This window comes from Macadamia integrifolia, chromosome 2 (assembly GCF_013358625.1).
Source record: "Macadamia integrifolia cultivar HAES 741 chromosome 2, SCU_Mint_v3, whole genome shotgun sequence".
Lineage (NCBI taxonomy): Eukaryota > Viridiplantae > Streptophyta > Magnoliopsida > Proteales > Proteaceae > Macadamia > Macadamia integrifolia.
The window spans coordinates 37,196,285-37,249,018 of NC_056558.1; the positions used below are offsets into that span (position 1 = coordinate 37,196,285).

At 39.5% G+C, this 52,734-nt stretch overlaps 5 protein-coding genes across 5 annotated transcripts; 4 read left to right on the forward strand and 1 right to left on the reverse strand.

The window, feature by feature from the left end:
* Positions 1-3,606: 3,606 nt before the first annotated feature.
* Positions 3,607-5,303, forward strand: LOC122088980 (anthocyanidin 3-O-glucosyltransferase 5-like). The gene has a single exon (XM_042658383.1). The coding sequence runs from the start codon at positions 3,621-3,623 to the stop codon at positions 5,082-5,084; it is 1,464 nt and encodes a 487-aa protein (XP_042514317.1). The 5' UTR covers positions 3,607-3,620; the 3' UTR covers positions 5,085-5,303.
* Positions 5,304-11,312: 6,009 nt separating this feature from the next.
* Positions 11,313-13,181, forward strand: LOC122058591 (anthocyanidin 3-O-glucosyltransferase 5-like). Its single transcript, XM_042621228.1, has one exon. The coding sequence runs from the start codon at positions 11,474-11,476 to the stop codon at positions 12,980-12,982; it is 1,509 nt and encodes a 502-aa protein (XP_042477162.1). The 5' UTR covers positions 11,313-11,473; the 3' UTR covers positions 12,983-13,181.
* A 3,657-nt stretch (positions 13,182-16,838) lies between these two features.
* LOC122061781 (anthocyanidin 3-O-glucosyltransferase 5-like) lies at positions 16,839-18,901 on the forward strand. The gene has a single exon (XM_042625250.1). The coding sequence runs from the start codon at positions 17,252-17,254 to the stop codon at positions 18,440-18,442; it is 1,191 nt and encodes a 396-aa protein (XP_042481184.1). The 5' UTR covers positions 16,839-17,251; the 3' UTR covers positions 18,443-18,901.
* Positions 18,902-23,648: 4,747 nt separating this feature from the next.
* LOC122070723 (anthocyanidin 3-O-glucosyltransferase 5-like) lies at positions 23,649-25,083 on the forward strand. Its single transcript, XM_042634933.1, has one exon. The coding sequence runs from the start codon at positions 23,672-23,674 to the stop codon at positions 24,923-24,925; it is 1,254 nt and encodes a 417-aa protein (XP_042490867.1). The 5' UTR covers positions 23,649-23,671; the 3' UTR covers positions 24,926-25,083.
* Positions 25,084-25,214: 131 nt separating this feature from the next.
* Positions 25,215-45,087, reverse strand: LOC122070733 (aminopeptidase P1-like). Its single transcript, XM_042634941.1, has 9 exons — positions 44,987-45,087; positions 44,591-44,657; positions 35,523-35,657; positions 34,858-34,938; positions 32,302-32,356; positions 32,073-32,177; positions 31,891-31,962; positions 26,600-26,724; positions 25,215-25,600 (listed from the first exon to the last, which is right to left on the reverse strand). The coding sequence occupies exons 1-9, from the start codon at positions 45,052-45,054 to the stop codon at positions 25,439-25,441; spliced, it is 870 nt and encodes a 289-aa protein (XP_042490875.1). The 5' UTR covers positions 45,055-45,087; the 3' UTR covers positions 25,215-25,438.
* Between the last annotated feature and the right edge of the window lie 7,647 nt (positions 45,088-52,734).

A 52,734-nucleotide genomic window follows, 5' to 3' on the forward strand; every position in this document is an offset into this window, starting at 1 on the left:
CCCCCCCCCCCTTTTGATGGATGTAATTCCCCCTCCCCCTTCTCTTTTTTGTTTCTTCTTATTTTCTTTGGTTAGAGGTTCTCCCTTGTGTTTCGTGCTTTATTTTCCTTTATCTTTGTTTTAATATATAATTCTAAAAAAAAAAATATATATATATATATATATATAATATGGGAAAATGTTAGGTATGTCGCCGATATCAGGTATGCTAGCACTCATTGTGTCTATCTCTCTCTTCCCTTTTTCTGAAATAACCCACATATCATTCCTGAATGATACTTCATCATGTATTCCTATTGGTGCTATCCGCTAGCATACTTGATATCGGCGGCATACCTATCCCTCTCCCTATATATATATATATATATATGGTGTAAACTTGCAGTGCTTTCACATTTTCCTTCATTCTTTAAAAAATCTATTCAATCTATGTCACCATTTTTCTTCTCTTGGTTAAAAAAACACAGTTTAAGGTCATGTCACAAGAATCGATTTTATGATAAAAAAAAATTGATTTTAAATGAAAGATTTTCTTTCCCATCACTATGCTAGTGAAGTTTAATATTGAGCACACGAGAGTTCATAGGCTTAGGCTGCTTGGCCAAGGTGCGTGCCACAAGGTTTTTCAGAAAAAAAGACAACAAGAACTCCAATGATGCTTATTAGCCATCTTATCTGAAAAAAATAAATAAAATCAAATCCAATCTTAGGGTGATCAAATTTCTAATCATTTTGACTTATCTGGTCTTCCACATATACAGCAGTGTTGATCGTGGAACCATATAGGATCCTTAGAAAGTTGTGAGCCCTAGTCATTTAGATTGAGTGGACTTCTAATTTGGCTTTGTCCATATACATTAAAATCAGTGAACTGAAATCAAATCAATGTCTTTTCAAATACATGGGTATAATATAGCCTTAGGCTGTTTGATGGCCCGGAGAAGAGATGATAGGTGGAGAAAAGAAAAAAAGTAAAAAGTAAAAAGTACAAAAGATGAGAAGATTCTTGGTTTAGGAATTTCTCATTGTCCTCTGCATGTCTTGATCTAAGAGGATACTCAATTTCTGAATTTCAAAATTTCCTTTGAAAATTGTGAAACCTTTTCACTCAAAAAAAGAAAAAAAAGAAAAAAAAAAAGAAGCCAAAAACACAAGAAAACAGGAGAAAATACATTTTTTTTCCTCTTCTAATGGTAACCAAATGTACATATTTTTTTTTTCTTCTCTCTTTTCTCTTCCTTTCCTTTCTAGATTTTTTTTTTCTTTTCTTTTCTTTTCTTTTATTTTCTAGATTCTTTTTCTTTTTTTCTCTTGGCTACCAAATATATGTGTCAATAAGAAAAGACGAACATTTTTCTTTCATTAATAAAAAAATAATTCATAGATTATCATTAAACTCACATCCTTTATTTTGATATCAATGCCCATAAAAGATGTTAAAAGAAACTCTATGATAAGAAAATCCCATACATAAATTAGATACAACAAATCTTGGCGACCCTAGTTATTTACTTTTCTATATAAGTTCATGTCCTTGTTGGTAAAACAATGTCTTGGCTACCCTCGTTATTTAATTGGTTACCGTTGAGCATAGATCCTAAACAATGGACTAAGATATTATTACTGCACTTCCACACATAAAATCCTAAAACGGATTGTCTATATGATGCTTCTCAAGGTGTGTATGTATTTAGAACTTGTATCCTTTTGATTCCCTATTGTCTTATTCTCAGCAATTCTTCAAGTTAGGGATGAAAAAGGATTTTTAAAATAATTTGAAAGTAACATTAAGATCTCAATATCAAAAGTTGTCGTTTTGCACATTTACATACATGAAATTTCATAATTTATCCTCATTGAAAAAAAATATTTATACTCAAAAAGGGAAAAAGTGAAGTTACCTTTTTTTATACCTTACGAGTTGTCAATAAGAAAAGGCGAAATTAAGTTCTTCTTTCATCAATAGGGAAGGAAGATTTCTTAGGCCACATTACACTATCACCTTGATATTGAAGATGTCTAAACTACCCTTCCCTTAGCAATCGAGTAGTACCAATTCCCATGGTGAATGAAGTGAAAGAACTCGGCCCATAAGAAAATCCCATAAATAAAGTTGATTCAGTAATCCAGCTCATGGTACCAGTGGCATGAAAATAAAATGCAATCCCAATTTCTCCTCATCAATCTTTTTTTGGCGTGGTGATGATTCAGATCACATGATGAGGCATGATTAACTTGAATGTCTCTAGGCTCAATGTTTGAAAAGTCACTAGTAATAACTTGTCAAGGTTTATCAAACTGAGATTCAACATCTCAAAATATTCTTATTAGCCATCTCTTTTCGTTATTCAACTAAGAATCTATACACCCACAAAATGACAAGTTTTCTAATTAGTTTACCATTTAATTCGGCTTATCTTAACTTGAGAGATATAGCCGTGTTGTTCAATCCTGTAACAATCAATTTGGTTTCATCGGTTTCAGTGTGAGTGTCAGTGAAATTGAAACATGAATTAATAAGGATGCATCGGCCGTGATTTGATTTTTGTTTCGTATCAGTTTATTATAGGTTTGATTTTGATTTAATATATAATATATTTAAAAGAATGAATATTAAAAGATAAATAATTTATAATTTTAAAAATTTTAAGTTGGTATCAAGCTTTATTGGTTTTGATCCAATTTTTAAAATTCGGCTGGCTTTTGATGTCACAAAACCTCAACTCAAAACATGATTCAATAAACTCATATTGATTTTGTTAGTTCAGGGTTAGGTTTTGACACCTCTAGACCCTCCAGCGATTGAAGGCACTTGTGGGCTTTGGGCTGCATTAATGCAATTGCTCCATATGGGCCCATTGTGGTTCGGTCCACTTTGTTTTAAGATAGGCCCAGCCCAACCATTGTGAGAGTGATTAGGGTTGGGTGGACTATTATAAGTAGTAACTCTTGGGCCCCTACAGTCATATCATGCGATTCACGGTTATAAAGATGTGGGAGATCCGTAAGGGAGACTGCACAAGACCCTAGAGATTTGTTCATGGGACTCATCAAAGTGGCATAGCGGAAGTGTTGTAAAAGTTCGTGGAGACTTCCCAAACTATATAGACATATGTGGTTTTAATCCCTAATCAACTTTATATGTGTCCTAATCACCGTGTGAGGACGATCTTTTGGATTAAACTTCCTAACGGCACAACTCCTTCGCCATAAGAATATATGAAACGCAACAAAAAGGTGGGCGTAGCGTCATGTACATCATCCTTTTTTGGATAATTTTTGTTCCCTTTTTGTTCGTGTGGTCCTCTCTGAAAAAATATGCTTTGTTTGATCGATTGATAGTGCAACAGGAAAATTTATATCCTGAAAGCATTCTGCCTCCCAATAGAGACTAAGAAGTAAGGACGCCACTTGAAAGAATATGTACTTCTAATGCATTATATCTTGGATGGGACTGGTCCTTGCTTCTTTCTTCTACAAATCGACGCCACTTGAAAGAATATATACTTAATTGGCTAAATTGAAGGATAGTGCAATGATGCCTTCTTTTTTCTTCTACTTATAAAACGGGAAATCCAGCCAAAGTTGCAGCAGGATCCTAGCCCTCCAAGAAAGAAGACATGGACTACTACTTGCCAAATCCACACGTAGCATTATTTGTAAGCCCAGGCATGGGCCATCTCATCCCTCTGGTAGCCCTCTCCAAGCGCTTGTTCTCCCACCACGGCTTCCACTCCACCATCTTCGTCGCCTCATCTTCAACCCCCACTACCACTGCCCAATCCCAACTCCTTCAATCCCTACAACTCCCCTCCGCCATCCACATCGTCCATCTCACGCCACCCGATATCTCCGCCTTCGTCACTAACCAAACAGCCATCTTCTCCCGTATCAGTATCACCGTCAGAGAATCAATACCAACCCTAAGAGATGCTCTTGCTGCCATGTCACCGCAGCCCTCTGTGCTGATCGTCGAAATGTTTGGCACCTACGCTTTCCCTATCGCAGAAGAGCTAGGCATCCCTAAATACGTTTACATCCCTACCACGGCAGCCTTCTTGGCGTTAACGGTATATGTGCCGACGCTGCATGAGGAGATAGAGGGCGAATACGTGGACATGCAGGAGCCGGTTCACATCCCAAGTTGCAAGCCGATTCGGGCGGAGGACTTGGTCGACCCCATGATGGACCGGAAGAACGACCAATACGACTACTATGTATACATGGGGTGCAAGCTGCCCTTGGCAGATGCAATAATAATAAACACGTGGGAGGATTTAGAGCCAAGAACACTAAAAGCCCTCCGAGAGGATCCCATCCTACGTCGGATCATGCCTCTGTCGGTTTATCCGGTTGGCCCAATAGTGATGTCAGCGAAGCAACCTTGTGAACAATCACGTGCAGAGTGTGTGGCGTGGCTGGATGAACAACCCGTGGAATCGGTGATTTACGTGTCGTTAGGGAGCGGTGGAACGCTGTCGGAGGAGCAACTCAATGAGTTGGCTCTTGGTTTGGAGCTGAGTGGGAAACGATTTCTTTGGGTGGTGCGTCCACCGTCAGGGAAGGACGGGGCTTTCTTCACCGCATTGGGCGGGGTTGCAGACGAACACGATGAGCTGTCAAGGTACTTGCCGGACGGGTTCTTGACCCGGACACTAGGGGTGGGGTTCATCGTCCCCCTGTGGGCCCCGCAGGTAGAGGTGTTGAGCCATCCATCTATTGGACGGTTCTTATCACACTGTGGGTGGAACTCAACGCTGGAAAGCATGGTCAACGGCGTGCCGATGATAGCGTGGCCAATGTATGCGGAACAGAAGATGAATGCGGCGATGCTAGAGGAGGAAGTAGGGGTGGCGGTGAGGACGAAGGAGTTGCCGACGAAGAGGGTGGTGGGAAGGGAAGAGATAGAGAAGCTGGTAAGGGTGGTGATGGAAAAAGAAGGGGATGCAGTGAGGAAAAAAATGAAGGAAGTGAAGGAAAGTGGGTTGAGAGCGGTGGGTGAGGGTGGGTCTTCTCGGGATTGGCTTTCTCATGTTGTGGAGCAGTGGAAGATTGGTTACGCTGAAGCAAGGCAACCGAGGTGAGACAAGAGGGAGAGATCGATGGAGGCATGGAGATGATCTTGAGTGGTCATGAACAGTAATTAGAAGAATGGAGATATCCCAAGAGTTACCCTAAGTGTAAGTTTGGCCATGAAAATCCGAACTCATCCTAAATTTGAATATAGATGGGATCAGGTTCAGGTATGAGAATAATTTCATTCCTCTCTGATCCATGAATTTAAAATTCACTTTTTCTTTTCATTTTATAGATTCTAAATCTACAATCTAGAGAAGTACGAAATTGTTCTCATAAGTGAACTTGATTTGAATTGTCCAAACAAGACCTCGGTTAAGATTTCAAAAATCATCCTTGCTTTTGCATATTTTTTGAAAACACAAATGAATGTTGGAATTAAAAAAAAAAAAAGATTTATATTCTTACCTTATATTGACGAAATTGAAACTACCCTCATCCTTAGCAATCTAATGGTACCGATGACCATTGGGTAGCAAGTGAAAGGAAAACTTGATTCATAAAAAAAATTTCTACTTATCAATCTTTGTTGGCAAGGTGATGGTTCAGATCATCACTTGATGAGGCATGATCACTAGTTTGAATATTGTCCCTGGGGCATGTTTGAAAGTCTCTACAAATAACTTTGTCAAGGTTTATCAAACTAAGATTTAACATCTCAACAGATGCTTGTTAGTCATCTTATCTTTGCATTATTTGACTAAAAAACTACACATCCAGAAAGTGATTATTTTTCTAATTAGTTTACTAATCATTTTGGCTTATCTGAACTTCACAGATAAAGCCTTCTTGTTCGATAGTGGAACAGCCGTGTAATTTGAAAGCAGCTTAACCTTAAAAATTGGTTTCTTCTTTTGAATTTTTTCAATAGTTAATACATAAATAGTGACTGAATCATTAATTAAGAACACATCAATTTGGAAGTGCTCCATGCCTCGTGATAAGTGGTGAGCTCCTAATCATTTTGATTAATTTATTGGACTCTTAATTTGTCTTTGTCCTCCCTCCTTGTTTGGCACAAAGTCGAAGTCTGTCTCTTTCTCTCTAAGATCAGTCATCTAATACATAGATTAATGTAAGTAATAGAGTTCAGGAAATAATTATAAGACTTTAACAAAACAATTATATGGTTGAATATACAATTCCGAACATAAGAATTACTTACTTGTTCAAAACGTTTCTTTGAAATAGTAGCTAAAATCCTCCAACTTATATAGAGTTAAGTCGTATAAATGTATATTGTCCTTAAGGTGTTTGAACACCCCGTAACCACAACCGGGTTGATCGCACGTCCTCACCTCCAAGATAAAATTACTCTTCAATTTCTTAAGGTGCACTCCAATAAGAAATTCCCACAGTATGCACATATTTCGTACAGAACCCATATACAGTAGGATTTTGTCTAACCCATAAATAGAACAAGAGCTTCTATATTTATAGAATGTAGGCCTCTGTAATGGGAATACCTGTATAGGTACCCATACGTATACAGATGTGACTATATGTATGAGACAATGTATTTATTTTTTGATACGTATATAGGTGGATGTGTTCATACAGGTACATGTACAAGAGGTGTCCCTTAGGACAAGGTGTGCCTTTACAACTTTGAATTTGAAATTCATATTCAAAACAAATATATGAAATTAGAGCCAAAAAATTCGACATGTAAACCGTACCTATACCCTGACTCCGGCTATGGCCCGACCCTACTTGGCTCAACACGTGCAATTCAAAAGCACCCAGGAAACACCCACACACACATGACAAGGAGTAGTTCCTCTTTTCTTTCATCTCTAACCAATGTGGGACTAAACTTTGTGAGGTGTCTTGGCTCATAACAACTTCACAAGTGCTAAAGACAAAACCCAAAAGACACTTTTGAGGGGGAAAGCTAAATTTCAAAAATACCATTTTGAAAAGAATATTTTGATCATAGTTTGAAACTTAAATTCCAACAATTAGAGGGGCCTATATTGAGAGAAAACAAATATTCTCCAACCTTATAATCTGTAGTGATAAATAAAACAAAGCATGTGAGTATAAAAGTAGGTTGGGTGATGGTTTATAATTGGTAGACGTAATGCATGTTGGATGTTTTGGTTTGACCAATCTATATCGTACGACAGTTAGACAGCCGGTACTTTATTATAGTCTGTCATTATAAGTATGTGACTGATTTGTAGTGATGCGTCAGGTTGACAGTTGGGACTTATTATAATTAGTCGTAACCTGCCAATCTTTTTGCATGGGTCCTCGTGTTAATTCTTGCTAAGAATATCCATGTAGTTGACCCCATTATGTTGGGGTAAAGTTTTGAATATTGTTGTTGAATCTGTCGTGATAAATATAGAAAGATTATACTACCTTTCTTCCTTCTCTAAATACAGAAATGTTGTTATGTCGTAACTTGCGTACAATAAACACAATAGAGAGATCATCTTCTTTGTACCATTCTTTCATTTATCATATTAATAAAAACCTTGCTGATTTCTAGAAGAAAAAAAAAAAAATCTTCTCTATTCTTTTTGTCACTCGCACTCATGAATTCATACTAGAGTTAAGATTTCACGAGTCATATACTCACCCTTATCTCATCAACCTTCATCTATGTATAATAAGACATATGTGAGAAGTTGGGAGAGGTTCTTGGGAGAGGTTCTTCTCACCACCTCAACATAATGCGTGATTCAGATTACCCTTGTTGGATAATATTGTCCATGTGGTCCCCTCATGTGAGGATGACTGCAGACATCCCATTTTGTCATCCCTCTTGATGATGACAATAGAATGACCTCGCAATCTCGATATCTTTCTTGCAGAAGACTCAGTATATAAGAAAAAAGATATCCGCTTAAACCAACCCTTGGCTTGATCTTCCATTTCTGATTCAATTGCTAACAAGTCCTTCGTGACAAAGAGCCTTTTCTATCAATCCCATAGCTCCTTATAGAACAGTTGCTACCGTGGCCTAAATGCTACCAAAATTCCATCGCATTCTTATTATTGATGGTATAAACTTTAGAGCCGGTTTTAACATGATGATTAAATGTTTTCATCATCTAAAGACCAAGTATTAACCAATGGTGTGACCTTTGCCAAATTAAGCTTCACCACTTCTTGCACTTTTTTACCAAAAAAGTTTGCCAAATCTGTGATTGGTTTCCTTCTCATTGGATAGTGTTTGGAAAATATTTTTGATGATATAACGCATGGTGAAATGAGATAGAATGATTGAAAGTTAGGCCCCCAGAAAGAAAGATTCCAAACGTAGCGTAGTTAATTAGATAAGCATGCCTATATAGTTATTTTCTTGGGAAGAAATGCTAAGGGTTACTTAAAGTATATAAGCACGATAATTAATGTAGTTAAAGCATGAGGGTTATTTAAAGTATCATCTTAAAAAGCTTATGTTTAATTAGATCAATATGATTTAGGGTAGTTGTTAAATATAGTAAGGTTAAAATATAGTATTCTTCAATGAAGTAGTGTACATTAATCAATCAATCATAGTCACACATGTGAGTTTAAGACATATACTTTGAGGAGAATGCTCGATCTAAGTGGAGACCGTAGTGATGGATTGCTGTGCTAATCTCCCCGAGGATTTATCGAGGTACACGTAAGTTGGCCCGAATACCTTGGTTAACAAAAATAAATAAATGAATAAACTTAGCATCTAATACAAAGACTAGTTTTTACCAAGAGAAATTGATGCCTAACACATTTACATCTTCATAACCTAATCCTTATTCAAATATTTGACTAGATCTTTGAGTTTGGAGTCAACCAGCTTACCCAAATTCTTCCATTGCTTCCTTTGAATTTATTTTAGGTTTCTACTTTCTTTTTCATATTTTCTTATTTTTTGCAGTCCTAGTATGTGATATCTTTCTTTGATTGGTTTTTTTGACTTTCCTTCTGATTTTCAATGACAATTCCTTCTTGTTGAGGTGAATCCAAAGATTTTCTTCTTGTTTCTTCATTAACAAACTTTATATCACTTGACCCACTGAGAGCATCCCATCTGGTGTAGAATTGCTAAGAGATGACCGTTGTCTCTCAACTGTTGGATAATGAGTTGAAAAATAATAGGGTTAGTAACTCATCGTCAAACGCCATGTTCATGGAGGAGAGCTAATCCACAATACTTTACGTCTCATTCAAATATTCTACAACTGATCTTCTTTTTCTATACTCTATGTTCACATATCACAAAGCTTTTGTTAGCAATTTTCCTTTCGTACAACTCTTTTAATTTTTTTTTTTATGGTGAACGTATCAATTTCTATAGGTACATGATGGAAAACAGTGTAATTCAAAAAATGTAGGATAATTCGAATGGTTTTTTATACAAGATCTTTCATTCGACAATAGTCATCTATTTTAGTTTCATCATATCACCTTCTTCAAGACGTACAAATCCTTACAGTATAGCAAGTGCATATTCACTTTTCAAATCATCTGGTTGCTCTAATTCAAGTTATCATGCATATTGTATGTATTTTTTTTTTCATTTTTTACACACAATTTCAAGATCTCGCTTTGATACCGCTTGTTAAGAAAAACAATTTTTTTCTTGTAGTATAACGTGTATAAAAAGAGAGAGAGAGAGAACATTTCCTTTTTCCCTTAATAGAGAGAGAACATTGTCATCATGTCATTACTCACGTACAAGGAATACAAAGAGAATCTTCTCTATTATTCTGTATGTACTTCCACCCACACAATCATACAAAATAAAAGAGATTTCACAAATAGTACGGAAAAAAATCGTCTGCAATTCCGATCTCGTACAATTTCGTGAAATATCACCTTCAGGGGGTGACACGTGTATTGATACCAATGTAATGGTCCAGATCTGATTTAAATGCCTCTTCACTGATTTAATGTTTTATTAGTTGTACCAGATCTGGACCATTGTATTGGTATCAATACACGTGTCACCACCTGAAGGTGATATTGCACGGAATTGTACGAGATCGAAATTGCAGACGATTTCAACCCCAAGTAGTACACTCACCTTTTTACTCATCAAGCTTTATACTTTATTGGATAAATGACACTTCAGGTACCTCAATTACACATAAGGTATTCAACGTTCGGAATTGAAATGCCCCACATTTCTAATACTTAAACCTTAGTTGTTTAAGAATATAAACATGGTTCTTAGCTCACATTTCACCGATATTGCATTTGAATATTCTAATTATTATATATTCCTAATTTTATCTTTTAGTGTTTTCTCCAATAACCTGACCCACCCATCCCTACCCTAATACCCCACCCCTTTTTCCCTCATGAACGGATTAGGTTCACGTACATTTTCATATGCTCATAACCCGTGGATTTAGAATCTATTAAATGAAGAGAGAGAAAATTGATTCTAAATTCATAGACTAAGATCGTTCTCGCATATTCTCGTACATGAACTTGATCCACTTTCTTTTTCCTCCTCCCTGCTCCCGTCCCGTCCCGTCCCATCTCATCCCATACCGTCCATTCCCTTCAAGATAAGATAAAAGTGGGGTCCCCTGGCGCCTGGAGCATGGACAAAGTCGGTGGAGTTGATAGAATCAAATCCCTCCTTTATTATTGCAATCAAATACAATAATGGTTTAATTGCCAAAAGAGAAGAAAAAAAAAAATCGAGTACAATAATTGAGTTGGAAGATAGTGGGGCCGGAATTTTGTTCTAACCTTCCCTACGCCCTCTTTTTCGCAGAAGGCAACCCGGAACTCACAAATTAATGCGTCATCTCTTGTTGCCATCTCCAGCTTAGGGCTTCGAGTATAATATTAAAAAAATAATCAACACAATGGACGAGTTACATGTGAGCGAATCATGTCCTTGTATAAAAATCGTTTTTACCCGTAATTATGGTGGAGATAAAATTTATAATGGGTGAGGTACATGACAGCGAATAAATATGACATTTATTAAATGCAGAGAGAAGAAATAAATATTATATCCACCGACCAAGGATGTTTATGCACGTTTATGAGCGTGAAGATTTATCAAACTCATTAATTCAGATCGGAAGAGAAACATTCTCGAAGAAGAATATGATCCACAAAATCCTTACCAAAAAATATTACGTCACCTTTTTCTTTCATTGTCCATGTGTCCTTCTCAACACCGTTGGAAAAATCTCATTGGCGAGTTACATACATACCCTAATAGTGATTGTCCATGTGATCTCATTCAATAGAACAGTTGAAATATATCTAGTGTCCATGTGATGCAAGGAGTGACGAGGAGTCCCGGACTCGAATGCCAGACCTCCTTTCTCCTACTTATAAAACGGAAACCCACACATAGTTTAGTTGCTGCATCCCAGGCTCTCCACGTCCCCGCGCACCGCGAAAAAAAAAAAAAACTACGATAACTGAAGCCATGGACTTGGCAAATCCAAATCCAAATCCACAAGTGGCACTATTTGCAAGCCCTGGAATGGGCCACCTCATCCCTTTGGTAGCTCTCTCCGAGCGCTTGTTCTCCCTGCACGGCTTCCACTCCACCATCTTCGTCGCCTCAACTGAAGCCTCTACTACCACTGTCCTTCATTCCCTACACCTCCCCTCCGCCATCCGCATCGTCCACCTCTCGCCGCCCGACATCTCAGCCTTCGTTACTGCTCAAACAGCGGTCGTCTCCCGTGTCAGTATCACTGTTAGAGAATCAATGCCAGCCTTCAGAGATGCTCTTGCTGCCATGTCACCGAAGCCCTCTGTGTTGATCGTCGAAATGTTCGGAACCTACACTTTCCCCATAGCAGAAGAGCAAGGCATCCCCAAATACGTATACATCCCTACCACGGCAGCGTTCTTGGCGTTGACGGTGTACCTGCCGACTCTGCACAAGGAGATAGAGGGCGAGTACGTAGACATGCAGGAGCCGATTTACATCCCGAGTTGCAGGCCGATTCGGGTGGAGGACCTAGTTGACCCCATGATGGACCGAAAGGACGACCAATATGAGAACTATGTATATATGGGGAACACGTTGCCCTTGGCAGATGCGATAATGATAAATACGTGGGAGGACTTAGAGCCAACAACACTCAGAGCCATCCGAGAGGATCCCCTCCTACGTCGGATCATGCCGCTGCCGGTTTATCCGGTGGGCCCAATAGTGAGGTCATCCGGCGAGAAATCACGTGCAGAGTGTATGGCGTGGCTGGATGAACAACCCATGGAGTCGGTGATTTACGTATCGTTGGGGAGCGGCGGAACGCTGTCGGAGGAACAACTCACTGAGTTTGCTTTTGGCTTGGAGCTGAGTGGGAAACGATTTCCCTGGGTGGTGCGTCCGCCGACTGGGAAGGACGGGGCTTTCTTCAAAGCTGGGAGAGATGGCGGAGATGGAGGTGATGGGCTGTCAAGGTACTTACCGGACGGGTTCTTGACACGGACCCGAGGGGTGGGATTGGTTGTCCCTTTGTGGGCCCCACAGTTAGAGGTGTTGAGCCATCCGTCGATTGGAGGGTTCTTATCACACTGTGGATGGAACTCGACGCTGGAAAGCATGGTCAATGGAGTGCCGATGATAGCGTGGCCGCTATACTCGGAGCAGAAGATGAATGCGGCGATTCTGGAAGAGGAAGTAGGGGTAGCTGTGAGGACGAAAGAGTTGCCGACTAAGAGGGTGGTGGGAAGGGAAGAGATAGAGAAGCTGGTGAGGTTGGTGATGGAAAAGGAAGGGGAAGCAATGAGGAGAAGGATGAAGGAAGTGAAGGAGAGTGGGTTGAGAGCGGTGGGTGACGGTGGGTCATCTTGGGATTGGCTCTCTCATGTTGCGCAGCAGTGGAAGATTGGTTATTTGCATGCTAAAGAAAAGGCAGGGAAGAGGAGACAGGAAGGAGAGATCGATGCAACTCGTGAGCTAGTGGTCATGAACTGTTAAGACTTGATGGATTTCTTCTTTGAATTGCCTCGTTGTAATACAGTGATATGGAAACATTGTGTTAGTTATGGAGATTAAAAAAAAAAAGGAACAGTTGTGTACGTGGTATACACTTAGCCGGATAAAACTTTCCGGCTCCCCGTACGAGGCACTGCCCCAGTTGGGAAAAATAAACATCAGTACATTTTCATTGTGTTTACCATAGATATGTTATTTGATACGAAAACGGAGTCATAAGGGAGACAAACACAGGGAGTTGCTAAGGTATGCTAGGAAATCGGATAAGAAACATTATCCCTTAGGCGAAGATATATATGAAATGAAAATGAACTTTATCTGGAAACGTGACATACGCTACAATGGTGCTTTCATGAATCTCTCTCTTCCCCATGTAAAAAAACATCTTTACCCTTTGTTTGAAGGATAATATAGATACACACAGGAAATATTATGAATGAATCAGGTAGATCAGTGGATATAGAATCTATTAAATGAAGAGGGAAAAAATTAATTTTATATTCACGAATTAAGACCGTTTTCGTATATTCTCGTACATGAACCTGATCTGCCCTTGAAAATACTAGCATAAGCTAACCACACTCTATGATAGAAAAACCATTTTTCTATACAAAATACAAGGGAGCAAATGCTACATGATTACATGATTGTATTGTTGGGGATTCTTTACCATATTAAACATATGAATAACCCTATAGTGTTTAGAATACAAGAATCATCAACAATTATAAAAGATTAATCATAGGTGTGATCCCTAAACCAAGAACAATAAAGTATCCCATCTTAAAATACATAACCATATAGATTTACCATATCTATAATAATCAATGGGACAACCATGACATGAACCATAAATGGGAATAAAGAAGTACCTGTGTCCCATGAACATAGATCATGAACCTCTGTCCCATATGGTTAAACATTACTCCCATGAAGATGACAATGACGAACTACGCAAGTGGAGTCCTTCTACTGAGATCTTCTGCAACCTCTTACTCTAGGGTTTCCTTTCTTTCTGTGCACTTGCTCTTGTGAGAAAGCCGTGCTCCCAAAATCAATAAGGCATTAGGTAAAGTAATGGCTGCAGGAACCGTCAGTATTCTATTTATAATAGAATCCCTAAAACCCTATTCCACTCTCACAATGGAAAGAGCTAGGAGTTTCCTAATCAGAGTGGGTCTATAATTTCTTGGGCCCAATGGATCAATCGGTATTAGTTAAGTCCACATAAAAATCCTAACATGTATGACCCCTATGCCAATATGGACCAATGAGGATACGTACCTGGGTATTCAATGGTGGAGGCACCATTGACCCCTATATTCAATTGTATGAATGCAATCATACCACGTACGTATAGGGTATTCAATGGTGGATACCTTATATTTTTAATTTCATGGGTATTCAATTGTATGACCCCTATGCCAATATCATTTCACCACCTTATATTTGAGAATCTGATTTTTTCTTTAAAACTTCTATTAAATTCTTAATCATTCAATTCTTGTTTAATTCCCTCTTCACAATTGTGAAAATTTGAGGCATGAAATGGACAAGAGCGTACGACTCGGTGGCGTTTTTTACTCCATGAAATTAATATCGGAAGGTGGCAATCCTTGTCACCGCATGAACATGAGTCATATCACTTTTTCACCATTTTTTTTAATTATTGTTCTTGTAGTCCCTCCTCTTAAGTCTTAACCCAAAAACAGAAAAAAAAAAAAAAAAAAAAATTCATGTAATCCTCGTCCCATCCTATATTCTTATGAGGAGAAAAAGTAACAACTACTTGAAATCTTACCCCAAAAAGAAAAAGTGCAGCTGAAATCTTACCCCAAAAATGAAAAAGTAACTTTAAAAAAAGTATTGATAATGGATTTGCAGTCTGTACAATCAATTGGTTGTATGCATGGATTTCGGGACGGTATTAGTGTCTACTGATATTTATTTGATATTGATTCAGATTAGATTAGATCGGTAGGTATCAATTGATTTTATCATTTTTTTTAAATATTAATTTTTTATTATTTTATTTCTCAAATAATCAATCCAGATTGGTCAACGATTGGGGATTAGTCTCAATCAATATCAATACTTGAAACCATGATTGTATAAATGAGCATCTAATATCTATTTTTTTTGTTTTCAAATATATCCTTTGCCACCATATAACGATAATAAATGGTATAAGATTTTGAATATTCTCCATGTAATGATAGCAAATGAGACAGATTTTGGTACAAGATTTTCGTACACACACCGCATTGTTATCTGGAAAATAATACTCTGATCGATCTATTGACAATGCAACGAAGGAAAGAAATTCTCAATCGATAGTTGTGGGGCCCACGCACTATCAATTGAGTCCAGATAAGCTGCCCAGATGGGCAATGTAATTACAGTGTCCATATATCTATCTACTCGAGACAGTGTGTGAAGTGGGACCTAAGGAAACATGACCCAACGGAGGAAACGAAAACCCATCAATTTTCAATTTCCACAACCGTGATCCTCTCTCTTCCCCTCGTATGGGATCCTGATTTTCAATTTTTGATGCGATTCCTTCATTATTTTCTTTAAATTTTTATTCTCTCTCTCCCATCATGTTTCAGGTATATGGAACTGAATTGAAACAGCAAATAGATGCGTTGATGCTATTCGAATGAATCTTATTTTCCAATCCTCAACAAAGACGATGGCAAGGGGAATAGAGAGGGTCGTGTGAGTGGAGTGTTGAGCACCTTGTGTGCTAAGGTGGGAGAGAATTATAAAAATTTTGAAAAAAATTAAGGCTAACGATTGTTATCTCCTCTGTTGAGTCTCGTTACATAAGGGGGTGTTTGGTTCGGTAAATCAAATGGTGTATGTATCGGATATGAATGTCAATCTTTTGATAGACATTTTTCTGAATTATGTTTCTTTCTGAAAAATCGTTTGGTTGCCTTGAGGTTAGTACATGTTTCTCGCGGGTTGAAATATTGATTTCCGTAGAGAACGTCTTTCCGCTTTCTCCTTTTATACTAAGTGGTAAAAATGTTGCTCAAATCTGAATTTAAGTGTTGAGGTAAACTCAGATTTGACACACATCCTTTGTAATATGGTCATTCATGGGAAGTAGGATGCTCACTTATGAGGGTCATCTAGTGGAATCAAACAACTCAAAAAATTAAGAATTATCATTCTAAAGAATGTCATCCCAAAGATTTACCAAACCAAACACCCCCTAAGGTTTCTCACTTTACACTGTAATTAGAATTTCGTATCATCATTTGGTTCCACGTGTGAGTATCCAATGTCTATCTTTCTGCTTTCAAATATATCTTTTTCATGCTCGTAATGACAGAAAGTGAGACAGTGTGAATTCAAATCCACATTCCTTTGTAATATGGTCATTCATGGGAAGTAGGATGCTCACTTATGAGGATCATTCCAGTAGAACCAAATAACTCAAAAAATTAAGAATTATCATTCTAAAGAATGTCATCCCAAAGATTTACCGAACCAAACACCTCCTAAGGTTTCTCACTTTACACTATAATTAGAATTTCGTATCACCATTTGGTTCCACGTGTGAGTACCCAATGTCTATACTTCTGTTTTCAAATATATCTTTTTCATGCTCGTAATGACAGAAAGTGAGACAGTGTGAATTCAAATCCACACTCCCACTGAAAAAGGTTGTTCTAACACCTTTGGACCCTCGTGGGGTGAGATGGGGCACAAAATCATCTCCAACCGCTTAGGTGCATGGCAGGCCTGTCAGCTGTTGGATCCTTATGTCACTCACCAAGAATGATTTGAAGCCCTAGAGATGGGGTAGGTGATGACGATAAATAGGGAGAGCGAAGAACCACACTAAAAAACTCATAAAACAGAAACCCAGCAGGAGGCGGAGGCGGAGGCGGAGGCAGCTGGAAGAAAGTAGCCATGGATTTGCCAAAGCCAAATCCACACGTAGCACTGTTTGCTAGCCCCGGCATGGGCCATCTCATCCCTCTGGTAGCCTTCTCCAAGCGCTTGTTGTCCCTCCACGGCTTCCACTCCACCATCTTCGTCGTCTCAGCCTCAGCCTCAGCTCCCACTGTCCAATCCCAACTCATTCATTCCCTACAACTCCCCTCCTCCATCCGAATCGTCCATCTCTAGCCACCCGATATCTCCGCCTTCGTCACTACCCAAACAGCCGCTCTCTCCCGTATCTGTATCATCGTCAGAGAATCAATCCCAGCCTTACGAGTTGCTCTTGCTGTCATGTCACCGCCGCCCACTGTCCTGGTAGTCGAACATTTCGGCACCTATGCTTTCCCCATCGCGGAAGAGCTGGGCATCCCCAAATACTTATACATTCCTACCACGGCAGCGTTCTTGGCGTTCACGGTGTACGTGCCGACACTAGATAAGTTAATAGAGGGCGAGTATGTGGACATGGAGGAGCCGGTTCGCATACCAAGTTGCAAGCCGATTCGAGTGGAGGACCTGGTCGATCCCATGATGAACCGGAAAAACGACATGTATGACCACTATTTATATAGGGCGACCAGGTTGCCCTTGGCAGATGCGATATTGATAAACACGTGGGAGGATTTAGAGCCAACATCACTTAGAGCCCTTCGAGAGGATCCCATTCTACGTCAGATCATGCCTCTGCCGGTTTATCCAGTGGGCCCAATAGTGTTGTCACCGGGCCCACCTTGTGACCAATCACGTGCAGAGTGTCTGGCGTGGCTGGATCAACAACCCTTGGAATCGGTGATCTATGTTTCGTTTGGGAGCGCCGGAAGGCTATCGGAGGAGCAACTCACTGAGCTGGCTTTGGGGTTGGGGTTGAGTGGGAAACGATTTCTTTGGGTGGTGCGTCCCCCGGTTGGGAACGACGGGGCTTTCTTCAACCCCGGCGGAGATGGAGATGTTGGGCTGTCAAGGTACTTGCCGGACGGGTTCTTATCCCGAACCCAAGAGCTGGGATTGGTTGTCCCTATGTGGGCCCCGCAGGTAGAGGTTTTAAGCCATCCATCGGTAGGTGGATTCTTATCACACTGTGGATGGAACTCGACGCTGGAAAGCATGTTGAACGGGGTGCCGATGATCGCATGGCCTCTGTACGCTGAGCAGAGGATGAATGCGACGATGCTGGTGGAGGAAGTAGGGGTGAGTTTGAGGACGAAGGAGTTACCGACGAAGAGGGTGGTAGGAAGGGAAGAGATAGAGAAGCTGGTGAGGTTGGTGATGGATAAGGAAGGGGTAGCGGTGAGTAGAAGAATGAAGGAAGTGAAGGAGAGTGGGTTGAGAGCTGTGGGTGAGGGTGGGTCTTCTTGGGATTGGCTCTCTCATGTCGCGCAGCAGTGGAAGCAGATTGGTAATGCTAAAGCAAAGACTGGGGCCAGGATAAAAGGACAGACAGATGGAGCTGATCATGAGTGTTCATCAACAGTCAACACTTAGATATCCCTCGGTGATCAATTCTTCGGTTCCCAGCTTACAATCCATCCCTAGAATAAGAAAAACATAGAACGGCTATGTGAAAGGTGAAAGGTGAAAGGTTCCTTATCCACTCATTTCTTACTGTTATATCAGTTCAGCCAGAGTCCCAATCATGTACTTGTACGAAAATCATTCCCGATGTTTGGTTTACACTTGGATGTTACTTATTCTTTCTTTTCTCTTAATTGATTTTTATTTTTAATAGAATTTAAGCGTGGATCAAACACCATACAAAAATGATTATTGTACAAAGACTTGATCCGCAGTCAATCAGACGTATATATGTTGTGGGGTACTTCCCCTCTATAATTGAAGGGGTAGTCAGCCTTCAATTGCTTTTGTATGATTTCTTCTTTTGTTTTGCGGATAGTTTTACTAGAGTTCTCTTTTGATATGAGGACCATTCTGAAGTATTCACAAGGCCACAGTAGATGAGTGTACTTGAGTACTGGGGTATACCATTGGAGATGTTTTATCTTAAATGGCCAATTTGCAAACGATCTTAAGGATGGTGTTAAGTAATATGACTCTACCCACCTACATCCCTGTCGTGTACATACTATTACGGTTTCGGACAAGTTTGTCGTAAAAAAAAAAAAAAAACCTAGTGAAGACTAATTTCTGTTGACATTGAGTCACAGAGATAACTAATAAATTTGTTCTCTCAGGATTTTTTTGGTATTAAATTTTTTTCTTCTCCTATTTAACAAAAATAGTTAATTAAAACCATTTTTTTTTTTATCAAATTAAAAAAATCATTTAGTAACTACTGCCATAATACACTAATGAATAAGAAATAGGTTTGGTATCCAGCTCTATGAAGTAAGGGCAGAATGGTTTTTTGAAGAAATGGGTGAAGAGATGTCTCCTTCACCCATCTTCCTTATAATTATCTTTCTCCACTTTCTATGTCCCGCTTATTGCAACTTCTCTCTCTGTTCTCTCTCTTTTTTTGGTCGTCAAAGAAGCAAATCTGATCAATCAAAATCTCTCTCTAGTGTAAGAGATTTGTCTAATCTAAACAAAAGAAACACAAATTGGAATAGAACCGCATGGGAAGGGGAAACAAAACAAAGCCCCATGTCTCACTATCTCTCACTTCTCTTCTACTACTCGTTTTCCCCTTCTATGAAAATGAAATGGTATTTTTACCCTTGATTTAGGGATGTATGAGCACGTGCTCATCAAAGTTCAGCGTAAAAATGATCAAAAATAATTTTTTACCAAAACACATAAATGACTCATGATCTATTTGTTTCAATTTTTTTAAAATAGAAATAAGCTCCATATATAATACCAAAGAGTGCCTATGATTATTCATATTATTGAATTATATCTTGGAAACATTTCTATCAAAAGTGCTAACCTCACCCATTCAGCTGTTGGAAAAATAAATTTTATTTTGATAACTTATGAAACATGGTCAACACATTAGTTGTTAGAGAGGAGTACAAGAATTGAGTATTCATATCCAGTAGTATGCCATTTTTTAGGCTCTCATTCATAGACCTAACTAATATTGACCGAAGCTATAATAGTTTGGATCTTTTACCGTTACCGTTTTGTTTGTTTCTACTATAAATCTATTACTAGCATGCGTTTGTTCATCAGAGATAACATCTAATGGAACTCTTTATTGATTGTCTTTACTATATAGTTTCTCCTTAAAAGTTTTTATTTCCTCTTCTTGTCCCCTTTCATAAGGGCCATGTACATCCTTCACTTTATTACTCTTCTATTCGAACTTTGATACTTGTCTTTTAACTTTACAATCTTCACTGAAACTTCTATCTCACTCCCTCACTCCCTCACTCCCTCACTCCTTTCATCGCCTAACTTAAGAAAGACAACAAACAAGTAAGCTCTTAGCACTTCTTTGGAAAAAGGTTACTCACTTGTGGTAGAAATGTCTTTGCTAACTTTATCGTTGGCTCTAAACCTACCTTCTTATCTACATTTTAATAATTATCGCATACCTATCTTGACAAAAGTAGTGCAATAAGTGTTTGGATTACTAGAATCGAACATAGGTTTCCAATTGGATATAAAATTGAACATAAGTTCTTAATTGGACCTAGCTTGAGATCTCAACTCTGACTCAACTAAACTATAAAGAAAACCCATAGATTTTAAGCTATAACCCGCCCACTAGAATATATTTGAATTAAATGCAGGTCGAGGAAAACTTGAACTAACTAGGTCAAACTTGCAACCCTAAGTATGTAAGATACATACAAGCACAACCACACTCACAAAGTAATTTATATGAAAAAAAAAAAAAAAAAAAAAACACAGCAATTTTTACTTATACTTTTTTTATTTTTGGTAGGATTTATTACTTGTACTATTGCTAATCAAACTTGCAGCCCTAAGAACATAGGATATATACAAGCACAACCACACTCACATAGCAATTTATTACCTATATTTTTTTTCATTTTTGGTAGGATTTATTTCTTAACTATTGCTAATATGGAATTAAGAGATGGGACCCACTGGTAAGTAGTTACCTCGTGACGATTTTTGAATGGGAATGCGGTCCGTCTGACATGAGCCTCATTAACAGATTTTACAGATGTAGAGCAAGCCTTATTAACAGATTTTCAGTACGGATGTAGACTAAACAGCCATATTAATAAATGCAAAATATTTTACATTTTTGTTTTAGTTTTATCGTTGGCTCTAAGTCTAAGGGTCCGTTTGGTATCGTTTCTGTTCCAAAAACGCCGTTTCGTTTAAAAAACGAAAATTTCAGTTTCTGTATTAAAACGCAGTTTTTAAACGAAAAAATGGTGTTTTAAAATTTTAGATTTTTATCGGAAATTTCTTCTTCTTTTTTTGTAAAATGGAACGAAACTGGGAAGACGGAACTCCATTTTGGAGTTCCGTCCAATCTCGTTTTTTCAGTTTTTTTTTCACTTATTGTTCCAAAAAAACAGAAACGGACCATAAGTGCACCAAACAGAAGATTCCATTTTTTCGTTCCAATAGAACGAAAAAACTCCAGAAACGTTTTGTTAGAACGATACCAAACGGGCCCTAACTCTTTGTCTACATTCCAAAAATTACTGGATACTTATCTTGACAAAAGAAGCAATGCAGTAAGTGTTCAAATTACTAGATTCAAACATAGGTTCCCAATTGGATATAAAATTGAACATAAGTTTTCAATTAAACTTAGCTTGAGGTTTTAACCTTAGCATGATCCAACCCTAATTCAAAGCCATAAAATTTAAGTTATAACTTAGCCCGCAAGACTAAAAATCTTAATGAAGAACATAGTTTCAAACTAAAAGCAGGCCCTGGTGAACTTGAGTTTCCAGAGCCAAACTTATATCGTACAAGTATACTTTTTTTTTTTTTTTCCTGTTTGGTAGGCTTCATCACCTGTGTTGAAGCCTGCCCTTAGGTCTAAAAATCTTAATTCAAAATATATTCAAATTATAAGCGAATCGAAGTCAACTTAAGCTGACTGGGTCAATCTTACAGCCGTAAATAAATAGGAGAGTCTCACATAGCAATTTATTGTTATTATTTTTAAGGATTTATTACTGTACTTTTACTAATGAGGAATTAAGAGATGGGACCCACTAGTTACATCGTGGTTAGTGACGATTTTTGAATGGGAGTGCGGTCCGTCTGACATGGTGTGAGTACGGATGTAGACTGGCCAGCCATATTAATAAATGCAAGATATTTTACTTTCTAGTTTTCATTCTCACCAATCATGTGTTTGTCAGAGGATATTAGAATTGTTGAAAAATACGTTAAAGGGGTGTAGGTTTCGTAACGCTCGAATCTGCCTGAGGTCAAACCCTGCCCATATTGATTACAAGGATCAACCCCAGTTAGAGTTAGACTAAGCCTGATTAAAGACCTAAGCCTGGTCAGGTCAGCTCGATGCAACCTAACCTGGCCCAATTTTAGTTATAATCTATTATCGTGTCTAGTAATAGTGTTTTTCTTTCTTAAGGTCCACATCATGTGTTACACATGTTATTTATTCGACTTCAATCAACATTATGCATTATACAAATTATATATTCTTATCTATTGAGCTAAGACGACCAAATGGCCAAATTATTCACCCTCCCTTTTTTTTTTTATATAGTCTGTTTTTGTGTTTCCTATCATGTATTGATAGGAATTTTGGATACAATAACCATGAAGAATTTGGCTAAAATTTGACCTGTCCAGTTTTTGGGAGATGTGGTGATGCCAGGTAATTAAAATATTTATCTTATAAACAGATTGACAATCTCACTTACTACAATTTTATGGATTAGGAATGGACAAAGGCTGACCATAGTCTTGACATCTCTCTACCCCCCCCCTCCCCACTTTTCGTAAGCATAGGCTTAACATTTGTAACCTTTTGTAGAAAAAAAAAAAAGACCAACCAAGATCAACTCGGCCCAACCCTGAGCCAAGTAGGTTTGGGCCTAAGAGTAAACCCGATAGGATTGGGTTGGAGTTTTAAGAAACTCAGTCCAACCCAGCCATGTTTCACCTCGAGGTTACAACTTAGACAACCCCAATAAATACCACCGCTTAAAGAGTCCACGTCACTTTTAATTGGATAACAATTGTCCAAGTGGTCTCAACCCTGTTTCACCCCAACTATCTAGGTTACAACTTGGACAACCCCAATAAATACCACCACTTCAACATGAGTCCACGTCACTTTTAATTGGATAACGATTGTCCAAGTGGTCTCCTCAACCCAAACTTGTACAAAGGAAAAATTTATAGCCTGGATAGTAGCTAGTGCTTCTTCTTTCTTCTACTTATATAACAGAAACCCAGCCAGAGTTGATCGCTCATCCCACCTCTCTACTTCCACCCCCTCCTCCCCTAAAGCCACAATAACCGCAAGCAGCTGCAGCAAACAATCAAGTAGCCATGGACTTCCCAAATCCAAATCTGCAAGTGGCACTATTTGCAAGCCCCGGCATGGGCCACCTCGTCCCTCTGGTAGCCCTCTCCAAGCGCTTGTTCTCCCTTCACGGCTTTAACTCCACCATCTTCGTCGCCTCAGCCTCAGCTCCCACTGCCCAATCCCAACTCCTTCATTCCCTACACCTACCCTCCTCCATCCGCATTGTACACCTCTCGCCGCCCGATATCTCGCCCTTCGTCACTGCCCAAACAACCTTCATCAGCCGTATCCACATCATTGTCAGAGAATCCATGCCAGCCTTACGAGCCGCTCTTGTTGCCATGTCACCGCAGCCTACTGTTCTGGTCCTAGAAATGTTTGGAACCAACGCTTTCCCCATCGCAGAAGAGCTAGGCATCCCCAAATACGTTTACATCCCAACCACGGCAGCCTTCTTGGCGTTGACGGTGTACGTTCCTACGCTGCATAAGGAGATAGAGGGCGAATACGTGGACATGCAGGAGCCGGTTCGCGTCCCAAGTTGCAAGCCGATTCGGGCGGAGGATCTGGTCGACCCCATGATGGACCGGAAGAACGACCAGTATGACGGATATGTAAATATGGGGTCCATGTTGCCCTTGGCAGATGCGATAATGATAAACACGTGGGAGGACTTAGAGCCAAAAACACTCAGAGCCCTCCGAGAGGATCCAATCCTACGTCGGATCATGCCCTTGCCCGTTTATCCTGTGGGCCCAATAGTGATATCACCGGGCCCACCTTTTGACCAATCACGTGCAGAATGTATGGCGTGGCTGGATGCACAACCTTTGGAATCGGTGATTTACGTATCGTTTGGGAGCGGCGGAACGCTGTCGGAAGAGGAACTCACCGAGTTGGCTTTGGGGTTGGAGATGAGTGGGAAACGATTTGTTTGGGTGGTGCGTCCACCGGCAGGGAAGAACGGGGCTTTCTTCACCGCATTGGGCGGAGGCGCAGAAGGGCACGATGATCTGTCAAGGTACTTGCCGGACGGGTTCTTGACACGAACCAGAGAGAGAGGATTGGTTGTGCCCATGTGGGCCCCCCAAGGAGAGGTGTTGAGCCATCCATCGATTGGAGGGTTCTTATCACACTGCGGGTGGAACTCGACGCTGGAAAGCATGGTGAACGGAGTGCCGATGATCGCGTGGCCACTGTATGCGGAGCAGAAGATGAATGCGGCGATGCTGGAGGAGGAAGTAGGGGTGGCGGTGAGGACGAAGGAGTTGCCGACGAAGAAAGTGGTGGGAAGGGAAGAGGTAGAGAAGCTGGTAAGGTTGGTAATGGAAAAGGAAGGGGAAGCAGTGAGGAGAAGAATGAAGGAAGTGAAGGAGAGTGGATTGAGAGCGATGGGTGAGGGTGGAACTTCTCTACATTGGCTCTCTCATGTTGCCCAGCAGTGGAAGTTTTGTTATGCTAAATCAAAGGCAGTGGAGAAACAGGTGGAAGAGATCGAAGGAGCTTGCGAGTGGTCAAGAACATTTAAAGATCGGCTTACTTCCCGTGAGTTTTTCATTCGCTAGGGGTAATCCTTTGAAGGAATCATTGCCTCGATGATCAATTCTCCGGTCCCCAGTGTACAGCCCTGACCTGAATTGTGTGTGTTGGTGTGTGTGTGTACAAAGGGTTGTAAGCATAGCCTTAGATCCGCAATTAATCATCTCTCTCTCTCTCTCTCTCTGTGGCTCTCCCTCCTATCTGGTACTTTCACTAGAAATTCATAAGTGCCCTGTTTTCATCATAACATTTTGTCAATTGGTGGAGTGCATTGCATCCACAGATCTTCAAGGATCTGAGCATACATCCACCACATTAAACCACATAGACCTCTTTTTGGCATTCCCATTGACCAAAAGATTTATTCACACAGGATAATTTCCCAACTGGATTCCAGTAATAAAGCTCAATGATACGTATAGAAATTTTCAGCTCAGTTAAATTGTGAAAGCACCACAGTAATAATTAACAAGTCACCTTTCAGACTGTTGGCTGAAGCAAAAGATGATGCTTTGAATGGATTCTGTGAATAGAAACCTTTACACAGTTACAGGCTCTGTAGCTTTTGTCAGCCATGCCAGCTCAGATTCATCCAAGTAAGGCTCCAAAATTTCTCTACACCTGGCGTGGTATGTGTTTACCCACTCTATATCTTCCGGCGCTAATAGTCGCAGGTCCATCAATTTTTTCTGGTACGGGGCCTGCATAAAGGAAGATATATTAAGTAGGTCTCACAAAAACTTACAGAAGCATTCACATGCCACCATCCTGAAGGGTGGATTAATGAAAGGTGTTATGCATCCACCAATCTGGCAGGTTAACCGCTTCATTGCTCGAAGATCATATAGGAGAAAAGCTGAAAACCAACACAATCATCCTAGGCACATGACTAAATGTATGCTTTCAGAAATGAGAACGAATGAACCATGGCCAGAAAACAAGCCCTGGTCGCATAATTTCTAAGTCTATGGCCAAGGAAGGATGGCAACTGAGCTCTGGAGATGCAAATACTTGGAGAAACCGTATCACTTGGCTGCTCCAAAGCACCATGAAATGTATAGATACACAGGTATTCAAAATCACTTCTGGAGGCCCTCTCCTCAACTAAGGAATAACAATTCTGAGAACTTAATAGTTCTTTAGGAAAAAGTTAAAACAAAATACTACTATAGATTTGATCAACCCGGTCACAGCAACCCACTGCCTAGAATATTTTGAACAAATTTATTTCACTTCAGTAATTCAGTCAATTGAATAAAACACTTCAACTACACTTTCAGCAATCTTTCAGCTGCCACCTAAAAAAAGAGACTCAAATTTCCCCAATTAGATAAAAGCAAGAAGGGCAAACTGGAATAATTTTTTCTCCCAAACCTTGGAGTTGCACCAAACAGGAGAACAGGACAATTCTTTGAGATCAACCAACTACAAAGCCAGCAACAAAACCACTTATTCAAGCTAATCTCAGTTACATAATTAAGATTAGCTTTTAGATATCCACCTATTCCATTGACTCATCTGACTCAGCTGGTCCACCTTGACAATCACCCATTCAGGTTAAGATCTTATTATGCTGTTGTTTACAGACATACAAAATAGAACCACATCTCAGAGTTGATAGGCTATTATCAAAAGAGAGAGATGTAAAAAGACCCTGTAAGCAGCAAAAAGTTATGATGCTCATGAATATGCAGACATACCCATGTTATGTGCTCAAAAGATAAGTAACCCTTCTCTCCAAAATTGAATTTTGTGTTAGCCTCCTTGACTATAAGCACATTCTCCAATCTTATGCCGAAGTTCCCATCCTCATAGTAACCAGGTTCTGAAATAAGTCCAATGGAAATTCATCAAAACCATTAATCAACCAATTTAGAACAAGTATTTTTATTTTTATTTTTTTTTATCGTTAGAACAAGTATTCTTTGTTCTTAAAAAACAAGAATGTGATGCTAAATATGCTGTAGGTACTGCAGAATCAGAAATTTTAGTTCAATTAGAACTGTGGTTATTTCATTACCCCTAGGTTTTTCCATAGAGAAACAAGAGCAACCTCAAATTTTATCCAGTGTTACCCAGATGCAGGTGCTGGTGTTAAATAATCTCTCCGTTCCTTAAAAATGTCCATTTTGGGCTTTTTAACTGTTCAAAATGTTGGTCCATTTTAAGAATTCAATGCATTGATTTATTAACTATTCCCATTTTCTCCCCACCTTGTAAACTTGGAAAATCATTTAAATAATGTGGAAAGAGTACTAATTATAAATACTTAGAATATGTGATTTTAAATATTGAATATTTTTGTGAAACAGAGGGACTAAGAAAATTCCAAAATAAGGGTTTTAATCAGGGTCCATTGCTTTGGCTGTGGACATTAGGTCAACTACATTTTGCCCTATGCAAGTGATACAAGATCTATGAAAAAGAAAGAAATTCTCTAAGTGTTTCAAACAGGGTTTGTACATCCTTAATTACTTGAAGTCAAGACTCCATAGAGAGAATTAGAGGGGATAAGGGCCACAAGGCCCAGAGAGAGAGAGAGAGAGACTGAATCTGATGCATGTCATCCTTTGGAACAGGTACAGTCCACTCCTCTACCTTCTCATCTCTGGCCCCTCCTCTCCTGCCCCTCCTCCCCCCCCCCCCTCCACTTTCTTCTCTAACACAACTTTCCTTCTTCCTTTGTGTGTATTTCTGTAATTTTTTTCTTTATTTATCTATTTAAGTTGGTAATATTATCAGCCTTGTTTTAATATTTGCCACTTCGCTTCTCCTTCATAGCTGAAAATGGAAAAAATTCCTGTGCAATGGCTCAAATGAAACCAAGTAGACTTCTATGGTCCATTGAAACTAAAGAGCAGTGAGAGTCCAGAGTAATACAAAAAGTTGAAAATTGTACCATCATCACCTTAATATATATTTGTTTATTTATATATTTCTTTATGTATGCATACCCATTCGATGATCATTTTCAACCATCCATAACTTCTTTCTATTGGTCAGAGGGTGTTAAACAATCATACATAACTAGACGGTAAAACTCCAAAAGTGGTTTTTGGCTGCAGGAGTAGTTTTGTCCAGCTTTTGAAAAATCATGGCTAAGAGCTTACCGGCTCTTTCACCTGCAGCAAAATGAGGGATAAGGGATGAATACATTTATCCACCATATGTCCATAAGGCGCATTGTAGACTATTTCCACTTATCCCATCATTCAGTTGGAAGCATTGTATGGAAAAGGTGTTTTCACCTTATCAAAGACAAGAAGAAACTTATTAGCAGATACCACCCTCATCCCTGCAGCCAAACATACCCTGATGGAGACCTGAGAGGAATTCAAAGAAAAATCACAGGGATATGTGCAACAGTAGCTTCTTCTTCTTCTTCAAAGAAAAATCGCAATCCATCCAACTTAAAACTTAAAAGGGCATGCACATGTCCCTATAATCCTTCTGGATTGGAAATAAGTAAAAATTAAAGAAAAGGGTTTTCTTCCCCATACCTATGAATAGTCAATGAATTCACTTCATTATTATTTTTTTTACCCCCACAAGTGTTTTTCCTGATTTGGAGTGGGGTAATTCTTGTAAATTCACTTTTGAAGGAATCTCTACAGGCTCCCTCTACCCTCTCTCTCCCTCTCTGGCTCCGCCATCGGATGCAATCATGCAAATGAGCAATGATCAGCGCTTCCAGAAGTGGAAGAAGAAGAGACTGAAGTTCAATTCCAGCATTAGGATAACAGAATCGGGACTGAAGTTCTCCCCCTTTCTCTCCCTTAACTTCGACTCTGCTTGCTTCCCTTCCCAAACCATAAGTATTGGCTCCGCTGAAGCACATGCCAGGAAGCTTGAAGAAAGGATCCACTCCCTCCAAAGTGGTGGATTACTTTTTTTCTTTTACCTTACTGTGACTTTTGAGTTCATCCCTCTGTTCAGGGTTGTTCATGATGTCAAGTTCTCTTGATTCTTACCAGACAGATGTTTGAGAAACTCATAAGTGATGATCATGGTGGTGTCAAACATGGACATGGAAGCACATTGATGGCCTAATCCTTTGTAACAAGCAGAGCCCATCCACCTTCTTTAACTAATTTCCTAACACCCTGTCCAATTGTCAGGGGTCAACGCCCACTCTCTTCCTCATCCGAAACCTGCAATCTCATCTTGATCCAGCGGCATTGTAATCAAGGCCAAAACCACTATTTTCCAATCCAACCAGATGCTGCCACTGATGCCCTCATGGCCCAAGATTGCGAAGGACGTACTGATGGAAGAGAGCTGTGTCTGTCATACTTGTTGAGTTTAGGAAGATTACAGTAACCGCCAATCATACAAGATGGAGCTCCTCCACTTCCAGTCAAGAAATGTCCAATGCACTTAGAGAGAGAGGCACTTTGTTTTTATCTGATATTGTTGGCTTTAAGCCTCTGTTTTTTTTTGCATTAGAAAAGAGAGGTAGGAGGCAGACGAGTGGTTTGGGGAAGAGGGTGAAGTGAGGGCCTAGGGATGGGGAAGGAAGAGAGAGAGAGAGAGAGAGAGAGAGAGAGAGGCAAGGATTTGAGTACCCGCAACGGGTATCAAACTCAAGGGGTGATTTTAATAGGCATATTGTCTCATCACGGAGAGACGCACGATATGCATGGAAATGGTCAAGAAATACAGGGATGTACTTACTAAAAAAAAAAGGCATTACCCATTGCACGAGGCTCCCGCCTAATGTAGGAGTAGATAACAAGAAACTAACTCCCACAAGGATAACCCCAAGTACACAAGTAACCTTCCCACAATGGCCTTAAGAATAGCTGATAGAAACCCAAGAGAATAACAAAGAAACAACCAGCAAACAATACCAAAAGTGTAAACTGAAAACAGGAGCAAAACCCAATCCAAGACTATCCCAAAAGAGAGGCGAAAGAAACCTACGATTGGGAGAGAGAGAGAGAGAGAGAGAGAGAGGTGTGGCTGGCTGTGTGTGGCTCCAATGGAGCTGCACTCTTGGTTGAGTGAGGGACCCTAGGTGGCAACAATAACCTGTAAACTTGAGAAGATTCTGTCAGTGGATGAAGGAGATCTGAAAGTTCTTGATTTCCAGCCCTAGGAGAGAGAAACTGAGGGACCTTTCAAGAACAGCAGCAGATGACTTCAGATGGCCTGCAGGAGTGGATCGAGTAGTCCTCAGATAATGTCAAACCAGTCCTTTGAATGCTGGACAGAACTGATTTCAGTTGGTAGTACTTCTGGAGATCAATCCAAAACAAAACAAGAACTCCCTACTGATCAATTATGATTTCTGGGAGCTTCTGGCAGGATTAATAGAGTAACAGTAGCAGCAATAAACAGAGAATTTAAAAGTGATCGAATACAAGAATAACAGAGCAAAGAACAAAGATAAAATGGGGGAGGAGTGACTGTCTCGGCCAGGGCTTCTCACCCATAGCTATCTTGGCTGTTCTAACAGTTTGACTGTAATATTCTTTTATTCAAACCTGAAAATTAAAGTTACATAAGCTCCTCTATTTATAGGGGCAGATCTAGCTACAAGCAGCCATACTAGGACTAGGAGATGAACTCCTATTACAACTAGGAAATTAGAAATAGACTAGAACTAGGAATTAGAAATAGACTAGGACTTTCAACTCCAACATGGAGTGACTCACTTAACTAATAGCCCCTAGTGGGCCTCACAACCGATGGCCCCCCATGGCCCTTTATTGAAAATAAAGTAAAACTAATAAAGAAATCAATGGGCCCACTCTTTAAGTGGATCGATCCGCACCTTGGGATGGGCCTTTCTTCCTGCAATAGGTCCTCCCAATGTGTGGATCTACATCACCGCCACTATGGGGTCTGGGGAGGGTCATAATGTATGCAGCCTTACCCCTACTTTGAGGAGAGGTTGTTTCCTGACTCAAACCCACGACCACTAGGTCGCAATGGAGCAACCCTCCCGTTGCGCCGAGGCCCTCCTTATAAATGCATGGATGTACATATGATACATATAACATACAATTTTGAAGCATAAAACATCTAATCATGAAATATGTAAATATATATCATCTTGATGAAGGATTTGAGTCTTTTTAATCTATCTAGTAATGCATAAATAAATAAATAAATAAATGAATTAAGAAAGAAAGAAAGAGATTTTAGCACTAGAGAGAGAGAGAGAGATCTACAACTTTTACCACTTTTTCATCCAAATCTATTTCGATCCGTGATTTGAGAACTATTAGTCCCCAAAAATTTTTTGAAACGGTGAATATTAGGTCGTTTTTATGTTAGATGATTTTCTCCAAGTCATATTGAAGAGAAAAATAAGTTTTTTCAATGCCTTCGATTGCTCTAAGTCTCATTGTTTTCTGTTTTGCAGGTTTAAGGAGGCACATCAAGTGTATCTTACCCATATCAGACAATATCAGACCCATATCGGTCGATACCATATTTTTTTTTTTGGAAAAATTAGTATCATACGTATCAGTACCCCACTTATACCGAAGTATCGGCTGATACGATACCTACTGATACTTAAAACCTTAGGAGGTGTCAAGCCTATGTTTGTCCGCAAAAGACGAATATAGAGGTGGGAGGCAGGTGTGGTTGGGGGAAGAGGGTGAAGTGAGGTCTCAAGTGAGGAAGGGGGAGAGAGGGTAGGTGGAGGCAGAAGCAGGAGCTCTGTTTTGATTTGCCACCGGAGTGAGAATGATATTTGGAGCTGGACGCAGTCCCCTCAGAAGATTCTATTAGAAATGAATTTGCAAAATTTAGCCCTCCACCTCAACTCACCAAAGATAGTGAATTGAACTACTTCACTCTTCATAGTGACAAATAGAAGGACCCTAAAGAAAAATTGCATACTCTAGATTGTACTCCACCAACAGGTAGCCCAGGCCTAACAACTGATGGAAGTATATGAGCAAATTGTCGACATCATATGAACAAATCTTTTCAAATGTAAAGCCATAGAAACAATAAGTGAAATCATGATACTAACCGTCCGTTACAGTCATTGAAGCTTGTAATGGCACATTTTTAGCTTGTGGTCTGAAACTAATTAAATGAGGTCCTGCTCACACATTAAATGAATTTGTAACATCAGATTGCAGGCACATCAAATAGAAATAGAAACTCTAGGGGGTCCACAAAGAGAAGTTTTACCACATCAAATGTGCATACCTTCATGAACATTCAAGTAAGACCCAATCCCATGACCAGTACCATGTCGGTAATCAAGACCATCCTTCCACAATGGAACTCGAGCAAGAATGTCAAGCGCATGTCCTGTAAGGAAGCATTTTTAAAATAAAAGTGAAACCTATTACAAGTCCTTGAAGATAGGCATGGTTCCAAACATTTATCCATTCAACTATAAAGTCCATAAAGATGAACAGTAACTTGACAATACCATTCGTTCCATTGGGAAATCTGGCAGTATCCAAAGCAATATGGCCTTTAAGTACCTGTACTCCACCATTCAAACTAAACAACTGTTAGGAAAGCTGATACAAATTCTAACTAGTGGGAAAAAAGATTCACAAGATGACACAAACTGAAATAAGGACCAAAATATCTTATACATTGTATAGCAGTGTAAAGGATTGAACAGGCAGAACTTCATCAACAAAATCCAAAGCAATATCACACAGTCAATAGTCATTTAAGTAATCTATGTAATGAGGCAATAATATGAAATGTTTGAGAAAATCTCATTGGTTAGGTCTGGTTTGATCTGTTTGCCACCGCTTAGCCTAAAAGTTCAAACTGTTAGGTGAGGACAATGTAAATGTACATCAACCCCCCTGATGCAGATACAGCTGCACTTGCATGGTTGGACCAGCATGACTTGCTTTTGAAGCCAAGAGCTAAGAAGAACTAGTCTAGCCCAAGGTTTTGGTCCAACGAGGGTTGGAAATAAACTTAGTAGTTACTTGTCTTTTATTTCATGCTTTTTACTTTCCAGACTTGAACGTAAGAGTTAGGATTTCTTTCTTTGCATTAGTTTCCTTTTATGATTGTTTCCTAGTTTAGGCTAGATATTATTTCAGTTGAGTTTCTAATTTCATGTCTCTTTTCCCTATTTATAGGTTGTAACCGATGGACAAGTTAGAGTGAATTAATTTGAATGAGAATTGGTATGATTTGTGCACTCTGTGTGAGTGTGTGATTCCCTTCCTTCCCCTTGCTACTCTGATCTTCCCTTTCTTCCCTACTCCTCATCTCGGCGTGGTTATAACAGGAACTTAGTATTTCCAAAAGAATCAATTCAATGTTTCACATGCAAGGGATACGGTCATCAAGCTAATCAGTGTCCTAACCGGTTGTTAGCGTACATCCAGAAGGACAATTTTATACCCTATGTACCAGAAAAGCAACCGAAAACAGGAACAGTAAATCTAGAGACTGAATGTGATAGTGAGCCTAGTTATGTGATCCGTCCTCTTTTGACTGCACAAAATTTCCCGAGGACGATTGGCGCTGTAATAGTATCTTTCAAACCAGGGTGCGATGCAACAATAGCTTGTGTAATATGGTGATTGATCCCGGTAGTTGCACCAATGTCATCACTGAAACACTGTTCACAAGCTAGGTCAAAAAACGGAGCCTCATCCGCATCCCTACAAGGTTGGATGGGTGAACAATAATCTGAAAATTAATGAAAGGTGTTTGCTCACGTATTCCATTGGTGGACTGATTGATCAGGTGCAATGTGATGTTCTTCCTTTGGAAGTTTGTCACATTCCTTTGGGGTGCCCATGGTTGTTTGACAAGAAAGCCAAGCACTATGGATATGAGAATATATACTCCTTTCAGCATGGTGGACTTGAGATGAAGTTTCTTCCGGAAAATGATCTTCCCCCTCAAACTTAAGAGGACAGCTGGTAATTTTCTTCTCAACCGCATCGACTTTGATAGCATTCTTGGACCTCATCCAAACTCGACGGAGTCGAGTTCCTTTCAGCAAAGGAGAGTTGATATAGATACATCCGCACTTGCATGGTTGGACCAGCATGACCGAATTTTGAAGCCAAGAGCTAAGAAGAACTAGTCTAGCCCAAGGTTTTGGTCCAACAAGGGTTAGAAATAAACTTAGTAGTTACCTGTCTTTTATTTCATGCTTTTTACTTTCCAGACTTGAACGTAGGAGTTAGGCTTTCTTTCCTTGCATTAGTTTCCTTTTATGGTTGTTTCCTAGTTTAGGCTAGACACTATTTCAGTTGAGTTTCTAATTTCATGTCTCTATTTTCCCTATATATAGGTTGTAACCGACGGACAAGTTAGAGTGAATTAATTTGAATGAGGATTGGTATGATTTGTGCACTGTGCGAATGTATGATTCCCTTCCTCCCCCCTACTACTTTGATCTTCCCTTCCTTCCCTAAGGCCCTCCATGCCTCCATCAACCCCCCCGAGCAAGTGTAGGCCTGTTGTCGTATGGTCCTTGCACTTGACACTCACGCGGGATCTCTTTCTTCATGTAGCACCAAGGGGGAAGAAGTGTCAGGGAAACCTGTTGCACTTTCAAGGAGGCGAACACTCGACCTCCCTGCTCTGATACCATGTTCACCACCCGCTTAGCCTAAAAGCTTGAACTATTCGGTAACAGCAACGTAAATGTATACATCTAGATGATCCTCATAGGTGTTTAGGGTCAGTTTTGGAATGGAAATGGAGAGAGAGAAAAAACCTGAAGACCCAACATCTTATGGAATCACTAAATCAGGGTGGAAAGGTTAGTGTTGATGAGATTTAATAGGGTTGGGATTTAATTTTTTTTTTTTTAAATCTGCCCAATTGGTATCCCTACAAAAGTCAGAAGAATAATGTTTTCTTGAACTAAATTTAATTTAGTAGGACAATCACATGTCCCGACTCCTGATTTTGAATGATCAGTATAAACAGTATTAAACCATAAGGACGAAATAACATTTAATTTTGAACACTAGCAAGAGAGTCCACCTACCGCAGTATAGCATGCCTTCTCATGAGCTGAAGGTTTCCCAAAATGAACTGTACGTGTTATATCAGTTGTTCCATCTTGATACTTCAAAACCAACCAATTACAGTTGAGAAATAATATAACTGAAGGGCAAAGCTAGCTATAATAAATGGAAGTAATATAAGCTTTTTGAAACACTACATGCAGTGACAGGACCCATGGACTGGGAATCTTAAAGATGGCAATTATGAAGTGGACACCACACATTTCCCATCTCATCCTTCATACTTAAGGCACTTCCAAGCTCAGTAGCTCTATGAAAAATGACAAAAGTCCTGCCATTCTTTATCATCAAAATCTTAAAAATCCTACCGGCTGTTGTACGAAGAAAAACTTGCCCATTTACTGTAAAATATAAGCTCAAGTACATAATGGAAATCCACACAGGGCCAGCCAATCCCCGGATTTCCTATCAGATGGACAATCTAGATTGACCACATTCCCCATGGCCTGATGAGAAACGGGTGAGTCCCATATAGAAGAATCATACACAGGCCATCTGGAACCACCCACACACCAAATAGGGAGGTTGTGGAGGGAGTGGGGAGAGGGAAGAAAAAGAGATGGTAAAGAACTGGCAATGGCATTCTAACATTTAATGGACAAGCTATTCAAGATTGTAGATAAACCTGTGCTCCTGAATCAAATAAGTAAATACAATCCGCATCAAGTTCAGCACATTTTTCTGGTTCTGGTCCATAATGAATAATTGCTGCATTTGGCCCAACAGATGATATAGTTGGAAAACTTAACCCTCTGAAAAGCTGCAGATAACCCATGGAAAATATGTATTCAGAGAAGATGACAATAACATCAGAAATCAGGAAAGACAACAAAAATATGTAATCAAGGAAAACTGATAACATACAAAAAATCAGTCAATGAACAAGAGGAATACCTGACGAGCATGGCAAACAAAAAGTGAAGATGTATAAGTTGGAAAAAGGAAAAAAGCAACAAAGTTGGGTCATGTGATGAGTCTGATGACAAAAGAAAAAAGCAACAAAGTTGGGTCCTGTGACCCCACATGCCAAAATATACATCGATTCAATTTCAAAACCATGTTTAGTTAGCTCATGGCTCACCTGAAAAATAATTTTCCAATCTAAGCATAAAAGGTGCATATGTTCAATGAGGATGATAAAGGCCAGGCTTCCTCAAGGAGAAAGATGGAACAGCTTCCAACGACTCTATATAAGGTAAGCAATAGGCCATAAAACTGCATCTCCCTCAACAATCATTAGCTAGACCGCAAGTGAATTGACCTGATTTCTGTGGAAGCTGAAACATCAATCCATATAGTACTAATGAATGCTAAAAATCATTCCTCAAATTAATCTCACATTGAATGAACTATGTGAATAAGGTGAGGATCAAAGCAATGCTCAAAGGCAAGCTAATGAGATTCGATTGGCAATGTAAGAGTGCCACATTACTGAATCCGAGAGCTTTAGGATTCCCTTAGGGACCTCAATGCAATCCGGGGTTCCAAAACCCGGCTCGGATCACTTATGGGCCCACGCAATCAATAAGACTCCAAGTTTTAAAAAGCAATGGCATTTTGGTAAATAACCAGAAATTTCAAGGGGTTGTTAGGTAGACTAAGTGGGGCAAAGACATAAAAGGGATAAGCATTCATTTTCTCGGGACAGGCTTGGAAGGATTTGTAAAATATGGACAAACTAGGATAAAGGAAAATGGGAGGGGTAATTATGAAAAGTGGAAATAAAAATAAAGCAAAAAAGGAATCATGGGGGAGAAGGGTGTGTCTTCTTCAATCTCATGACTTGGTCAAATGCAGAACCAAATACCAGCAGTAAAGGAGTCCTCAAATCTTGTGTTAGAACTCTTCAATCGGATCTCAAATCAAATCAGGATTTTTTGGGAAGACTCTCCAACTCAATGATCTATCAAATGCAATCAAGGAACTCCTGGAACAAGAAGTGAAGAGAGAGAATTGAACCTCTAAAATCAGATCCAGAGGCAAGGTAACAACCAGCTGTAGTTGCTGGTTTGAAACTCACCACATGGGTTCCTTAAGGGCAGATTCTCAAGGGGTAAAGTCATTTTAGGGTATCTAAGTAAACCCCAAAAGATCAGTCCAAAACGAGGAGAGGTTACAGAGCTCTGACATATGTTTTCTCAGCCACACAGTATTGCTGGCAGAGAACAGAAAAGGAAAACAGCAAGGATCGCAGGTAAAGTGGAAAGAGAGAAGAGGATTAGGAAGTAGGAGAAGAAACAAGAAGGAACTTAACAGAGAAGTAAGAAGAAATAAAGGAATAAGAAGGACTGAACATATCTTACCGGAGAGGGAAGAGAACTGAATAGATTAAGAAGGGAGAGGAGGAAAAAAGAAGAGAGGAAGAAAGGTCTCACAACATCTTGCTATTGTATCTACCTGGTACCATAAAAAACTCAAATCTTATCTATTCTCAAATCTCTCTAAAACGTTGATTTCATGCCTTTATTTAAAGAGGAAAATAAAGGACTCCTAACTAGACTCCAAAACTGAAACAAACTCAACCAAACTTTGAAACCAAAATAGAATCCAAAATTAACTAGCCTATCTCCTACAACTTTAACTCTAATTAAAACTCCTATAAAAAAGATAAATAAAAATAAAAATAATCCCAAAAGAATAGAAATAAATTCATATTATCCTACGAGACCAAAGACCAAATTTGGATTTGGTTCTTCTCCATCTGGGCTGCTCAATGGGTTTGGGCCGTTCAATGAAAGTGCTCCTGCATTAGAGCTCCAAGGCTACTTGACTTAATAATGTAGTTTTCTCTCAACCCACTGCTCTCGTTAGACATATATGCAATTTCAAGGTTTATTAGGCAATCTTTCTTGGAGTCCTTTGCTTCCCAGAGGAAGCTTCATGCTCTAAATACTTAAAATTTCACTAAGGATTTCAACACCAAGGTCATAGAAGTTTCACTCAAAAAAAAAAAATGAACACAACCACTTTGTTAAAGTTTCCAAAGCACAAGTTTCATTGGCAACTTGACATGCTCAAATGTGGCCAAGAATTTTTGCGCCGAAAGGATTCATTTATCCTGAACTCCAATATAACAGTAAATATTTTTCAAGCTCCGGTTTCCTCTATGACCACCTAGGAAGGATTCCAGCGGAAATCTCTGAACTTTATACAGAGCATCTTGGAAGAAGATGAGAAATTGGAGCGGAAAAACAATGATTTTGTTCATTTACCATGTGCCCAAATATCAGCCATGCACTAGCTCAATTGGGGCCCAAATTTGGAAAGATAGACCCCAAGGTCCCCTACTCACTTATCAAATTCAGCCTAAATGGAAATTAGAGTTAACAAGATGCATGCCAATACATGAGAGGGTATTTGATAGAATTAGGTTCTGAATTGACAAGTCACTAATCCAACCAAGTCCTCTTGGGAATACTTGTCATTGGAAGGTGTTAAATCCCTAACCCTACTATTACAAATAAAGGAGGATTGGTGTCAATTGACACAAGTCATTCATTCCCCTAAATCAGCATGGTATTAGAGCAAGACCCTTCTGGTGCCTCCAAACCCTAATCGTCCCCTACCTTTCCTACCACCTCCCTTCTGCTCCCTCTCCATCGACTCCCAAACCCATCACCTCCTCATGGTATCCTAACCACCAACCACAGCCCTCCAAATCCCTCTCGCCTCTCACTTTCTCTCTCCCTAACTTCTCTCCGCTTTCTCTCTCTCAATTTCTCTCGCCACTCCTCACCTCTCGCACCTCTCTCGCCTTACCCTACAAGCCTCTCTCTCTCTCTCTCTCTCTCTCTCTCTCTCTCTCTCTCTCTCTCGAGCACTTTCTCTTCCCCCGAGTCTCTCTCTTTTGGTGCGGGTTGATCTACCCTCAATGGTGAGTGTCTTCTCACCAGGGGTCTTCTTTGTGGATTCTTCCCTATCTATTGGTCTCAGATCTCTATGAAGTGTTAGATTTAGAAGTTTGTAGTTGTTCGTGATTCTGTTGAGACCATCACATATGGCGTCAGAAGATTCGACTATATCAGCCCTTTTAAATAGGGTAGACCGTGGTTCCAATGGAGACTACCCTTCGTTCCCTGCTAGCCCCATCAAGTTGGATGGGAACAACTATCTGAGTGGTCCAGGTCTTGTTTCCTGTCTATCAGTTCCCAAGGTTTTCCAGGTACCTCACGGGTGCTACTACTTGCCCGTATGCTGCTGGTGCTTCTCAGGACAAATGGCATGCTGCCAACTTCTTGGTAATGTCCTATCTTATAACTTCGATGACCCCCTTCATTGCTAGGGGTTACCTACTATTGACCTATAGTATTTGGACAGTGGATCTACACCAGCTATACCTACTCAAACACTTTACACAGCTTCAAAGTTAGCATTATCAAAATTATATGGTTGGCATCGTCATTTAGGGCATCCCCCTTTGCAAACTTTATCTGTTATTTCCAGTTTTATTTAAGCAATGTAATTAGAACCAGTTTTTTTTTTTCTTTTTTAATGCTTGTGTGTTTCCTAAATGGACTTGGAATGTTTATTCTAGTCTGATAATAAAAGTGGTATTCTTTTTTCCTTTATTCATTTTGATGTTTGGGGCCTAGCCCTCCATGTATTTGTGATTGGTCATTGATGGTTTGTTAATTTCATTGATTGCCATACTTGCCTCACATGGGTAAAACTGTTGCATCGTAAGAATGATGTGTTTTTGGTGTTTCCAGCAATTTCACTAATTGGTTAGAACTAATATGATGCTAGAATTAAGGTCCTGAGAATTGATGACAATATAGAATATACAAAAAGGTTCATCTTAGACCTACCTTGTAGATCATGGCATTGTTCATCAAACCAGTTGTGTATATATTCCTACTCAGAATGGGGTTGCAGAGAGGAAAAATAGACACTTGTTAGAGGTAGCTAGATCCCTTATGTTTGAGATGCATGTGCCTACCCCATATTGGAGTGAAGAATTTCTTACTATGGCATATCTTATTAACTGAATGCGATCTCATATACTGGAATTGAATGTCTTATGGAGACTCTTACTAGATCCTGACCTTTTGTGGTACCTCCCAAGGTTTTTGGTTCTGTTTGTTTGCCTTAAACCATCATCTCCATGAGCTTGATCCTAGGGGACTCTGGTGTCTCTTTATGGGATACCCTACCACTCAGAAGGGATACAAGTGTTACCAGTCACCCTCCCGGTGTACACTAGTTACCATGGATGCACCTCCCAATGCTTGTGTGTTTCCTAAATGGACTTGGAATGTTTATCCTAGGGGACTCTGGTGTCTCTTTATGTAGCTTACAATTCCTCTTTGGCACCTCCTCAGGAGGGTCTGTTGGAAGGAAGAGGAACCTTTGATACCTCTATTTGATGGTCCACCACTTCACTAGGTGGAAGAGGAGATTGTGACTGAAAAAGGGACAAAAAAGGATTCTGTATAAGGGGAGCCCCAGTCTGCTCAGAAGGGTTACAGGTGTATTCTCGCTGGAAGAAGAGAACTACCACCACTACCACTACCATTGCTCCTGGCCAATCACAATTTCCCTTTGATCCAGAGTCCACTATCACATCAGGTAACCTTTTCCCTCCTAATCCATCTCTTAATATTCCTATTGTTGTTTATAAAGGAAGTAGGACGTGTACTCAACAACCTATTTCTAATGTATGTCTTATAATTCCCTATCTCCTTCCTACTGTGCTTTTGTATCTTCTTCGTCCTCCGTTTCCATTCCCCAGACCTAGTAGGAGGCTCCTGCAAAACCTCAGTGGAAAGATGCAATGGATGAGGAAATGAGGGCACTTGGAAAGAATGGCATGTGGGACTTTGTTACTTCCATTACATAAGAAGATTGTGGGATGCAAATAGGTGTTTAAATTCAAGCAGAACGCAAATAGAACTGTAGATAAATACTAAGCACAATTGGTGGCCAAAGATTTTACTCAGACCTATGGGGTTGACTATCAGGAGACGTTTGCCCCTGTTGCTAAGATGAACATAGTCCGAGTGATTATCTCTTATGTTGTGAACTTCATATGGGATCTATAGCAGTTGGATGTCAATAATGCTTTCCTCCATTGTGAACGAACTAAGGAAGTATATATAGATGTCCCTCCAGGCTATTCTGGCAAAGAAACTTAACGGAAAGTTTGCAAACTAAAGCGGGCATTATATAGGCTAAAGGCTAATTTGGCCGCTTCCATAGGGCGATGATTGTAATAGGATTTAAACAAAGTAATGTTGATCACCCCTATTCATACAGAGGTTAAGTGACCTAGTTACCATCCTTATTGTGTATGTGGATGATATAGTTGTCATTGGGAATGATTCTATTGAAATCTCTAAGATCAAGGCTTATCTAGGTAAGGAGTTTAAGACCAAAGACCTAGTCTAGCTGAAATACTTCCCTAGTATTGAGGTGTCATGGTCTACCAAAGGTGCAGTTCTCTCGCAGCAAAAATACACCCTCGATCTTCTTTCAAAGACTGGTTTGTTAGGATGAAAGCCATCTAACACACCTATTGAGGCCAATACTCATCTGAAAAGCAAGGAAGGTGAGCCTATTGATAAGGGTCGATGTCAGAGGTTAGTTGGATGACACATTTATCTGTCCCATACTAGACCAGATAATGTCCGTACAGTTAGTTTGGTGAGTCAGTACATGCATGATCCCCATTCTTCTCATATGGAAGTTGTGTTTCGCATTCTTTGTTACCTGAAGTCAGCTCCAGGGAAATGCCTTTTGTTCTCCCCTTTTGATCATATACGTGTAGAGGCTTATACTGATGCAAATTGGGCCGGCTCTCTAGATGACCGTCGATCACATCAAGCTACCGTACCTTTATTGGTGGAAACCTTGTTACATGGAGTAGCAAAAAGTAGGCAACTGAGGCCAGATCTAGTACGGAGGCTAAGTTTCGAGCCATGGCGCATGGTATTTGTTACTTTGGCTTCAAGGACTTCTTCAAGACCTGGTTATACCTGTCTAGTTGCCCATGTTGCTATACTATCATAATAAGTCAACCATTAGCATTGCACACAATTCAACTCAAGATGATCATACTAAACATGTGGAGATTGATAGACATTTTATCAAGGAGAAGCTGGAGTAGGGTCTTATATGCATCCCTTTTGTGAGAAGTGGAGATCAGCAAGCAAACGGTCTTACAAAGGGATTATTAGTAGTAAAGTTTTTCATTCTAGTTTGTGCAAGTTGGGCATGTGCGGTATCCATGCACCAACTTAAGGGGGAGTGTTGTAATGTGGGTATAAGGGTAGAACTGTCCATATGGGCATACTTGTCATTGTAAGTTGTTAAAACCATAGCCCTACTATTATAAATAAAGGAGGCTTGGTGTCAATTGACACAAGTTATTCATTCCCCTAAATCAACAGTATCTAATGGACAGAATAGCCACATCACTTTCCCACATGGCACAATAATAGTGGGTACTCAAGATCCTCAAGATCCCCTTCCTCGATGGGGTAGGGCAAAAAATCTTTTGCCTCATTCTTTTCAAGGTTTTTTTTTTTTAATAAATATTTTTTCTTCCTATCTACAGTGGCTGAACTCAATCAAAGACCTAAGAACAAAATATAGTCTTCCACACCATCCAAACAAAAAAGAATAGTGGCAAGTTATGTAAAATCTAGCAAGCTAGCAAACGGTTAACAATATAACCAACAGGTATATCAACTTTGGCACCAACCAAATGATTAGTACCAGAAATGTAACCAAATTCAGAAACTTCATTTATTGATAAGCGCGCCCATGTTTGCAACTTACAATGTTGGAGGGCATTCCTAAGCACTTAGGCGACAAGGCGGCGCGCCTAGGCAACCTAAGCATGCATGAACGATTTTAAAACATGGATAAAGTTTTGTTCCCACTTTTCAAACCCAAACAGACATAAACCATGTGGTAAGGTTCAGGAGACAACTATCCACCCTAAAGTCCCCTTTGGTGTACTATAAGTCTGCAACGTAAGGAAAAACAAGTTCACCCAGAATATATAATTATTTTTGTTAAAACACACGAACTGCGAGGGTAGTGGAGCAGAAGAGACGAGGAGGCACACAACACACGGAGACATTCTTGAGACGCACAATTGGATAAATATCACCCATCGTACTCAATTTTCTGTTTTCCTTCCTTTTTTTCTTCGTTTATATTGTTTACCATTATATTAAAGCCAAATAATTTTGGTAAAACAACCGACCAAGAAAGCGGGTAGTAGAGAAGAGTAAAATACCAAGGCGATAACTACAATAAGGCGGTGGAACACCTAGGTCCCAAAAAAAGTGTTGTCGCCTAGGCGACACTTTGACAACTATGTTTGAGGCAGGAGATTTAATTACTTCCAAGTATCCTAAATGAAAATTGAACTTAACACCCTCAATTCCATAAGCTTGAAAAGTTCTAGCAAGGTTCAATCTCCTACTCTTTCCTACTCTTTCCAAGTGGCCCAATCAGGGAAGAATGTGCTGAAACAGAAATGGTCCAAGTGGGAGGGGCATTTGCACCTATTCTATTGTGAAGACGAATTAGCCCTACAACCAGCAGAGGCTGTTTTTGGAATTAACCTTTTTTTCATTAGATATTGAATTGATTTCCAAATCATAGATCAAATACTCAGGCATAGAGCCAATTCACGTTGGGAAGTTTGGAATCTGTAGTTAGAGGCTCAACATCATTTTTAGTGGAATCTCAATGGTTCAGAGTTGCAAGTAAGACTAGAAAAACTTGCTATGTTGGCTTTTCTGAGCACCAATAGTAGCATACGAAAATCCTTGTCTAACTTTTGCTAAAGCTTCCATTTCTCTTTTCGTTGATCACATGGTTTGCTAGTTTTGCTACTGATATTTTTTTTCCTTCACAGGTAAACCCAGGCGGCCAGGCCCAAAGGCCTAAACTTTCTAGAATCCAGAAGCAGGGTGGAGAAAAAGAAATGAAGGCAATTTTTCTTAAGAATAGGCTAATCCCTCTACTTATATTGGTCCTATTTACTTTGTCAGCCGGAATTCCTTTCGGTCAAGGAGGAATGGAATTTGATATATTATCCACATGGTTAACTCCAACAATAAATCTTTTACATTCAAATTTGAGCAATTCTGTGGATTGGTATGAGTTTGTGAAAATGGGTCCTAAGAAAATTATCACTGATCAACTTATAAATGGCATACAATTGGTCATATAATCGCAGGTATATAGATTTACTTTTTTAACTTTCTTTAGTGGAATAAAGGGATTAACCGAATTAATTTATTTTTTGATAGACAAGTAATTCACAGATGTATTAATTTATTTTTCAGAATACTTATTACATAAGAGAAACATTTCCAACCATTTTTTGGTAACCATAAAAATAATTTGTTTTAGCAGATAAAAGAAACAATTGGAACTAATTTTGTAAGCTAATTAAAAGTTTAAAACATTAAAAAAAAGATCCAAAATGAAGACCCGGTAAAGAACCAGATCCTAGAAAGGCAAGGTGAGCAACAATAAGCAAAACATGTTTCAATTACTATAACCAAGAGATTACCAACATATATTAGCTTCAAATAGCATACAGGATCTCATAAGCAATTTCTCTTCAGAAAAAAAAAACAATCAATCATACTTCTAACCAAACATGTCAAACATTTTTTTGGGGGGGTAATAACATGTCAAACATTAAACAATATATATATATATATATACCTCTTTAGTTGCACGGAAGCCCTCTAACTTATCACTCACAGAAACCTCTGTCAGTTTAATTGCTTCCCTGCCAATGATTAATCCAGGGTAAGAAGAAAAAATGAATAGGAATAGATACAAGTCATATGATCCAGTTTCTGAAAGTAAACAATGACACCATAGTTAAAGCCCCTTATGGATGATACAGATTCGGTTTCTAATATCCCCTCAAGAAATGTAGTATACAATGATATGCTATCAGCCTAAGAATGTCTCAGAAAGGAAAAGAAAAGCCATTGTGACTTTCAAAAACTATGAGCTCAGATAAGTAGATCCACATTATAACACTAGTTTCAAAAACCTAGCCATTATCCTCCCACAACAGATTACAGTTGACAACAAATTAAGTGAACTTACGAATGCTTTCTCTTATTTGTTCCCTCAGGTTCCAAGAAGTAACCAGAAGCCCCATAAATCTCTTGCATCTGCAAATTTGAAATAAGTATATGTCTGAAGGATTTCCATAGAAAGAATATGATTGATACAGTAGACAATGATCCACAGAAATTAGAAAGTACATCCCAAACATGAAATTACAAAATCATAGGCCCATAAGAGGAATTGGTTTCTTTTACAACCAGAACTAGATGGTATAGTAACAAATTAAATAGGAGAAAGGTGTCCAGAAATCTAGAACTCTTTCTGACGAAGGCAGCAAGGAAAAAAGGCCAAATAGTAACTCAGACAACAATAACTTGAAATTAAATGAAGTATAGGGCTGACTTTCAGGTGATCTTAATGATGAGTACTTCGTTATCTAGATACAAACTAACTCCAACAGCATGCACACCACGCACTGATGCAATCTGAAAATCTAGATTATGGATCTCATATGCAACTAGGCCCAATGATCAAATATGTGATCAGATCTGAGATCAAGGGAGCAACTGCGTTGTTAAGGAGATAAATCAAATCGACGACAGAGGAGGGAAAAAATATGAGATTGATCTGCTAGGGAGGGCAAAGAGACAAGAAGAGAACAGGAGAATAGCAGAAATCAAGCATGGGATACCAATCCTGTATGCATTGCTCAACAGCACAAAAACTCTTCAAAAAAAAAAAATACTCATTCTTTACTCAAATCATCTCCAATTGAAGGGGGGTGTATTACATATATAAAGACCAATTGACTCATAAAAGGACTCTTAATCACACACACACACACACAGATAATAAAATAATTAAACTCAAATCAGAACTCTATCTAGCTATTATGTATTCTAATCTAACTCAAACACTTAACCACTAATCATGTGTACTAACTTTATCCCCACTTTATGGGCTTATAAATTAGGCCCATTATAATGAAACCAAAAAATATAAAAGGAGATGGGGACATCCGTGTGTACCAGCGACGTAGACACAAGACCCAGCCACGCTTGCATTCTATTTGGCAGGAAGATAGTCTCACAGAAGGAAACTAGAAGAAAGAAGGAGGAAAGGAGAAAGAAGGCTGCTGGTCGACCTCTACCGTGAGAATGAGGAAAGAGACTATCGCTGGTCTCTTTCTCTCTCTCTCCTATCGTCCAGATTTTGTGGAACCCACTGCTGATTTGTTATTTTAGTAGTTTATTTCCTAGTATCTTGTTTATTTAGGTATTTGAATTAAGTAGGAAACTACTTTATTTCCTATTTGTTTTTTTTTATGAAACTTCTTTATTCTGAGATTATGTTCCCAGGATAACCTTTTCTTTTTTAGTAATTATTTCACTATTTATGTAAGGCCATTGGCCACGATGGGAATTAATGGAAAAAAAAATTATTTTGAATGGAGAAAAGCCATCACCCCTCTCTCTCACAATTCTCTGTCTCTCTCTACTGCCCCCTCTTTCTCGACATTTCTCTCTCTCCCTCTCGTTAGTCTCTCTCTCTCATCCTCTGTCTCTCGGTTATTGCTGCTGCTGTATCCGTTGTTCGTGAGCTGTTGAAAGCTCCATCACCCACACAAGCTCCATCGGCAACAACAAAGATCACTACACAGCAGGCTGGATTTTTTTCTTCATCAACCAAAGTGGGCTGCATCTCTGCATTTTGGAAGACCTCGGCCTCTTCTCTTCTCCTCAGATCTGGACAGCAATAAGGTAGGTAAATCTCCTCCCCATTCCATCTCCATTGACTCCTTGTTATCCTCTCATTCCCCCCTACTGAAATCTGAAATTGTTCTCTGTTTTCAAGCCATTTATTTACTGTTATCCTTAAATAAAATAAAAAATAAAAAAACAAACCCTGCTGTTTTACCTTACTAGCTGGCTAATGTTAGAGAACTGTATGGTTTGCTTATCTTGCTTTGTGTCTTGGCTAAGTTGTGCTAAACCTAATATACATATGCTGCCATGTTCCCTTCTCCATATGCCCATTTGTCGCTTAAGTAGCTTATGTGTTTTTCATGCTTAGACTATTATTGATCACTGCTGCCTTGTTAATTAAAGGCAGTAGTGATCAACAAACCAGAGAACAACTCAGAAATTCCAAATTCTGGGTTTGAAAATTCTGGTTTACAAGGACTGTTTGACTCTTACTTCTGGACTGTTGTTTGCTGCCTAATTTTGGGTGATTATTGGTTGTTCTCTGGTTTATAAAATCGTGCAATCTTGGGTCTGGTTTGGTTGCCAAATCTATCAAAAGGGGAGGGTCATCGGCTGGCTGGATCTTCAGAACAATATAGGGGTAGCAGGAGAGAAACTTGAGATTTCCAGAACCAGAAATCAAAAGCAGTTCAGATTCATTACCTGGTTTGAAGAACCTTGCAATTAACTTGGAAAAGAAAGAAAGAATAGTTGAAGAGACCTCTTGGACTTCACGTCGCAAAGAGTCAATTGGATCAAACACCAATTCCTTCAGCCTTGATCAAACACAAGCCAACTCTTCATAAAGAAGACAATAGCAACAGTCATTATTTTTTTATCAAAATCATTCTAGGCTTTTAGGAGCCTCCTCTTCTTTATTTATAATGTTAATGGGGGAGGGAATTACAAAATAAAAGGTTCCTCAAAAAGGAAACCAAATATTCTCCTAATACAATAGTTACTAAAAACTGAAATTAGAAACTAGTTGAAAAAGGAAACTAACTACTAATGACTTGACTCAATTAATAACTTGACTCCTAAGGAAACAAATATAACTCAAATCAAGCCTAACTAAAAGGAAACTAATGAAAATGGAAACTAACTAGTAATCCCGTATTCAATCTTAGACCCCCCCTTTTAGACCCATAAAAGTGGTCTATTACACTCAAAATACATGGGATCAAAAGCCCAACATGTATGGAACCCAACCCTAAGCTTATTCCTAATAAAACAAGCCTATTTTGGTAATTAATCTGCGTCAAGTAGCTTATGTGTTTTTCATGCTTAGACTATTATTGATCACTGCTGCCTTGTTAATTAGTCCATTATCTTGCATGCTAAATCTGTACTTTTGCTGAGCAACTTTGAACCCAACCCAATTCAAGACCTATTGAGTATGTCTTATTTTAGTGGAGTAACCCTTGTAGGAACCCTAGTTGTCTAGGCACCCTCCTACATCATCTTGGTATTAGAGCATTTTTTTTTTTTTTTTTGTTGGTCTTGTTACGATTGGGTGTCACTGTCACTGTTTACATATCTTGTCTGATGAGATCTAATCTCCGTCACAACCTATCCGTAGTTGAGTCTGAGTTAAAGGAATGTTACCTTAGGTTAGAAGATACCCTCTTTCTCCTTGGTTTGGCGGGACCAAATAGCATTAGACTCTATTCCCACCAGAAACATATTCTTGAGAGGGAGATTTCTGACCTTTGGATCAAGAGGGCCGACTACGTATCTCAATTGGAGATTCTGAGTAGTCCTTGAGTTATTGCTGGCAACCGCACCTTGGCTGCCCCCTTTCTTTATGTCGAACGAGAAGTTCCTAAGAAACCTCCAAGCTGAATTAACTGCCAATAGGGCTGAACGGGAAACATTGTTGGCTGATAGGGAAGCACAAGCTACTCGTCTCCAGACCGTCACCACTAGGCTTGCCGTCCTTAAGACAAACGCCCTAAACTCAGATAGACGGCAAAGCCACAATACCTTAGGCACTGGACCTAGAACAAGAGCCCCTAGCCCTAAGATGGAGAACAATGACAGCCACACTGATGGTTATGACCGGATAGGGGATAATTTTCTAAGCACAAGGCGTGGTCGAGGTCGAGGTAGGGGTCGAGGACAACCTGCTCTAAGCATAGTTTGAAATCTCACCGAAATCTCGACGAAATTTTGGAATTTCGGTGGTTTTTTTTTCGCCGAAACGAAATAAGGCCCAAAATAACATTTGTACAAAATTTCGGTCTTGTTTCGGTATCTCGGTCATCTCGGTACATTCTATGTGTTATAAATACCATATCTTGATCGAAATTTCGATTCTATGACCCATGGTTTAAAGTATCTCCAATACGTATCTTAAATTTAGCTGACCGATACGATACACACTGATACGATACATAGGAATTTTTAAAATCTTTTCGTTTTGATATATATCCTACGATACATACCAATATGCACCGATACATCACTGATACACACTGATACAATACGATACGCACCGATATGTACCGATACTCTATGAAAAATATAAAATCAAGGTGAAATGTACGTTTCAGTATCTATCGATCGGTACGTATCGGTGAGCATCGGTGAGCATCGGTATGTATTGATCGATACGTATCGATCGGTACATATTGTTGAGTATCAACACATATCGGTGAATATCGGTATGTATCGATCGGTATGTATCAATGAGTATCAGTACGTATCGGTACATACCAATACAGTGCGTTACGGTCATATAATTGCCAAGAGGGATAATTTTTCAGAAAAAACAAATTTTTGAGGGGTTTTTGTTCCAAAGTTGCTGCCAGCCATATTTCTCTCTAACTAAAGTGGAATTAAGGTTGGGAACAAGGATTTTACATTTATGGGACAACTGTAAACCTTAAATTCTTAGTGTGATACCCTCAATTTAACGTTTATGCATTATAAATGTTATCAATAGATTTTTTTAACAATTTTTTTATGTGAAAGTGTTTAAAAAAGTGTTTCCCAAACATTTATGTACGTATCTTTAATGTATCTTAGCATATCTCCGATACAATATGATACAATACCATCCGATAAATATCTTAATTTTGGCCGAACGATACAGCGATTGATACCGACACTTTAATCCTTAAGTCTCTGTCTCGCCTATCTCGGTGGTTTTGGTTCCATTTGCATATTTTGAAGGGAAAACACTCCAAGTCTCCAACAAGCCTCTAATTAGCCACATCATCACACATTTTAACTTCCATTGGATTCCTACAAGATCTACACATTCAAAGCTTAGGAAAGGTAAAATTCTTTCTCCAAAACTAGGTAAAATTTTCAGAACAGTTTGACGGTTGCTGCCAAACAAAGGTGCAACTCTAAAACAATGTCATGTCCTAATATTTTTGCATTTTTATGTTCTAAGCATGTTTATTAACCTTAAAATAAGTTACCACCAAGTTTCAAGTCAAAATATGGTCGTTTGACCACCAAAAAAGTCAACCAAAATAAATAAAAAAATGCACCATTTTGGCCAAAATTTCGCCGAAACGAAACGAAATTGGTGTTTCTGAACCCATCGAAACACCGAAACGAAAAGAGATTTCGAACCTTAGCTCTAAGGCACCATACCCAATATGGAGATGGTTAGGGTTATGAACATTATGATAGGGGCTTTGATGTCAGGCGGATGATTAAAGTAGATACCCCTACCTATGATGGTCAGATTGATGCTAAGATCCTTCTAGATTAGATCAAGCAGATGGATAGGTACTTTGATTTTTATGATATGTCCAAGGAAGTCCGCTTCAAATTTGCTAAGTTCAAGCTTATCGGAGCTACCCAGGACTTCTGGACAGACCTAGAGTACCAAGAGGCCGACCTAGGACTTAAGCCAATCATAACATGGGTAGAAATGCAAGAGAGACTCAAGAGGGAATTCCTACGTATCACCTATAGGCTACAGTTGTTGAATGACATAAATACCCTAAGGCAAGGAAAACTGACTATGACCGAATACATAAGCAAATTTAATGAGTAGAAAATTAGAAGCCGTATTTGGGAGGATGTTGAGCAGACACTTTCTAGATTCCTTATTGGGCTCAACTCCAAAATCCAGTCACGTATGGCACCCCACCTGGTGCGAGACGTTCCACAGGCCTTTCAGGTAACCCTTGAGGTGGAGTCCTCAATGAGAACTTATTCTCAGAGGAAGAGCTTTCAAGCTGGGGAGTCCCACTTTAGGAAACCACCCCAAGGCTCAACCGGATTCCCAAAACCCCCTGGTGCACCACAATGTCAATTTGACAATAGGGGTAAAGGAATCTTGGGAGAAGCACCCAAGAGTAGTGGGCAACAACAATGCTTCAAGTGTCGAGGGTATGGCCACTTCTCCGGAGAATGCCCCAACAAAAATCTTTATGTGGGGGAGTAGACTCCTAAAGAAAGTGACCAAGAGGGCTTTCAAGACCATGAGTATGAGGACCATAGGCCATATGAGACCATATCTGATGAGGAAGCCGAGGAGGCCGGTGACCTCAAGCTCGGTATTGTGCGATGCATGGTCTCACAACCTAGAAGTAACGATGATTGGAGGCGAACTAATATTTTCATCAGTTACACATGTCATCAGGGCAAGAACTGCCACGTCGCCATAGACAGCGGGAGTTGCATGAATGTGGTCGCCAAAAGCACTGTTGCTCAAATGAGCCTCAAACACGAGCCCCACATGAAGCCTTAGAAGGTTTCCTGGGTAGATCAGTCCACCATTCCCGTTAATCTAAGGTGTCTAGTTCCCATACATTTTGCAGGATATGACGATCGAGTGTGGTGTGATGTCCTAGAGATGGATGTTGCCCACATAATCCTAGGTAGACTCTGGTTATATGACCGAGATGTCACCAATTACGAGAAGTCTAACACCTATGTCTTTAAGTTCAAAGGGAAGAAAATTAGACTGACCCCCAGTGCCCCTAAGGAAGTACGGGTTCCAGAACACAAGGGAAGTACCTCCAAACACACCTCCACCAAAACCCTCAACATTTTAAATCAACAACAATTTGAAGGAGAGTGTCAAGAGTCAGGGGTGATTTATGCTCTAGTTGCTATACAGAGTAATACCGATAGGTCACGCTTATTCATTGAGGTTCCTAGAGAAGTACAACCCTTATTGAGGAAATTTGAGAGGTTATCCCCTAAGGAACTACCCGATAAGTTACCGCCTACGGGTGACATCCAGCATGCTATTAATTTAGTTACAGGATCCTCTCTCCCGAACTTACCCCATTACCGAATAAATCCCAAAGAGCATGCCGAACTCAAGCGGCAAGTGGACAAATTGTTACAGAAAGGATTAATTAGGGAAAGCGAAAGATGGCAGGCCATCAATAAAATCACTGCCAAGTATAGGTTCCCTATCCCTAGACTTGATGACATGTTGGATATAATGGCCAACTCATCGATCTTCTCAAAGATTGATCTCAAGAGCGGGTATCACCAAATTCATGTTAGGCCTAGAGATGAGTGGAAGACAGCTTCAAGATGAAGGATGGCCTTTTCGAGTGGTTAGTCATGCATTTTAGCTTATCAAATGCACCCAGCACCTTCATGAGAATAATGAATCAAGTGCTTCAACCATTCATTGGCAAGCTCTTAGTGGTCTAATTTGATGACATCCTCATCTACAATAAGACTCCGTCTTCCCACTTGGATCACTTACAGAAGGCTTTCCACGTGCTTCTACAAGAAAAACTCTATGTCAACCTCAAGAAGTACACCTTCATAAGTGATCAAGTCATCTTCTTAGGGTTTGTTGTGTCAGCCCAAGGAGTATCTGTTGACCCTGAGAAAGTGAGCGATTGCAGAGTGGCATGAGCCAACTAATGTCCATGAAGTGCAAAGTTTTCATGGCTTAGCCACTTTCTACAGGAGGTTCATTTACCGGTTTAGTTCCATTATGTCTTCTATCACGGATTGCATGAAAAAGGAGTTTCAATGGACTAAGAGTGCTACGAAGGCCTTTAATGAGATTAAAAAGCTTATGACTAAGGCCCTCGTCCTGCGCCT

Coding starts and splice junctions, on each gene's coding strand:
- LOC122088980 (XM_042658383.1), top strand. CDS start 3,621: ATGGACTACTACTTGCCAAATCCACACGTAGCATTATTTGTAAGCCCA.
- LOC122058591 (XM_042621228.1), top strand. CDS start 11,474: ATGGACTTGGCAAATCCAAATCCAAATCCACAAGTGGCACTATTTGCA.
- LOC122061781 (XM_042625250.1), top strand. CDS start 17,252: ATGTCACCGCCGCCCACTGTCCTGGTAGTCGAACATTTCGGCACCTAT.
- LOC122070723 (XM_042634933.1), top strand. CDS start 23,672: ATGCCAGCCTTACGAGCCGCTCTTGTTGCCATGTCACCGCAGCCTACT.
- LOC122070733 (XM_042634941.1), bottom strand. CDS start 45,054: ATGCAAGAGATTTATGGGGCTTCTGGTTACTTCTTGGAACCTGAGGGA. Junction 34,939..35,522: donor TATTTGATTCAGGAGCACAG/GTTTATCTACAA, acceptor TTGGTTTTGAAG/TATCAAGATGGAACAACTGA. Junction 32,357..34,857: donor AGAAGGCATGCTATACTGCG/GTAGGTGGACTC, acceptor GGTGGAGTACAG/GTACTTAAAGGCCATATTGC.